This window comes from Topomyia yanbarensis, chromosome 2, assembly GCF_030247195.1.
Source record: "Topomyia yanbarensis strain Yona2022 chromosome 2, ASM3024719v1, whole genome shotgun sequence".
Taxonomy (NCBI): domain Eukaryota; kingdom Metazoa; phylum Arthropoda; class Insecta; order Diptera; family Culicidae; genus Topomyia; species Topomyia yanbarensis.
Window position 1 is genome coordinate 83,066,947 of NC_080671.1, and position 72,089 is coordinate 83,139,035.

General features: G+C 38.5%; 1 protein-coding gene across 1 annotated transcript; it reads left to right on the forward strand.

Moving 5' to 3' along the window:
• Positions 1 to 13,847: 13,847 nt before the first annotated feature.
• On the forward strand, positions 13,848 to 59,584 carry LOC131679562 (apical junction molecule-like). The gene is made up of 6 exons (XM_058960302.1): positions 13,848 to 13,910; positions 13,969 to 14,019; positions 16,823 to 16,928; positions 25,683 to 26,869; positions 58,473 to 58,561; positions 59,470 to 59,584. The coding sequence occupies exons 1-6, from the start codon at positions 13,848 to 13,850 to the stop codon at positions 59,582 to 59,584; spliced, it is 1,611 nt and encodes a 536-aa protein (XP_058816285.1).
• Positions 59,585 to 72,089: the final 12,505 nt, after the last annotated feature.

Sequence of the window (72,089 nt, forward strand, 5' to 3'; positions counted from 1 at the left end):
ACTTTGTTGAACACCTCAAAGCATTTTCCCTCCCATCTTCGTAGATACAGAGAAAATTGCATCTCATTACGTTGTTTTTTGCACACTAGCGCCGCCAATAGGAGAAATTCTTAAACATGTTCATGACCCAAGAGAAGACCTGCCCTCGACTTACAACTTTGTTGAACACCTCAAAGCATTATTCCTCCAAGTTTACAAAATACCATCTCAAAACGTCGATTTTCGCACACTAGCGCCGCCCGTCGGGGAAATTCTAAAACATATTCAAGGCCCAAGAGAAGGTCTGCCCTCAACTCACAACTTTGTTGAACATTTCAAAGCATTACTCCTCTTACTTGCTGAGATACACAGAAAATATGATCTGATGACGCACACTTTTGCTCTCTAGCGCCGCCAATCGGAGTAATTCCGAAACAATCATATCATCTAAATGAAGATATTTACGGATTCTGAAATTTTGTAGAACATTCTAAAGTTCTATCATATTCAGCTACTTAGCCACAGTGATTTTACCGTCTTTTATTCATTGATCGGTAGTGCCACCATTCGGGAAAATTCCGGAACTATGTCAATTATTATGACATAATTTATTTCCACACTTCTAGTAAAACCAAAAAAAAAAATTTTTTTTTGCAATTCGAAAGTAGTTTATCGTTTTATTTCAATTGCCATATCCCTTTTTTCAGCCCGCTTACTGCTGAAAATTCCATGGGATGTAAATATAGGGACGGAATGGAAAACTCGCACCACAACTTTTTTCCTGAACCGTTTTTCGTGAAATTTTTTTCTTAGATCTGTTCATAACAAACTTGTGAACAATCAGACGAGGGGGTTTTCCCGAATTTTTTCTCGTTCTTGAGTAATTTGAGACAATGCATTGAAAGTTGGTGTTTTCGGCGAAACACCGTGTCCTGGGGAAAGCTTCACCTTAAACAGGAAACACAGAACGCAAATCTACACTGCAAGATCAGAAATTTGATTTGATTTGAATTTCAATTTTAAACGGTAATTTTCTACGATTTGCTGAAAACTTACACAGAAGAACCCCGCGCACATCCCAAGCAGACTGAGTAATGAAATGTTTCAGAAGGCCAAAAGTGTGTGTTGTATACATTATTTTGGAAATTAAATTGGCTTTCCTTTAAAGCAAAATGCAACCAGGGTGGTCCTCTCGGACATTCTTTTCGAAAAAATATTTTTCGAGCTAAATAGCATGGGAAGGTAAATCTAGGCGTTCAAATGATCAAAGACGATATACTTATGATCAGATAACGACGGTTCGAGCTCGTTGGATACGAACCAGTTTGCTAACTAATACGTATCTCAAAAAAAAAGGCTATGACGGCGTCTACATGACCAGTTGGGATTGCTTATTGTGAGTTTGAAGTGAAGTCGGATTCCAGAAAAGTTTTTTTTGGAAACCGAATGCGCCCGACTCATCAACAATGACTGCTTCCACCCTCCTTCCAACTACAGGTATACCTCGATTTAACATACATTTTCCGATTCAATCATGTACGTTAAATCGAATTTTATGTTAAATCGAAACACAAAAGAAATATTTGTTTTCGAATAGAATTATTTTTTTTTGTTCATCATACGAAATATTTACGAGGATATTACTGATTGTATCCACCTAACAGTGATATAGAAGCCACATTCACAATTAAACAATTAGATTGCTCTTCTGAACATAAACAACATATTTATCTTAACCTTGCCAAGTATTCGCCAATTCTAACAGATATTCATATCATAAAGTTCGTCGCAAAATTATCTCAGAGTTCAGGATAACTTATAAGAATAGTGTTATTAGCAGTACAGTACTAGTTAAATTTTTTTCACTAGATTCTTTCTAACATCAACAAAGTGATTAACCATTGTGTGCATGAAGAGCACAATGCCTAACTTTAGTAAGTAAGAAAATTTGTGTTTCTATTTTGTCTCATCTTTATTTTGGTAGACAAACCTGTGCGTCAGATAATCGCAGAATTCAAAAAGAGTACACTACTTGAGTTCACGAGCAAGTCACGAAGTTTTGTAAGCACAGGAGTTCTACTTGCTGAAAAAACAACCACAACAAGCCATTGTAGCGCTGTAGTTCTCCTTAAAGAAAAAGTTTGATTAAATCATTTTGTGCACGACAGATACATGTTAATTACAATACAAAAAATATTTTAAATTTTTTGTTTAATCCTTATGTATATGGAGGTGAAATTCGCTAGAATGTTGATGTCACTATTATCGATCTCCAAAGTAGTCGCGTAGCATGTAATGGCTAAAGCCAAGAATTGATCCACTTGTTTCCTGCTCCCACGTTGGTTAAGGCGACAAAGACGGAAATCTTCTTTTCATTTTATTAGATCTATCTCCTTTTTCATTTATTGGATCCATCTCCTAGATTTCTATTTGAACGTGAACCTTTCTTATGGTACTCCTGGGGACCATGTATCCAGAGTCTTCGATCATCTTGAATCGTACGCAAATGCCAGTACAGTTTATTCGAATCCCAATCTTTACTAACGACCATTCTCTACCCGTTGCAGTTGTTGAGAGTGATATATACAGATATACAGAATACGCAGTAATATAAAAAGAATATAATCACAATCAGTGTCGGACTAACATTGCTTTTGTGTGCTTCCTCTGTTTACATTAAGTAATGACCAGCACCGGTATTGATAAATAAACACCGTGAGCTTACCAGGAGTCCTACATTGAATCTTCCTCATTGTCGTGTTTTGGATTTTTTTTGCAAGAGGAGTCGATCCATAACGAAGTTTTTTTTGAAAAATGTCCACATGCACTGAGAAATTCTCCTGTTCAATACAGCCTGAGAAAAGATATTATCTTAAGCAGGAATCGAGCTTACGTCCTTTCAAGCTATAGTTGGGTGCGTTAACCACTCCACCATCGAGGAACTGTAATGACTTCATTACAAATTTCCAACAGTTTCGTAATAACCGCTACAGCCCCAATGCCTATTAGTGGGACTCACCGTCCGCCAATATCTCGTCACCGCCCTATACATTCCATCAACCATATCTTTTCAGTTATCTATCTTACACATAAAAAACCCATAAAACTATTATCAGGAAATAACTTGAACCACATATTCGTGTATTCATTTTGTTGTGCGGTATCAAAATAAGAATGTTTTGTATCTCAGAATCTTAAACATAATCTAGCGAAAAAACGAAAATAAATTATGTTTATTTAAGCATTGGAAGCGGATCATAGTATAAAATTGAAATTGATTCTTAACATTTCGTTTTAGTAACATTGATAATGGAAAAAATTAAAAAAAATTTGCATGTATGTTAAATCGAGGCAAAAATTACGTTAAATCGAAATATGTTAAATCGAGGGTATGTTAAATCGTGAGTATGTTAAATCGAGGTATACCTGTAGTTACATCGCCTGTTTCACATCCTGTATTGCCTGTTCCCAAAGTTGCTGCACATTCCGAGCAGTTTTTTTCCGGTTACTACCAGAACGTGCGAGGAATGAGAACGAAAACACAAGAATTCCATCTAGCTCTTTCTTCTAGTGACTACGACGTCATTGTCCTAACGGAAACCTGGCTGCGCGAAGACACATTAAACGCTGAACTCTCGTCGAACTACGTAATATACCGCTGCGACCGCAACTCAACAACCAGTCATCTGCGTCGAGGCGGTGGCGTCCTAATAGCGGTAAAGAACAACCTCGTAGGCTCGCAGCTAAGCTTGTCTGGAACTGAACGCTTGTGTTTATCACAGGCCAAATAGTGATCCGGATTTACCTCACGCGCACGCTAATACTGTTCAAACAATTCTAGACAATGCTGGCAGCACCGACACTGTTCTCGTCTTTGGAGACTACAATCTTTCACGCCTTCAGTGGTCGCTCGATAATGATCTAAAATGTTACCTATCCATTAATGCCTCTACGGAACAAGAAATAGCTGTAACGGAGTATATGGTTGCAGGCGGTCTATACCAGATCTGCTCATTGACTAAGGTGAACGGAAGGATCCTCGATCTTGCATTCGTAAACAACACGGATATCGTAGAGATGCTTAAACCTCCGACTGCTATTCTCAACCATTTGTCCTGAGGCTAGATGTACGTACCTACACTGGAGATGATTCATTTCATTCGATTGACAACCTTAACTTTAACCGTTGCAACTTTGACGAAATCTCCGCACTGATTGCCATTGTCGACTGGACTGACCTAATGTGTTGTAATGAGCTTGACGAAGCAGGCGCGCTGTTTTATGGCAAAGTATATGACATTCGCCGCCAAAAGGTTCCACTGAAACGAGTCAACAGGAGGATGGATTTCAAATTTCCATTGTGAAATGCTGAGTTTCGCCGTTTGCGTAATGCCCTGCGAAAACAACACAAGCGTTATTTCCGCCATAAATCAGACGAAAACAAAGTTACTCTTCGACGGATAGAACTGCAATACGAAACTGCCGGGATTTCCGCTTTTCGTGAGTATTTTAATCATGTGCAAAATTGAGGAATTCCACGAAGATCCGTCCGAAAATATCTAAAATCGTGAACGACCATCTTAGATTCCGATAAAACTTTACAGGTTTAACCGGCATGGAAGACTAAACATTTTCCACAGTCAATAAGATTATTTTGACTCAAGCGCAATTTTTTAAAAGGGCGTAGACGTTTCTACGTGCAATGATTTCAATTTTTTTTTGTTCGATTACACTATTTTATACAGTAAAACTATCTGAAAACGAGTTACAGGGAAACTATCTGAGAACGAGTTACAGTTAAAACTATCTGAGAACGAGTTACACGAAAAAATATACACTGAAAAAAAATTTGTGTCATTTTTCACAAAAACAAAAATTCATGATAAAATTTCAATTTGCAAAAAAGCCCATTATTTCTAATTTTCTACATTTTGTCAACAAAAGCTTAAAGAGAAAAGAAACATTTTGAATGTGATTTCATGATGGAGAATTATAACCAAAAAAGTTTTTCTAACAATAACTTTATACATGTTTTTAAATTTCATACTAATTGACATACAAAACTGTAATTTTATTACAGAATATAATTCTAAGTATCATTTTAAATCAAAATGCATTTAACAAATATCTTGCAAAATGCGATAGTTCTCGAGATATTTGGAATTTTGCTCCAACTAGAACAAATATTTCAAGTAATTAAGTCCTTTTTAAAAGTTATTCGCGTTACCCATCATAAATTGTCAAATGTCTAAAGTTTATCGTTTTACAGACATAAAAGAAGCTTTTTCGGTGTATTTTGATCATGGAGAAGTTTTAAATAAAAAAGTTTTCCTAACAACAACTTTTGACAAATTTTCATAATTCAAAAGTAGAATTTTATTTTTGAATATGATTCCAAACGCCATTTTAAATCGAAATTCTTAGAACAATTTTTTTCTGAAATGTAGTAGTTCTCAAGATATTTTAAATTTTGTTTTTGCAATCCAATTCTTTGTCTTATTACGACCTTAGTTTTTCGTAAGGTCCATAACATTTCCTGTAACTTTCCCATTGACATCAAGGCGATAATGTAAACCATTTGAAAGCTATATAAAACAATCAAAGTATTATTCAACCATAGGATTTGATGATTAAACTATATAGTTGAATTATATTGTGAAAATTTGTCAAAAGTTGTTGTTAGGAAAACTTTTTTATTTAAAGCTTCTCCGTGATCAAAATACACTGAAAAAGCTTTTTTTATGTCTGTAAACGATAAACATTAGACTTTGACAATTTATGATGGGGTAACGCGAATAACTTTTAAAAAGGACTAAATTACATAAATTAATTGTTCTTATTGGAGCAAAATTCCAAATATCTAGAAAACTATCGCATTTTGGAAGATATTTGTTAAATGCATTTTGATTTAAAACGATACTTAGAATTATATTCTGTAATAAAATTACAGTTTTGTATGTCAATTAGCATAAAATTTAAATACATGCATAAAGTTATTGTTAAAAAAACTTTTTTTCTGATAATTTCTCCATCATGAAAATATATTCAAAATATTCCTTTTCTCTTTGGGTTTTGTTGACAAAATATAAAAAAATAGAAAAAATGTTTTTTTTTGCAATTTGAATTTTTATCTTGAATTTTAGTTTTTGTGAAAAATGACAAAATTTTTTTCAGTGTATATTTTTTTCGTGCAGAAGTATTCATTCCCTGTAACTCGTTCTCAAATAGTTTTACTGTATAAAATAGTGTAATCGAACAAAAAAATTGAAATTATTGCACGTAGAAACGTCTACGCCCTTTTGAAAAATTGCCCTTGATTTTGAATACTGCAATTACCAGAGAAAATCATGGAGATTCTTAAACCGAACACAAATGTAAAGTTTCGTTCGAATCGACGATGGTCATATTTTGCAATCTGCCGGTTTCTCATGGAATCCCTCAATAGCATTCGCGATTAACCTGCAACATTTTGGACATTCGTTAGCAGCATACAACGATCTAGTAGTACTCCTCCAGATGTTTTCCTTGGAAACGCAAGCGCGCAATCTCCAGCTGATACCGTAAATTTGTTTGCTGATTTCTTTCGCGGAGTGTTTAGAAGCGACTATACCGTCCCTTCGGAAGAGTATTTGGAAACCTTACCATCGTACAACATAAATCTCCTCCGTCCCACTGTAGGTCGAGCTGACATCATGAAGGCTCTGACTGCTGTTGATTCGTCGGAAGGGCCTGGCCCCGATCATCTCTCGCCCCAATTTATAAAAAGCTGCGCCCACGTGCTGTCTCTTCCAGTGTGCATCATTTTCAATCGCCCTCTCGCTGAAGGCATTTTTCCTATCGCCTGGAAAGAAGCTGCAATCGTTCCCATCCATAAGGCTGGAAATATTCACAACGTCGAAAATTACAGAGGTATCTCATTATTAAACTCTCTCTCCAAGGTTCTCGAAAAGCTGGTCAACAACGTCACGTATGCAGCTGCATCCCACATTATCTCAGAGTATCAACACGGGTTTGTCACGAAACGATCAACAACTTCTAACCTGATAGCTTACACTTCTAAGTTGTTTCCCGCCGTCGAAAAACGTCATTAGGTGGACGCAATTTACATCGATTTTTCAAAAGCTTTCGACAAAGTACCGCACAACATCGCAATCCTGAAATTAAAGCGTTTGGGATTTCCCACCTGGCTGACTAACTGGTTGCAGTCGTATCCGTATTCCGCTCGGCATTCGAACGATATTTGTAGTCGGATCAAGTCTGGGAAATTTGATATACGCGGACGATCTCAAAATCTTCCGAACTATCGCTTCTGCACATGACGCCGTAGAGCTTCAAGAAGATATCTGTACTATTCAAGAATGGTGCACGCTTAACGGAATGGAAGTCAGGGGCGGCGATACACTTTAGGCCCGAGTGGGTAGAAAGCATAGGGTGAGGGGTCCATTAGTAAGGATTTTTTCCCTTTTCGCAATGCACATGCTTACATTACATTCACATTAAGTCACGTTCGTTTATGCAAATGGAAGTGTGGTACGTCGATGTTTTCAAATGTGTGTAGTGCGAGATACATGCGTTGCACATCTAAATTTTTTGAAATGGTTCAAAATTTCGAGTGGGTAATTACCCACTCGGTTATTTTCGAGTGGGTAGTACTACCCATACTACCCACGCTTTCCGCCGGCCCTGATGGAAGTCAACGTTAATAAATGCAAAGTAATTAGTTTCGGACGCTTGCTTACTCCAGGATGTTATGAATACAGCCTAAAAGGAAGAACAATTGAAAGCGTCGAATCGATTCGTGACATGGGAGTGGTTTTCGATAGGAAGTGGAGCTTTTCCGACCATATCACCGCGACAACTGCTAAGGATTTCGGAATTCTGGGCTTCTTAAAGCGGAACATGACGGACTTCGATGAGTTCTACGCACTAAAAGCACTTTACAGTGCCCTGCCGTTCAAATTGACCGACCAGAACGTATACAAAGATGTTTTGTGCGATTCGCCCTCAGGAAACTTCCATGGAATGATCCAGTAGTGTTACCCCCTTATGCCGATAGATGTATACTACTCGGTCTGTAGACTCTGGTGACTCGCCGTATCTTCCTGCAAAGAGTTTTTGTTTTCGACTTGCTGTCAGGTAATATCGACAGTTCCGATCTTCTCTCGGGCGTTAATTTGTATGCGCCTCCTCGTGTTCTTCGTAACCTCTCTCTGTTGTGGATCCCTAGACACCGCACTTCATATGGACAAAATAATCCCTTGGAAAAATGTTGCCTCAGATTTAACGAAGCTTCTTTAGTGTATGATTTTAACGTTTCCAAGCATAGATATAAGTAGTCTTTCCATGAACATCGATAAGTTTGCACCTGTGTACAAAATTTCGTGCACGCGTTCAACCTCAAACTTGCTTTGCCTTTGTGTATAGGTTCGCCTCGCACACCGAACCCAAGCAAACGATGTGCAAACTTAGGTTTAAATACCGTGTACGTACACTGTGTGCGTACACAAGAAAGGCATACACAAAGCACAATGAGTCAAGAATAGTGATGATGAGTGATAAAAAGAGAAAACTAGTGTCAAGAACCTGTGTGTACGAACACCGCGTACGTACACGGGGTTCGGTTGTGCAGACCAACATATGCACGTGTTTTGGTACGCATTAGCGCGTTCGAGTTTGCACGCGAAATGTGGGTTTAAGATGAGCACAGAACTAGAGCAAACATGGTGTTCGATGTTCATTTGGGAAGTCTAAATATAAGTTATTAATAAGAAATATATACTTTTAAAATTTGTCTGTACGGTGTATACCGAAGATAAGAAATAAATAAAGTAATACAGTCAGAGCAGAGCTTTACATCTAACACCTTTTCTCTACCAGATCGTGCAAATGTTCGGTGATTTGTTCCATTAAGTATAAGCAAATTTGTGCTGCTTAAACAGTCCATCAATTCGGAGCCTCTCAAATTGATGTCTGAGCTGCCAAGCTGTATCACTGCCAATTATGAGTGGAAACCCATTTCTGTATGATACAACCCTTTTGCAATCATCAGAAGGTGACGGTTCAATATGTGGAGAATATGCCGAACAATCGACGTATTTCCTGTTTATGTTATTAACAGTCACATTGACTGTGAAAGCACAAATATCACGAGTTGTGAGGTCGGGTAAAAGATATGCGTCGATAGCACTATTCACAAGTTTACATGCACGAGGCATTCAGCGTGGATTTGTAATGCCATTTTGGTGTAAGCTACGAAGACGGGGTTAAGTAGCTTTCCAACATAGAAGTTTCCTTCATGGAAATATGGTTCTTGAACCTATGAAAGCTTTTGCTTCTTGCAAAAGATGGGTCAGATTCATAGTTGCTGTATGCTGGAGATTAATTTGGACTACTCGAACCATGGTCGATCAGAGCATTGTAGATTTCATCACGGGCACTTATTGTACAGATAATAGAAGATACCAAACACGTTGGCTTATAATTGTCTATAACGAACCACGAAGTGGGCTTTAGTGATATGACCATCGTTTGAATCTCACGATTTGCGAAGAAACAAACGTCCACTGTGTAAGAGATTCGTTTAACACAGCAAGGACAAGTAGCCAGTTCGAGTCATTGTAATAAACGTCGGATTTTATTGCAACTTTGGATTGAGAATCCTGTTTGTCCTTATCGACATTAAAAGAAAGATGATTGAAAGAGAAAAAGCTCTTTGAGTTTTTAATCCACGTTTGTTATCTTTTGTGGTACATTTATTTCATCAGAATTTATTGATGTAGAGTTTTGCTTGCCCTCAAATTATGTTGTATTTCCAAATCGAACACACTTCACATTATCTTAGAAAAAAGGAACAAAACCAAGTTTCATAATTTCCTTTAAGAAATTCCGGAGTCGTTATTCGCTGAATATGGATCACAACAGGAAGCGAACAAGAAAATATAAGACTGGACCACACATTCAGTAAATTCTTAAAGTAATACAAGTCCGTTTTTTGAAGATTTTCCTCATAATACATATGGGATAAGAGCAACGACCACATATCAAGAAGACAGAGTCGCCAGTTCAGAATCTGAAAACAGTAACTGCAACACGTCTTTCGGATAAAGGTGAGACTTTCTATATCTAGATTGATATTGAGATCGCTATCTCCGTACAATAGACAAAACCTTTAAATAATATTTCTTGTTTACTATTGCGATTTCTGTTCACTGTATAGCGATTCCCATAAGTTAACAAACTTGAACACAAATCTCATCGTATTCTTTGAATGAAACTGTCAATCAGGATTCTCAATCGAAATTAAATGAGATAACTAATCGAGTTTGATCAAATGTAAAGTTTTAATTTAGGCCAAATGTATCCCACAAGATGATAACGAGAAAGGAGGTTGATTACATCAAGTATACTCCAGAATGAGTGAAGAAATAAAAAAGAAGAAACAAAAATATGTGACAGAAAAAAATTGTTCCTTTTTGCTGAACTACCCAGCATCGTTCAAAAGAGTACTAATTTCGTTCATATTTTATCTACTCTTCTCTATATCTCGTTCCTAAAATATCGCATGCCAATAAAACATTGGAATCTGGAATTTTCCCGCTCAAAAGTTAGACTTTGCTAGTACTCAGGTTCTTCTGAGCACACTGTTAAAATAAGGCAAACTATTTTTTTTACAAGTGAAAATGTTTTTGGAATGAAGCTTCTTAACCAATATGCCCCGTGCGAATCAAAGTTTCTAGATAAAAAATTAATATCTTTTCCTGGCGATTTTAGATCGAGATGTAGTGGCATGCAATGAAATTGTCCATCAGATTCTCACTTTTGGTAATATTTGAATATCTAAAGTACTACCTAGGGGCAAAAATGTTAACTTGTTTCATTTCATTCAACCTAAGTTTTCAAAAAATAAAAAGTTGTTTGGGAGTCCCCTACAGAATATTTTAATTTTATTTTCAAATGAAAGGGAAAAGCCCAATTTTAGCGATGCCGATTTTTTTTTCGAATAATTTTGTTCTACCAAACACACCGTTCCAAGTGTTTATATATGACATCTGATAACATGGTTGGATGGATAAAGCATTGGTTGGTGATCTGACCGTGGAGGCTCGTTTATCAGTGCCAGCAATCTTTTTTGTTTAACACATGTATCGCTAATACATAGGCAAAATTCGTTTTCTCTGTATCTTGCATAATATGCACGGAACCTTCTTGCAATTTTTGCGCATTACCACTTACAATGTTCGTTCGTATTGATTATATTAATGTACACGATTCTTGCCGGGTACCTTTTGGGTGTATCTAGAGCTAAGATAAAACAATAGCTAATTGATTTACAAATATTAGGTATGTATATAAAATCGAGAACGCGCTCAAGAAATCTCTACCAAATTCAAAGAATTTATCAGAAACTCCCGGAGATCCTACAACATTCAGAGACGTCTTATTGCTTTCGGTTTTAATTACAAATTCAGAATACTTTATACGAATTTCAGAAATATTGCGAAATATTACCACTCTGGTTGTAGGAAACCATTCTTCTGAAATTAAGAAGTACCGAGTAATAGAACTGTCTATCACTAATATGGGGATTAATTTAGGGATAAATATTATTTGTGGAAGGTTTCATTCAAAATTAAACATAAAAAGCAATGTTTTGAAATTTATTTTTATAACTCGATAGTACGTACACCAAACGAAGCAAAGGATTTCCGTACTAGCGAGGGATATCTGTATAAGGTTTTCGAAGGAATTAAGATCTCATCTCTGATTTTTGCATAACGATTTGTGTTACGCCAGAAAAGCAACTTTTTCAACTTACTTGCCGTTCAGGCTAGAGCCGTGTTGTCTCTTGCTATATGCAGAAGCCGTCTCCACTCCACTCGGTCCATTGCTGCTTGTCGCCAGCCTCGCAGTCTTCGAAAGGTCCGCTATCTGGTCGATCCACCGTGCTCGCTGTGTGCTTTTTTGCAATAACTGATATTCAAAGTATCTTTCGAAGATGTTGCGGGAAAATCTATATTTCCCAGCCTATTTCGGGCAGAGTCATCGATATGAAACACTAACCGAACACTCAAATTTGGTTATAAATATACGTGCGCTGCATATTACCCTGTTTCATCATTCGATGCTGATTGTTTGAATGTAGGGGGGTACGATTGCGTAACTAGGGGAAGATGGGGTAAAACGCACCCCCGGGGCAAAATGCACCCCTTGCTTATATCGAAAACAGGTGAAAATTTCTAGAAAACGGTAACACCAGTCGGAAGTGCGTTATGGTAAACATACACTGTCAAAGTTTGATAACCGTACATCAATAGCAACTCGAGAAATAAACAAAACACAATAACGTGCTCTTCTCCTGTAATTATTGTGGCTCGTGCAACAAGGATTTTTCGCTCTTATAAATACTGTTTTACTATTATATTAGAGCATTCCAGTTCTATTTATACCGCTGCTCATTATTCTGTCGCACTACATATGAAAAATCTACTAAATAATTCACTTTTTGCTAAATTAATATCTCTGCTCCATCGGGGGCAAATGCCCTCTTCTCTGATTTTGCTGCTTTTTAATCAAAAACAGAAAAATCGTTCTGAAAACCTACCAATTGCATAACCTAAGGCTATTTAATGGCACACTTTTGTGAAATCTCGTCAAAAAACAAAACTACTTGCTTGTTCGCCGAGCATTATGCCCCGTTGTTGTGGTGCATTTGGCCCCCGCACAGGTGCGTTTTGCCCCGCTTATTTTTCAAAAGGTGATTTTTAATGATTTTGAAGAATTTAATTATTTTCATGTTTTTGAATATTTTGCAAAGCGTTATAATTTTGATTACAGAGGAAAATGTTGGCTAAACGATATCATTAATTAAATTCTCCCAATTGATGTTCTATAGCTAAGTTATGATCATATTTCCTTAGGGGTGCGTTTTACCCCATCTTCTCCTATAGAGGAACTGTACCTAAGACGGACACCTTAAGATTAAATAGCATATTCGACACATTAGCTGATGCATTGCTCGCAAATTGTAGGCAAACCGTGATTTGGGATAATATTCCACCAATATAGGAACTTATACTAATAAAACTTAAAACAGGAAGATGTTTAAAATGGTTGTGAAAAAGAGGCACAATTTCGTCATTTCTGAACTGGAATGAGACAGGTATCCACCTAGATGGACATGCGCTATTGGTAAAGATACAATTAGAACAAGGGCAGAGTGAGACGCGTCTCGGCCAATAAATTCTGTTTTCTGTCGGTACAATGTAGCGATGGTAAAGATAAGCCTAAGGGTATGCAATTTAACACCATTCTCTAGTGTGTCCGTCATACCTAACCTAATATCAAATTTAAAGAATGTTCCTAAATTATGAACGACCCATTACAATTTTTGTTTTTTCGCCAGTTTGGTTCTAAATAAACAGTACATCATGCAAGCTAGAAATGTTTCCCGTAATTAACGTTGTTCAGGTTCAAATCGTTATTTTTTGGCACTAAACAAGAGAAAAAAATATTTTGCTTAAATATATGATAATTCGCGTGTTAGATAGTAGTAGTATCTTTCAGAATCTTTTGAAATCTTAATTTAATTAATTTTGTATCAGTTCATTTTAACTGATTTTTTCCAGATTGTGAGAAACATAAGGTGTCCATCTTGCTCACAGTGTCCGTCTTATGCTACTTTCCTCAATTCACCTCTAACGCAGATTGTCTTGAATTTGTTGTGTAATTGTCGAATCAAGCTATATTCTCCTTTCGTTTCAGGATATTTCCGCGGTTTTCAATGGAAAGTTACGATTACTTCTGAAAAAATTTGTAAATAGTATATTTCCTAATTCGAGAGCTGATTATCACTCCAAATAGGTCGGAACATGACACTCCGCTCTACTGATAGTCTAGAAAATTGTCGAGGAGTTTTGCGAATACGCGAACAGGTAAGTATACTGATTTTCTCAATAAATGCTAGTTTATTAACAAATGATTGTTTTTCAGCTTATCGTGGGAAAGTTTCCGGCTCCTAACCAAAAACTAGTACACGCATCGGTATGTACCATCTACAACAGGACGGCTAGATTTTTCTAACGAATATCGTTCGTTCGTATTCGAGTTTATTCATACATTTTATTTACGTTATATATTGCATACGTTGTTGCATAAAATTCATCAAGCGATGGATAGAGATCGCCTCTGCGCAGAATTCGGCATACTTTTTAAAAATGGTTCCAAACGGTTCCGGGGTTATGTCTCATGTACCTACATACCAATCGGTTAAAACACACTGACATGATCAACGACGTGTATCATCGAAAGGGAAAGTTATATCCGTCAGTTATATCCGAAAAGTTATAGTTATCCGTTTACCAACCGCTAATATGGTGATATTGCTTTGGAGGCATGTTATGGCAGTATTGCGTACAGATTGTACGTGGTTCGAATGCACTACAAGTTCTATTTTGTCCTTTTATCCTACCTGAGCGATTATATAGTAAATGGTGATTTTAACCTTCAATCTTATTATGGTCCCAAAAAAGAAGAAATTAAAAACATTGAACGATTCGCCAAACCTTGTAGAAAAGCTAGGAAATCAACTCACATTCCTGGTACATATTTATACGAAGAAATAGTGTCTGAACAGCGTGTGTATTTTACCACTGATGAAAAAGACAACTTTGCTTTCCACGAAGGAAAAATATTGCACACAGCTTAAATTAAACAAAAAACCTGAAAAGAAACTCATCTTAATACGCAGAGTATTGAAGCGACCTGCTCCGTTTTATAATGATCCTAGGAATTCACAAGATATAGGAATTTTCTGTTGCAACGGAATAAGTACTTTAGAAGATCATGTAGAGGATCCCAGTTTCTGAAGCGAACAAAGCAATGCGTGTCAAAATAAATGATGTTAGTATATTTATAACTATACTTCACAGCGAACGATGCAGTACGAATACCTCGACGAAAATTTTGAGTTAGAAATAGATACGCAGAGGAAGCAAAAAAGAGTGTGAAACAAGCAAATATACCATGAGCCAAATTGATGACAAATATCCTTTAGTTTTAAGAAAATTAATGTAAACTATGCTGGTAACTAACTTAGTTATGGAATTTGCGTTTCGACTTTGTCTCGTCAGAATCCAACACTAACTTAGTAACAGGACTAAGCTAGCGCCGGATTGATGCGAACTCAAAAATAAACGAAAGCACTATTTGTGTTTCTGAGGAAACTTCTAGTCAGGCTTGATGTCTCGTAAGAAAAGGAGTTCTGATTAAGCTGTTGTAAATTTGACGTGGAATGACACGCATTTTACAAATGCTGGAAGCAATTTTTTTTAAGTTGAACCAAAAAATGTTTTTAGTTTTTTAAACCATTTATAAATATATTGAGAAGATTGGGTAAAAATTTCAGAATGAATCTCTACGTACTTCATGAGATATTAGCGTCAAAACAGACCTGTCACTGAGAGTTTAGTGGGAAATTGCCTTGTTTTCACTTTTTAATTGTAATATCTGAGAAAGCATTTTGATAACCATTTAGGACCGGCTGAATACGTGGATAGTATGGGTAGTACTACCCACCCGAAAATAACCGAGGGGGGAATTACCCACTCGAAAGTCTCGCGCACAAAATGAATGCGTGCAAAACTCTTGATGTGCCTACAAAAATTTTATATTTTAATTCAGATACAAATTTATTTGCTTTATAATTTCAATTTCTTCAAAATGTGGGATAATAATAAGGAATCCATTGAAATTTGAAATTATTTTTTTTCTTAAAACGAGGAATACTGATCAATTTACAAAAAAATATTAACGCGATTTTATTCAGAATAGAGGATGCAGTTGGAAATATGTTAAAAGACTAAATATATAATTCGCAATTTTTCAAAAAGAATTATTATTTGATTAAAAATTGAAACAAAGAGAGACTTTTATAAGGAAGGCAAAGGACATACACACGAGAGATTGATTTCAACATCAGAGTAGCAAAGACTGTGTCAGGGGAAGTGAAGACAGGGCGGACAACAATGACAGGAAAAAGAAGAAATTTAACTTGTAGTTTTTTGGCAAACGGAAGATCACTGTCAGGACATCATGAACCGGATCGCCGACTGACCTCCTTGGATCTGCTGGGAACTCTTTTGGGACCTGATTGCCAGATAGAGAGAACTAAATTTGGATATCCACAGTGGTTAAAAATATGTATATGAGAGACATATAGGGGAGATCGAGGATATCATAGATCTGTCGCTAGAACACTAAGCGCACGACCAGACAACATAATTAATGTCGTGAAAACCTCTCTCCACGACCCCAATATCCGGGAGATGCGCATTCAGTGTATAATTATTGGACGTAACCCGAGATATCACTCGGAGAAAGTCACGACCTTCATCAATTCTCTTTAACCAAGGTTTGTTGATACCTTTGGGATCTATAAACTTCCATGGTTCCATGAAATTTGCCAATTTTCCAGCGTCCTCTGACAAAAAATGTTGAAAAATTCGTTGAAATTACGCTATCTTTCATAAAAATGACATTCTAATGCCTCAGTGTCCGCTTTCTCATTACCCGCAACAGAGCAGTGCGAGGGAAGTCAAACTAATATTTTTATCTGGTAAACTGGCATAAGATAAAGCGCTCAGGAACTCTCATATTTTCCCCAAGAAACTGTAACGATTTGGTCGCCCTCGCCACTCATCTACTGTCATAAAAAATAGCATAGAATCTATGCATAGCTGTCATCTACTGGTGAACGTTCCGGTAATATACTGCAATGCTTAGCGCGAGCATTCATGCTGTCAGATGAAAATGTGTATTAAAAAATAATCATTTCGTTTTTCTACAGCATTATCATTTCATCATGAAACGTCGATTTGAATGTAGATCTACATGGAATGCTGTTGCCACCGAAAGATTATTGGTTGCGCGTATTTCGATCAAGAGTACACAACGTAAGGCCTAGCCAGCAGTTGAAACATTTTTTCTCTCGATAATCCGTCGACGAACCGGTGCCAATAACTGCGTTTCTCAGCTTTCGTCAAGTCAATTTGTGTTTCTAAAGTCATGTATATTCGGAATAATTCGGGCGATTCGACTTTCGAAAAGTCCTTATAAGACTTTTTCACGTACAATTCTGAACGCTCTCTGGTCACCACGGAGTGGGAGACCATCCACGGTTGCTCGCACCGGGTACTCATTTCGTCTGACATTTAATCGCAGTGCATCGAATCAAACCAGTCCAAACCTTGTACGCTCCCACCGCAAGAATTTCTTGTTTTAATTCGATGGCTTCGGATATAGTGTACGCGTAGCTCTTTCAATAAATAGGCTCACTAATTGTAGCGAGGTCGAGTACAATAATAAATCCAAAGCGTTTGGCCGTGCAGGTGGAGTAGGAATTTGTGTCATTTCCACCGTATTCAAGATGGGCATATTGAAGTTGTCGCAAATATCACGCAGTTAGATAGATCGGTTATCATCGTGCAGACAATCCCATGGCATACCATGAGAATTGAAGTCTTCTAAAACCAGCTAAGGTGCGATGTATACGTAAACAATACCAGTAAGTCTTTGCCTTTGATTCGGTCTTGACAAGCGACAACTTCAATACCTGGTACCGGACAAAGGTTAATCCGATTGAAAGAACAGCACATTTTGATCCCCAAAAGTGTTTTCCTGGCCCAGGCGAATAATGTTAGAATTGTGGAAGATCTCTATTGGAAGTTAACCAGTTTTTACACAATGCAAATGCATGGTGTAAAACCTGGGAAAAAATGTAGGGACTGAAATGTCGGCGTTTTTGATGCCCTATATGAAAATTCCTGCTTTTTTCTAGGATTCTCGAGACCAGGAACCAATTATTTTGGTTTTGTAACAGCACCCTGCAAGGGACAGTCTCAGCCTTTTACGAGGAAGCTAAGGAGAGAAAATGTATATTGCACACTAGAAAATGTTTCCACAGTGGGATGGTAAGATTCTCGCTCTTTAGTGAACGAGGAAGCGTATAAATTAATCATGGCCAGTAGCGTAGCCCTATTTAGCAATTCTTCTCGAAGCGCTCTTTAAAAGAGTGCTTCAATTTTTCCCCAAATAATAATTATGTGGAATATGTTGAGAGATCGTGCGGAGTGTCTCCACAGTAGGAAAGCTTTTAATAGTTCGCTCCGCATTTTCCACACCATGCCTTGTTTCTACAATAGGTAGCTGTAGACCCAATGGTTTGCGACGAGGGCAGTTCATGCCTCGGGGCACAAAAAGATGAACGGGGCTCGTCTACCCCGTTAAAGAAAACAAAGTGTAGAAGAGCAGATACTGCGAAAGACTCTATATGAGGCTGATGGAAAATTAGTGATTTTCTTAGATTCCTCGATTTTTACCGAACGCAATTATTTACAAACCAGATTATTCACTGACGAAAGCAAAGGGTTGTTAAAGAATCCAACCTTATGCATCGCAATTAGGGCCCCCGTGGGAGACTACACCATCAATCTCTACTACCCAGGCGGGTGCATAGACTTCTTCGTACATGGCAGTGTTTAGTTAGATCCCGCATATATCGATGATGTTAAATGGATTATATTTGGTTCGGAAGAAAACATTCCTGGTGCCAGTTGTATTAGATGGATATAATTTGTATCGAAAAGTGGACTTATAGGCATTATTTGTGCCACCGCAGATATATCCAAATCGACCTCCATTGAGCCTGAGGGGATATTGGTCGTTGGAGATACCTTGCCGTTAGCCAACACTTTCACGCAGGCTTCAGTACCTGTGAAAGATTTTATCGGTGGGAACGGAAAATTAATGCAACGAAATTTAAAAGAATTAGTAGTTAGCTGTGCAACATTTGAAGTATCACCAATCAACGAACACATTTTCGCTAAGCCGTCGGCTATACAGCCCGTTAGCAAAGGGTGTTTCTAAATAGCCACCAAATATTATTTTCCTGTTCACTTACACACGCCAGGTCTGAACTTTCGTCACCACGGGTAGAAATCACTCCGAATCTTAGTATCCACTCGGGAAAGTAGTGTTCCACCGGCCCTGTAACCATTCCCAAATTTTCACAAAATCTTTCTAACATGATTGTTATAATTTTTTTAAAAAATAAGTAAAAAAATTGGTCCAACTTTGAAAAAGTTCAATTTGTTTAAAATAATTGCAGATTTCATTAGTTAAGTTACAAAAAAGTTTTTTTTAGTAATTTTTTTCGGTAAGCTCGAAAAAGCAACTTTTTGCATTCAATATTTTTTTCCGTAAATCGAATACTTTCCGAGTTATCAGTGATTGAAAAATGTTCAATTTTAATAAACATCAAAGGTTCAAAATCTAATAACTTGAAAAGCAAATCATGTTGAGCCAAAACGAAATATATGTGTCAATTATTTTAAAGTGAAGAATGCAAGAAAAAAAAATTGGAACTAATTAAAATTTTAATTGCAAATCTGACTTGAAATGATCTATATACTCTCTATTTTTTGTAATTTTAGAAATTTCTATGAAGTTCTTAACAAAAAATAGAACTGATCTAGATCTAGGTCAAAATATTGCTCTAGTTATCCAAGAATCTTTTACGAGAACACAATGAAGTGTGCTTTGAGCACAAGAGACTTTCCTCGTCGAAAATAGTACTATTTTTTCCTCTTTTAAGAAAACGACATGTTTTTCTTCGTGATTATGAATTTAAATCTTTAGCAGAATAGTTAAAGTGTCGTAAAAAACTTCTCCACAGCACTTTGCTTGTTACTTGGCGAACACCTTTGAACGGCAGGTTCATGTGTTTCAATCCTGTAATGGCACTAATGAATATTCGGATCTTATGACTCACTAATAATGTACAGGTCGGACTCGATTATCCGGGGATTCGATTATCCGGGGAAAATGATTCGATTATCCAGGTGTTTCTAAAACAATTCAAATTTCAACTTCAATGTCTGATTATAGTACTAATTCGATCATTGCAGTCAACAAAACTTTTGGGGGGGGGGGGAGTCTAGGGTTTCTCCTCACAAATGTTGGCCTACCTCAAAAATAGCTTATATATGGATCATTCCGCGCATAATGACCAAAACTTTAAAACTTGGGATCGACCTTCACGGATTGGAACTAATTTTGAAGAAATTGTTCATCTATAGCCAATATATAATATATAATATCCTAAATAATTGTGTCATTTTTAACGACCCCTCGGTTCATTGGAACACTCCTAATTTGAACAATTGTTTCAAAAAAATAATTGTTCTTCGGATTATATAACAGTTATAAATATTATAAGTAGAACAGAAGTTATTACACTTAACCTTATTGGGTTCCGCTGAAACAGTGCTGTCAGGGATAGTTTCTGTTAATGGTGATAGTCAAATTTTGGAATATTTTCGTAGCCCAATATAATATGTAAATATTATTGGAAACTGATACAACTTTTTAATTTAGACTACCTTCAACTACCTTTTTCATGAAATTGGACTTGATCGGAAGGTAAATATTGAGCAGCTTCTAGCATTGCGAAAGAAGCATCTATCTTTAGTAAACCAGGTTTTTCGTGTTTCATGATGCCAACAGTTCTAAGAAAAAATAATTTTTGAACCCTATATGCGGTAGAAAAAAGTTGGTCAAGAAATGGTTAACAATATTATGGTAAGAGAAACGTCTCTGGAGGCGATTACAATTTTTGGGTAGCTTAAGCAAAAATGAATGTTAGTCTATGTAAAGAATGCGCCAGCAGTACTTCTTGCTGAAGCCTCTGAGAACCCATTATCTACGTAACCTTCTTTAGTTCTTCGCTGGTGACAAACATGAGTGGGAGAGTTTCCGAAGACTACATGCGTAGTGATCACCTGACAATCCGGTACGACATTGCTCAACTAAATGATGCTATAAGGACAAGGACAAGGATCTCTTTGTGGAGACAACGTGCGCTCTTCTAACTAGAATGAGGGTTGAAAGAAACGTTAGCTAAGATATGTGACACCACCACGTATACAAAACTTGTGCCGAGAAACAGTCGACCCGTAGCTTACTTACTTTATTTTTTCTAGTGTGCGAGTAATCGAATCATTTACCCCAGAAAATCGAAGCCCCGGTTAATCGAGTTTGACCTGTATTGCAGAAGCTAAACCATGTTAAAAAGTTTGTCTTAGAATTCTTGCACAAATATCTATAAACAACTAATACATGCCGTTAACTCGTTACCAATATAAATAATACATGAAAACCAACTAAAAATACAAATCACACCTTGAAATTCTGAAAAATCGGGTAGGACCAAAATAGGTTCATTTACATTTTCCATCAGTCTTCCGAAATGAGCATCGTGCACAATGTTCGCTCTAGTTCTGTGCTCATATTAAACCCACACTTCGTAAACGAACTAAAACACGCTATTTCGTACCAAAACACGTGCACATGTTCGCCTGCACAACCGAACCCATGTACGTAAACTGTGTGCGTACACAAAGGTTCATGGCACCAGTTTTCTCTTTCTAACTCTCATCATCATTAGCGTTGACTCTTTTTCTCTTTTGCGAATCGTTCTCGTGTACGCACCCGGATTCTTGAATTAGAGTTTGTACATCATTCGTTTGGTTTCGATGTCCGAGGCGAACCTGTACATCGAGACGAAGCATGTTTGAGGTTGAATACGTACACGAAATTTTGTACACAGGTATTTCTTCGCAAATACAGCTTAAATTCATAAAATAACAACACAAAAAAGTTTGATTCGATTATCAGGGGTGAGATTTTTTTGAAATCCCCGGAAAATCGAGTCCGACCTGTATTAAAATGTCTCAGAGGTTATGAAGTTTTTTTTTTTTCAAACCATTAAAAGTACCTCTCCACATCAGTTCGAAAGCTTTTAATTTTAGTTGCCTTTTACTTTATTATTGTTTATGGATCCGAATATCCTAAAGACGTAACGATATGATATTAAGTTTTCAAAACAAAATTTCCTTATCAAAAATTCTTCGACGAAGTGGAAATTTGGAAAATTTCTTTGAAATAATAGGGATGTACGATATGAAGCTTTCTTTTAAATCCATTATGATAAAAACATTCCATCTAATACGACTAGCTTTTATCATAATACATATTAAGTGCATTGAAATCAACGATATGTATCTTTCCGTACAAGCTAGAACAAAATAATCTTGTTGACTTTTTCTTCCAAGCTGCTCAACACAACTGTGCCAGTTAACGAATTTGATCCAATTCATCAGCCATAAACAGCGACCTGCCCTCCTAATGACACCCATTCAAGTTCTTCAATGTCTATTTTCCACCATTATTCAAATTTAAACACCTTCGCTGCGTGATCATATTCACCATCACACGTCCCTTGTTCCCGGGGACGCTCCGAACCGCGGGCAGACTTTTTTTTTATCTGATTATTTACATTTCCCTCCGGTGCGGATTAAATTGCCCCGACGAACCGAACGGGACGGGACAAAAGATAGATTCCGCTGTACGGACCTTGGGAGGTCCCTCCGTGTCGTTGGTTCTTAACTCGGTTCTTTGCCTTCGGTATCTTGCCCCATTTAGTATGCATCTCTCCTTCTTGCCATTAGGCTCGGAAACGAAAGCACTATTAATCAAGTTTAGGGGCTTTCCTGTCCTTTCTTCCCTGCCCGTTTCTTTTTCAGACCAGCGGAGATATGCACCTGACCTGGCTGCTCTGCAGCCGCGGGAAACCAGCATGAGTCACGCCGTTTGAGTAGCCTGACCCGATCCAAAGGGACCCGTTTGAAGATCCCCCGAATCGTCACGTCGGTCGATCGATCGGTCGGTCGGTCGGTCGGTTGGTGCGCTCACCTCCAGATCCCAAGGGCGGGTAGAACCTTCGGGAAAGAAAATGCGACATTAATTTATCTGCTATTTATCTTGGTATACGTCATTCAAAGTTCTATTTAAAACTATTTCACTTTCGATCGACAAACGGCTCGGATGTTGAATTGCCTGCAGCATAGGGATAGTTGGTGTGCATGTGCAGTGACTCGTCGAGGAGATTAGGACAAGAGACAAGCGACGAACCTTATTTGGGATAGTTATCGTGACAATTTCGACAGAAAATAAATTTGTCTTTTTAATGTTGAGAAAACGGGTCGGCTAGCACGGATGGGCGATGAAAGTGAACGAGAATGGGACAGCCAAGAAATGGTAAAGAAAGGAATGCTTTGAGAAAGGATATTAGGAAGCAAATTGAGATAAGCCTGGAAATGAATAAAGACGAAGATTTAATCGCTACTGCGATTTACTTTGTTGTTACAGCTGATGTAATTGGATCGAACTTTGTGCTTGTATTTGAGAAAGGGATTGCTGATGGAATATGAAATTTGTGAAAATATGTATATTCGATGGAACCTGCAGCATTTAAATTTTACGCTCTTGCAAAACAACGTGAAATGTTTCTATTCCCGATGATGAATTCGGGATTTATTGACAATAATAATACACCACTATCTGCTACTTACTACTGTTACTGTCTCTGTTAAATACACGTAAATCTCCTTGGTGCGCATTGGACAATGCTAAATCGTTCGTTAGGTTAAGGTTCCTAAACAATTTTAATATGTTGCACGAAGAAGTATCTCTGATTTTTTCAGGATTTGGGAATCCTTTACAGTGGCGGATCCAGTTGGAGGGTTCTGGGGGTCGGATCTATTCTGGATCCGCACCTGATCCTTTACCTAAGATCCTTGAACTCATTCTGGTTCTAGCAAGAGCTGGTCAGTGGGCAGTCGCATAGTCTGTGTCTGTATAAGATTTAATATTTTTGTAGACCAATAGATTGCAACCGAAACCACCTCCAAGCTCTGAAAGAACAAAATCTTACAATTCCACTTTCTTATAAATATTATCAAATTTACCAAACATCTTCGTATTCAATATCATTTCTATCTTGTGCCGATCTTCAAGCTTCTCTCTAAAAAGTAAAAAAGTTGCGCGATACTAGGGGATTGCAAACAAGGGCATCGCATTTTTTGTTTTGAATTTCAAATTTCAAATGTCAAAGTAAACTTAGATGCTAAATTTCACATCATTTGGACAATTTTAGACCCCTGTTCTCTTTGTTAGAAGTTTCTGACATTGTCACTATGGGAAAAAATTAGGAAAAATTATAAAAAAATATTGAAGTAAAACTTGGAATTTATACCATTTTTTAAAGAAAACATTCTTAGCATTATAATGGAAGTATCTTCATTTCTCAAAAAAAAAAAAAAATAAGGGAAGCCGGAGTTTTTGTCTAAAAAATGCCTTATTCTTAATAACCATTCTGTTCTGTGCTGCAAATCATACCTTTTTGCAGTTTTTCTAATGTGAAAAATCTCAGGAATCGAACGGGATTTTTGCGACCATTGTCCGAATATAGGAGAAGTAGGGGCTCTAGGGTATTTTGTCATTCATATCAAATTTAATCATTTTCTCGTGCATATATCTCTACTATTCTTTAATCAATTTTTACTAAAAGTAACTTGTTGAAGGTGGAAAATTCTCAGGAACAAACTTCGTTTCCTGTAAAATTTAAATTTGATATTTAGGTAAATATATTTTAATGTATGACATTTAGTTTCGATTCCATATTTAAGCATTAAATAACACATAACAGCTCCATTTAGCGATAAATTATTAATTCACTATTTTTAGCGTGAAAAATGTTCAGGAATCACGTAGAAAATGCTTCATGTCAGGAAAATACGGGAAGTTGAGGGATTTTATTTAAAAAATTGGTTTCTAGCCTTAATGTCAAAAAATCTGATGTTTCTGAATTTTACCGGCAACGAATCTATTTCTATTTTTTGCCAAGATTTTTTCACGTTCAATAAGGAGTTTCTAATAAAAATTGTTTGAAAAATAATAGAGATATATGCACGAGAAAATGATTAAATATGATGAGAATGACAAAATGTCTTAGAACCCCAACTTCTCGCATTTTGACAAAGATCGCAAATGTTCCTTTCGATTTCTGAGATTTTTCATATTAGAAAAACTGCAAAAAATGCACGACTTGCAGCATAGGGTAGAATGCTTATTAAGAATAAAGCATTTCTGAACAAAATTTCCCAAAACTCCAGCTTCCCCTATTTTTAGGAAACGAAGATACTACAATGCTGAAAAAAAATCCTTAAAAAATTGCATAAATTATAATTTTTCGAGTGCTACTTCAAAAGTTGTAGCATTTAATCTGTTTTATCCTCATATTTTCCCGTAGTGCCAATGTCAAAAATTTCAGACGAAGTGAGCGGGGTCTAAACTTGTCCAAATGATGTGAAATTTGGCATCTGGGAATACTTTAACATTTGTCAGATTTAAAAAATGAGTGCTTTTTGCAATGCTTTATTGCAAATCTACCAATTTCTTCATAATGTGGCAAATGAAAAACTAAGATCGAAAATCAAATGTCACGTCATTTGAGCCGTTTATGCTAATCGCATTATTAAGTACTACCACTTTGAAGCAGAAAAAGAAATAAAAGGTTTTCAAATTCATTAAATTAGAAGAATGATTATGATAAATCAAAATTATAAAATACATAATTCCAATTAGATTAGCTCAATAAATGGAAAATTGGACAATATTTAAAAATAGTTATAAGATTATTGGAATAAATTAAATAAACTCAAACGTTCAAATTGAATTAAATTAACAAAAGAAATGACTGAACATGAAATGAATAAAATTAGAAAAATTAATCAAATGAGTCAAATGAGTCAAACGAGTCGTACGAGTCGAACGAGTCGAACGAGCCGAACGAGTCGAACGAGTCGAACGAGTCGAACGAGTCGAACGAGTCGAACGAGTCGAACGAGTCGAACGAGTCGAACGAGTCGAACGAGTCGAACGAGTCGAACGAGTCGAACGAGTCGAACGAGTCGAACGAGTCGAACGAGTCGAACGAGTCGAACGAGTCGAACGAGTCGAACGAGTCGAACGAGTCGAACGAGTCGAACGAGTCGAACGAGTCGAACGAGTCGAACGAGTCGAACGAGTCGAACGAGTCGAACGAGTCGAACGAGTCGAACGAGTCGAACGAGTCGAACGAGTCGAACGAGTCGAACGAGTCGAACGAGTCGAACGAGTCGAACGAGTCGAACGAGTCGAACGAGTCGAACGAGTCGAACGAGTCGAACGAGTCGAACGAGTCGAACGAGTCGAACGAGTCGAACGAGTCGAACGAGTCGAACGAGTCGAACGAGTCGAACGAGTCGAACGAGTCGAACGAGTCGAACGAGTCGAACGAGTCGAACGAGTCGAACGAGTCGAACGAGTCGAACGAGTCGAACGAGTCGAACGAGTCGAACGAGTCGAACGAGTCGAACGAGTCGAACGAGTCGAACGAGTCGAACGAGTCGAACGAGTCGAACGAGTCGAACGAGTCGAACGAGTCGAACGAGTCGAACGAGTCGAACGAGTCGAACGAGTCGAACGAGTCGAACGAGTCGAACGAGTCGAACGAGTCGAACGAGTCGAACGAGTCGAACGAGTCGAACGAGTCGAACGAGTCGAACGAGTCGAACGAGTCGAACGAGTCGAACGAGTCGAACGAGTCGAACGAGTCGAACGAGTCGAACGAGTCGAACGAGTCGAACGAGTCGAACGAGTCGAACGAGTCGAACGAGTCGAACGAGTCGAACGAGTCGAACGAGTCGAACGAGTCGAACGAGTCGAACGAGTCGAACGAGTCGAACGAGTCGAACGAGTCGAACGAGTCGAACGAGTCGAACGAGTCGAACGAGTCGAACGAGTCGAACGAGTCGAACGAGTCGAACGAGTCGAACGAGTCGAACGAGTCGAACGAGTCGAACGAGTCGAACGAGTCGAACGAGTCGAACGAGTCGAACGAGTCGAACGAGTCGAACGAGTCGAACAGGTCGAACGAGTCGAACGAGTCGAACGAGTCAAATCACTAAAATTAGTCAAATCACTCAAATGAGTCAAATCACTCAAATCAGTTAAATCACTCAAATGAGTCAAATCAGTCAAATCACTCAAATGAGTCAAAACAGTCAAATCACTCAAATGAGTCAAATCAGTAAAATGACTCAAATAAGTCAAATCACTCAAATGAGTCAAATCAGTCAAATCACTCAAATGAGTCAAATCAGTCACTCAAATGAGTCAAATCAGTCAAATCATTCAAATGAGTCAAATCAGTCAAATCACTCAAATGATTCAAATCAGTAAAATCACTCAAATGAGTCAAATCACTTAAATGAGTCAAATCACTCAAATGAGTCAAACCAGTCAAATCACTCAAATGAGTCAAATCAGTAAAATGAGTCAAATCAGTCAAATCACTCAAATGAGTCAAATCAGTCAAATCACTCAAATGAGTCAAATCAGTCACTCAAATGAGTCAAATCAGTCAAATCATTCAAATGAGTCAAATCAGTCAAATCACTCAAATGATTCAAATCAGTAAAATCACTCAAATGAGTCAAATCACTTAAATGAGTCAAATCACTCAAATGAGTCACATCAGTCAAATCATTCAAATGAGTCAAATCAGTCAAATCACTCAAATGAGTCAAATCAGTCGAATGACTTAAATGAGTCAAATCAGTAAAATCACTCAAATGAGTCAAATAAATAAAATCACTCAAATGAGTCAAATCAGTCAAATCACTCAGATGAGTCAAATCAGTCAAATCACTCAAATGAGTCAAATCAGTCAAATCACTCAAATGAGTCAAATCACTCAAATCAGTCAAATCACTCAAATGAGTCAAATCAGTCAAATCACTCAAATGAGTCAAATCAGTCAAATCACTCAAATGAGTCAAATCAGTAAAATGACTCAAATGAGTCAAATCAGTCAAATCACTCAAATGAGTCAAATCAATCACTCAAATGAGTCAAATCAGTCAAATCATTCAAATGAGTCAAATCAGTCAAATCACTCAGATGAGTCAAATCAGTCAAATCACTCAAATGAGTCAAATCAGTCAAATCACTCAAATGAGTCAAATCAGTCAAATCACTCAAATGAGTCAAATCAGTCAAATGACTTAAATGAGTCAAATCAGTAAAATCACTCAAATGAGTCAAATAAGTAAAATCACTCAAATGAGTCAAATCAGTCAAATCACTCGAATGAGTCAAATTAGTTAAATCACTCAAATGAGTCAAATCACTCAAATGAGTCAAATCAGTCAAATCACTCAAATGAGTCAAATCAGTCAAATCACTCAAATGAGTCAAATCAGTCAAATCACTGAAATTAGTCAAATCAGTCAAATCACTCAAATGATTCAAATCAGTAAAATCACTCAAATGAGTCAAATCACTTAAATGAGTCAAATCACTCAAATGAGTCAAATCAGTCAAATCAGTCAAATCAGTCAAATCATTCAAATGAGTCAAATCAGTCAAATCACTCAGATGAGTCAAATCAGTCAAATCACTCAAATGAGTCAAATCAGTCAAATCACTCAAATGAGTCAAATCAGTCAAATCACTCAAATGAGTCAAGTCAGTCGAGTTACTCAGATGAGTCAAATCAGTCAAATCACTCAAATGAGTCAAATAAGTAAAATCACTCAAATGAGTCAAATCAGTCAAATCACTCGAATGAGTCAAATCAGTTAAATCACTCAAATGAGTCAAATCACTCAAATGAGTCAAATCAGTCAAATCACTCAAATGAGTCAAATCAGTCAAATCACTCAAATGAGTCAAATCAGTCAAATCACTGAAATTAGTCAAATCAGTCAAATCACTCAAATGATTCAAATCAGTAAAATCACTCAAATGAGTCAAATCAGTCAAATCACTCGAATGAGTCAAATCAGTTAAATCACTCAAATGAGTCAAATCACTCAAATGAGTCAAATCAGTCAAATCACTCAAATGAGTCAAATCAGTCAAATCACTCAAATGAGTCAAATCAGTCAAATCATTCAAATGAGTCAAATCAGTCAAATCACTCAGATGAGTCAAATCAGTCAAATCACTCAAATGAGTCAAATCAGTCAAATCACTCAAATGAGTCAAATCAGTCAAATCACTCAAATGAGTCAAGTCAGTCGAGTTACTCAGATGAGTCAAATCAGTCAAATCACTCAAATGAGTCAAATCAGTCAAATGACTCAAATGAGTCAAATCAGTAAAATCACTCAAATGAGTCAAATAAGTAAAATCACTCAAATGAGTCAAATCAGTCAAATCACTCAAATGAGTCGAATCAGTCAAATCACTCAAATGAGTCAAATCAGTCAAATCACTCAAATGAGTCAAATCAGTCGAGTTACTCAAATGAGTCAAGTCAGTCGAGTTACTCAAATGAGTCAAATCAGTCAAATCACTCAAATGAGTCAAATCAGTCAAATCAGTCAAATCACTCAAATGAGTCAAATCAGTCAAATTACTAAAATGAGTCAAATCAGTCAAATCACTCAAATGAGTCAAATCAGTCAAATCACTCAAATGAGTCAAGTCAGTCGAGTTACTCAAATGAGTCAAGTCAGTCGAGTTACTCAAATGGGTCAAATCAGTAAAATCACTCAAATGAGTCAAATAAGTAAAATCACTCAAATGAGTCAAATCAGTCAAATCACTCAAATGAGTCGAATCAGTCAAATCACTCAAATGAGTCAAATCAGTCAAATCAGTCAAATCACTCAAATGAGTCAAATCAGTCAAATCACTCAAATGAGTCAAATCAGTCAAATCACTCAAATGAGTCAAATCAGTCAAATCACTCAAATGAGTCAAGTCAGTCGAGTTACTCAAATGAGTCAAATCAGTCAAATCACTCAGATGAGTCAAATTAGTCAAATCACTCAAATGGGTCAAATCAGTCAAATCACTCAAATGAGTCAAATCACTCAAATGAGTCAAATCAGTCAAATCACTCAAATGAGTCAAATCACTCAAATGAGTCAAATCAGTCAAATGAGTCAAATCAGTCAAATCACTCAAATGAGTCAAATCAGTCAAATCACTCAAATGAGTTAAATCAGTCAAATCCCTTAAATGAGTCAAATCAGTCAAATCACTCAAATCATTCAAATGAGTCAAATCAGTCAAATCACTGAAATGAGTCAAATCAGTCAAATCACTCAAATGAGTCAAATCAGTCAAATCACTCAAATGAGTCAAATCAGTCAAATCACTTAAATGAGTCAAATCAGTCAAATCACTCAAATGAGTCAAATCAGTCAAATCACACAAATGAGTCAAATCAGTCAAATCACTCAAATGAGTCAAATCAGTAAAATTACTCAAATGAGTCAAATCACTTAAATGAGTCAAATCACTCAAATGAGTCAAATCAGTCAAATCACTCAGATGAGTCAAATCAGTCAAATCACTCAAATTAGTCAAATCAGTCAAATCACTCAAATGAGTCAAATCAGTCAAATCACTCAAATGAGTCAAATCAGTCAAATCACTCAAATGAGTCAAATCAGTCAAATCACTCAAATGAGTCAAATCAGTCAAATCACTGAAATTAGTCAAATCAGTCAAATCACTCAAATGATTCAAATCAGTAAAATCACTCAAATGAGTCAAATCACTTAAATGAGTCAAATCACTCAAATGAGTCAAATCAGTCAAATCAGTCAAATCATTCAAATGAGTCAAATCAGTCAAATCACTCAGATGAGTCAAATCAGTCAAATCACTCAAATGAGTCAAATCAGTCAAATCACTCAAATGAGTCAAATCACTCAAATGAGTCAAGTCAGTCGAGTTACTCAGATGAGTCAAATCAGTCAAATCACTCAAATGAGTCAAATCAGTCAAATGACTCAAATGAGTCAAATCAGTAAAATCACTCAAATGAGTCAAATAAGTAAAATCACTCAAATGAGTCAAATCAGTCAAATCACTCAAATGAGTCGAATCAGTCAAATCACTCAAATGAGTCAAATCAGTCAAATCACTCAAATGAGTCAAATCAGTCGAGTTACTCAAATGAGTCAAGTCAGTCGAGTTACTCAAATGAGTCAAATCAGTCAAATCACTCAAATGAGTCAAATCAGTCAAATCAGTCAAATCACTCAAATGAGTCAAATCAGTCAAATCACTAAAATGAGTCAAATCAGTCAAATCACTCAAATCAGTCAAATCACTCAAATGAGTCAAGTCAGTCGAGTTACTCAAATGAGTCAAGTCAGTCGAGTTACTCAAATGGGTCAAATCAGTAAAATCACTCAAATGAGTCAAATAAGTAAAAATCACTCAAATGAGTCAAATCAGTCAAATCACTCAAATGAGTCGAATCAGTCAAATCACTCAAATGAGTCAAATCAGTCAAATCACTCAAATGAGTCAAATCACTCAAATGAGTCAAATCAGTCAAATCACTCAAATGAGTCAAATCAGTCAAATCACTCAAATGAGTCAAGTCAGTCGAGTTACTCAAATGAGTCAAATCAGTCAAATCACTCAGATGAGTCAAATTAGTCAAATCACTCAAATGGGTCAAATCAGTCAAATCACTCAAATGAGTCAAATCACTCAAATGAGTCAAATCAGTCAAATCACTCAAATGAGTCAAATCACTCAAATGAGTCAAATCAGTCAAATGAGTCAAATCAGTCAAATCACTCAAATGAGTCAAATCAGTCAAATCACTCAAATGAGTCAAATCAGTCAAATCACTTAAATGAGTCAAATCAGTCAAATCACTCAAATGAGTCAAATCAGTCAAATCACTCAAATGAGTCAAATCAGTCAAATCACTCAAATGAGTCAAATCAGTAAAATTACTCAAATGAGTCAAATCACTTAAATGAGTCAAATCACTCAAATGAGTCAAATCAGTCAAATCACTCAGATGAGTCAAATCAGTCAAATCACTCAAATTAGTCAAATCAGTCAAATCACTCAAATGAGTCAAATCAGTCAAATCACTCAAATGAGTCAAATCAGTCAAATCACTCAAATGAGTCAAATCATTCAAATGAGTCAAATCAGTCAAATGACTCAAATGAGTCAAATCAGTAAAATCACTCAAATGAGTCAAATAAGTAAAATCAGTCAAATGAGTCAAATCAGTCAAATCACTCAAATGAGTCAAATCAGTTAAATCACTCAAATGAGTCAAATCACTCAAATGAGTCAAATCAGTCAAATCACTCAAATGAGTCAAATCACTCAAATGAGTCAAATCACTCAAATGAGTCAAATCAGTCAAATCACTCAAATGAGTTAAATCAGTCAAATCACTTAAATTAGTCAAATCAGTCAAATCACTGAAATAAGTCAAATCACTCAAATGAGTCAAATCAGTCAAATCATTCAAATAAGTCAAATCACTCAAATCACTGAAATGAGTCAAATCAGTCAAATCGCTCAAATGAGTCAAATCAGTCAAATCACTCAAATGAGTTAAATCAGTCAAATCACTTAAATTAGTCAAATCAGTCAAATCACTCAAATGAGTCAAATCAGTCAAATCACTCAAATCAGTCAAATCACTCAAATGAGTCAAATCAGTAAAATTACTCAAATGAGTCAAATCACTTAAATGAGTCAAATCACTCAAATGAGTCAAATCAGTCAAATCACTCAGATGAGTCAAATCAGTCAAATCACTCAAATTAGTTAAATCACTCAAATGAGTCAAATCAGTCAAATCACTCAAATGAGTCAAATCAGTCAAATCACTCAAATGAGTCAAATCAGTTAAATCACTCAAATGAGTCAAATCAGTCAAATCACTCAAATGAGTCAAATCAGTCAAATCACTCAAATGAGTCAAATCACTCAAATGAGTCAAATCAGTCAAATCACTCAAATGAGTTAAATCAGTCAAATCACTTAAATTAGTCAAATCAGTCAAATCACTCAAATAAGTCAAATCACTCAAATGAGTCAAATCAGTCAAATCATTCAAATAAGTCAAATCACTCAAATCACTGAAATGAGTCAAATCAGTCAAATCGCTCAAATGAGTCAAATCAGTCAAATCACTCAAATGAGTTAAATCAGTCAAATCACTTAAATTAGTCAAATCAGTCAAATCACTCAAATAAGTCAAATCACTCAAATGAGTCAAATCAGTCAAATCATTCAAATGAGTCAAATCAGTCAAATCACTGAAATGAGTCAAATCAGTCAAATCACTCAAATGAGTCAAATCAGTCAAATCACTCAAATGAGTCAAATCAGTCAAATCGCTTAAATGAGTCAAATCACTCAAATGAGTTAAATCAGTGAAATCACTTAAATTTGTCAAATCAGTCAAATCACTCAAATAAGTCAAATCACTTAAATGAGTCAAATCAGTCAAATCATTCAAATGAGTCAAATCAGTCAAATCACTGTAATGAGTCAAATCAGTCAAATCACTCAAATGAGTCAAATCAGTCAAATCACTCAAATGAGTCAAATCAGTCAAATCGCTTAAACGAGTCAAATCAGTCAAATCACTCAAATGAGTTAAATCAGTCAAATCACTTAAATTAGTCAAATCAGTCAAATCACTCAAATAAGTCAAATCACTCAAATGAGTCAAATCAGTCAAATCATTCAAATGAGTCAAATCAGTCAAATTACTGAAATGAGTCAAATCACTCAAATGAGTCAAATCAGTCAAATCACTCAAATGAGTTAAATCAGTCAAATCACTTAAATTAGTCAAATCAGTCAAATCACTCAAATAAGTCAAATCACTCAAATGAGTCAAATCAGTCAAATCATTCAAATGAGTCAAATCAGTCAAATCACTGAAATGAGTCAAATCAGTCAAACCACTCAAATGAGTCAAACCAGTCAAATCATTCAAATGAGTCAAATTACTCAAATGAGTTAAATTAGTCAAATCACTTAAATTAGTCAAATCAGTCAAATCACTCAAATAAGTCAAATCACTCAAATGAGTCAAATCAGTCAAATCACTCAAATAAGTCAAATCACTCAAATGAGTCAAATCAGTCAAATCATTCAAATGAGTCAAATCAGTCAAATCACTGAAATGAGTCAAATCACTCAAATGAGTCAAACCAGTCAAATCATTCAAATGAGTCAAATTACTCAAATGAGTTAAATTAGTCAAATCACTTAAATTAGTCAAATCAGTCAAATAAGTCAAATCACTCAAATGAGTCAAATCAGTCAAATCATTCAAATGAGTCAAATCAGTCAAATCACTGAAATGAGTCAAATCAGTAAAATCACTCAAATGAGTCAAATCAGTCAAATCACTCAAATGAGTCAAATCAGTCAAATCGCTTAAATGAGTCAAATCACGCAAATGAGTCAAATCAGTCAAATCACTCAAATGAGTCAAATCACTCAAATGAGTCAAATCAGTCAAATGAGTCAAATGAATCATATGAATCAAATGAATCAAATAGATCAAATTTTGCTCGGATCGGCGATGGGCATATTTTGTGGTCTACCAGTTTCTCGTGGAATCTGGCATGCACACAATTGTACTAATAATAATACTAACAAGCAGGTTTTTAAAAGGGCCTGTTAGTAATGTAAGACTCGGGGCCCGATGCTGCAATGTTGCCAAATCAGTATGATAGTGGGAGACAGCTATTAACTTATGTCACCAAAGTTTTAACGAGGGTAGACTACGAGGAGTTTTATTGCAAAAAGAAAAATTCCATATAACAAGATACATACCAAAAAAGGAAGAATGGACACAACAAGATGGAAAAAACTGTGTTCAGAAGCTATAATCGCACATTCGTGATCTCAGGATCACAAGATTATAACCCATTCTATCGGTCCATCTAAAACCGTCGTAAGTCGACTCTGAACCTCAGGCAGTAATCAGCATCACATCCTGCAAGTATGTACGTACCTCTCGCGCGCTTATCGCAAACCAACCTTGATTAAAGACTACAGATCCACAGAAGGAAAATGTCAACCATCTTTACGACGACATGTACCCGCATCACACCGTGACGATGGCGATACTATGGGTGCAGATTTTTTTTTTTTGATTTAATCCCATCAACTCTGCGCTAGCCGTCCCAGCTAGGGTGGCCGGTAGCCACATCCTTCTCCTAGCAAATCAAGATGAGCAAAAAGCCACGCTGCTGCTGTGGAGGCACCGCCTTGCACAACTAGCGACAGGGTACGGGAGATATAGAGAGTTGGTGTTTGTTCGTTAATTGATCAAAAGAACCAGTCCCCGTGCAGCCATCATCAGAAGTGTCATAATCATCATCGCCATTATCTTTCCATAACATCTGAAAGCTTAGCAGTTCTAGGCGAGACTCCGGCCGATGACCGACGGTGGCTGATGGGGTGGGGGTAAACGAGAGGGCGGCCTGGTGATTATAAGAAAAATAAAAAATGTTTTTGCATATACGAGTGAGTACTAGGTTTAGGAATTGTTGTAGGGTCGTCTAGGAATTACGACAATCAGAAGTTTAAGAAATGGAAAGAATTAGCATCGAGAAATAATCTGTATTGGTGAAAGTAGACGATAGTACACAAGTACTGTCATGAAAGTTGGTTAAAAGAAAAATAAAACTCATAAAATTAACCACCAGTCTAGTCTTATTGTTTCTTAATGTAGAATGATGCAGAATATCTGTAAACCTGCTTTTTTTGACAGAAGACCACAAAATAGGTAGATTATATTTGCTAATTGCTTCATAAGCTATAGACACTTAATTACGTGAGGATAGGACATAAAAATACTTTTAAATCTCATTACGTTACTTATGGATTAAACAATTATACCGATGAAATTCGGAATCTCCGCTATCCTAAAAGAAGTTTGGGAATAACGTGAAAGTAGTAATGGAACCGTTGACGTTTATAACTTTTAAGGGGCCACAATTGAAATTATTTTTCTCGAACTATCGCGCAACGTATGGACGACCCCTGGTACGATTTTCGCTGTAGCTAAGGCGTGTTCTCACTCTTCCCAGAACCCGAACTCTAATTCGAGTCAGATAACGCTCCCAAGAATGGCAACGGGATTATGTCACCTGTCCGCTTATTGTACAAGTCTTTTGGATTCCCCAAGGAAGGTATCCGACGACGGCAGCGGCCGCGAGTAAAGGACCGAGTATAGGAAATTGAAGTCTCCGTGTCGGTACGTGTTGCCGCCAAGCGCATATAGCAAATCAAAAAAACAGACAACTCCTTTTTTCTCTCTCCGGACTCTAGATCGTGTGGATTCATTTGCGATGGCAGTGAATGTATGAGCACGACTGAAACGCACCGAGAGGATGCTGTACAAATCTTGAAGCTGTTGCCATTTAGCGCAGTAAACGCGACAGTAGAATCTGACAAGCGTGGGAGGTTCTATCGGAAGAAGCTGCTCGGCTGATGTTCGGAGCAAGATACGAACAAAATGACACGTCTTTTTAAATTTTATGATTTTATGAGTAGAGATTGTAAATGAAAAATATGAATCGTGGTTGTGAGCTTCTGTGCACTGTTTTTTCTCGTGATTGTGAGACTTTCGCCCACAATCAAGCCATCGCATCAAACATTTCTCGGGTCTCGGCTTATCTGTCACAAACCTTCCTTTGTTTAGCCTCATGGTTTTCCGTCCACTACCACCCGTCGCTTTCCCGTGGACCAAGATTTCGCCGAAACAATTTCGATTACGTCCGCGTTGCTTCGCTGTCGTTTCACTGTCGACCGCACTCGTGTTTTGATTTCTCGAGTGATCCTCCATATCTGGCAGCCGTAATCAGCAAATGATTTTCGAAAAATAAATATTTGCACTACCTTATCTACTCAATCATCGTGTCTCCGTTCGTGGTTACCGTGGCTGAAGCCAGCGTGGTTCCATGTGAGCGTAGATTTGGCGCGGATGTTGTTTCCGCATTGCAACGAGCGCGTTCCGTTGTTCCATCGACGAGACCGGCCAAAGTGAAAATGGTCATGTCAAAATTTAATTAAGTATGTCCATGCGTGGGAAATGTGGGTCACTTACCAAGTCGGTGGAGTCTACACGCGCGCTCGCGCGTGTTCATATCTTGCGAAAGCAGATGTTTGCTGCCGAAGGGTGGACCACAAACCGCGCAAGACACATAAATCAAACCAGTTTGTCATATTTGTGTGCAGAGGGTGCCCCGCAAAAATTGGACTGCCGTGAGCAAACAATCCGATTTCAGTTCAAATATTTACAGGAATCATCCTACCCGGCTTAAGCACTCATGATTTGTGGGGCGAGTGATTCGATATTTACACAGGAGCAGATTTTGTCACCGGGCGATTTCGGTGTTTGTGTGTTTGCGGATCAGGATCCATTTCAGGTAGAGGACAGCTGCCGTTCAGTTCAGTATGGAACAAATTGAGAAGTGGGAAAAAGGTGCGAAAGAAAGAGGATCTTGCCAACAATGATAATCTTCGACCCTCCCGGGTTGCAGCAGAGCAAACATGACACTGCATGTAATTCAGGATACACCCGCGCTCCTAGTCCGTACCCTGTCCCATCCCACTCCCTCTCATCGCACTAACCATTTAGTGATCCGATCTTTGGAAAAGCGTTTTCTAGACTATATCTCTCTTCATTGAAAGATCTGCTTTCGGAGAAGTTGAAAGCCGAAATGGTCGAAATGAATTGTACGGAATGGATTAAAAAAGAAAAGGTGTCAGGATGTGAAGGGTAGAAAAAAATACGGAAAACATCTGACAAACAAAATGCATTAACAGCTTACGCATTGTAGTGCCACGGTAGACCGCCTTCGAGCCAACCACCGACCAGCAGCTTATAAAATGTGCTGAATCACTGCTGTCGCTGGATCAATTTACAATAGATCGTTCGTTGTCTTTTGTTTCTGGCGGAAAATGTACTTTCAATCAATGTTTAGAAATTCACAGCTGATAGTGAATCATGGACATAATTGAACCGAAAATTCCATTCGATTCAGTTCTTCGAGATCACAAAACGCATGTGTATGTGTGAGTCATTGAAACTCATACAAGTTTCTCAGAGATAGCTGAGCCGATTTGCACAAACTTGGGTTCAAATTATCGGTATAACGTTTCCATGAGCTGCAATTGAATTTTTAATTGATCGGGCTTCGGATCCAGGAATTACGGATTGAAGGGTGTAGTAAGTTACAACTCGTAACACAGTAAATTCCCATATAAACTGGCACCACAATGATGGTGACTGACGTTTGGTTACAGAGTTACAGGTTGGTTAGGGCGGTCACATAAAAAACGGGATAATTATTTCGATTCGCAGATCTAGATCACTGATGGCCAGTCCAAGATTCTTGGAATGTATTGTTTACTGTCGATATTTTCAAAAGTTCCAGGCTCAGAGCATATTTCAGTACTAAAGTTCCATCGGTTCTTCGGTGATGATTGAACCGATTCTCTCAAACCTAGTCTCAAATGGAAGATGAACTGTTAACGCTGGATTGACCCTAGCTCAAAAAACCTGTATGAATTCACCTAGCGGTGCAATTGTGCCTTTCTCATTTCTCCAAACTATGACACCATGGCTGGAAATGTTCAATATAATCGTGCAGGTGTCTTACATTCTTAGTACACTTCAGGGCCGGCGGAATACGTGGGTAGTATGGGTAGTACTACCCACTCGAAAATTGCCGAGGGGGGGATTACCCGCTCGAAAGTTTGGAAAAAACCAAAACCTGAGATTAACCACGCATGTGTCTCGCGAACAAAACGTATGCGTCTAAAATTCTCGATGAAAAACAATTTCATATTTTTATTCAGATACAAATTTATTTGTTTCACAATTTAAAATTTTTGAAAATATGGGATAATAATGACTTTTTGAAATTTGAATTTATTTTTATACACCCAAAACGAATCTCTGTGAGCGTAATGCATCTGTTTTTTTCGCTCTCGAACTGTGAGCGAAAAACTCCCAAATGACTCGTTAGTGTTTAACCAACCTCATACTTATGCAATACAATATCGTATCCCGTAGCTACACGTTGTTTGCTACACAGTGAAGAGATAACTTAAATAACACATACCAACGTCTCCATGCTATCGCACGTGGGATCGCTGCTGCAACGATGAGAAGTTTACGGCTACTGGTCATGTGTCGTTGTGGTTTACGGTGTAAATAGGCGTTTTAACGAGTAGATGTTTGTTGGTTCCAGTCCCGGAAAATGTCTGTGTGTGTATGTTTTTTTTTTATTTTTTTCCTTTTTTATTTCGACTATGTTAGTCACATTTTCTTGTTTACATTTTAACGACATTCAATTAGCTAGAGATTACTGGGTAGGGAAAGTTATGAAAATTAGAGCCATAGTACTCAAGTGAGAGCAAGGACGTGAAGTAAACAGATCGGAAAACTAATCTATTGTCTTCTGTTAATGAGGGTCGAGCGTAGGCAGTTTAACTACGGTCGGTTGTCACGGTAAAGATGGATACGTCTATCGATACCAGGACACATGTTAGTGAACTCGGGTGATTCGTAGTTATACTCCCTAAGCTCGACCCTCATTAACAGAAGACAAAGATTAAGCCCGTACGATATTAAGTATGTTTTTATAGTAAGGTTAAAAAAGCTTCAAAAGCCTGGAATGTAGTGTATTGACACTGTGTGGGACTCACGACTCACGTTCGTGCCTAACCACTAAAAACATTCCTTGCTTTTTACGCTCTTCTTCCCCAAGGAACTACATCATCGTACTACTTCGTGAGGGGGGGGGGGGGTTCGTTGTGCTTTTGTCGCACCTCTTTCTGCTGCTCTATCTCGGAGCCTGGTTCATGGAGTGGCACGACCTATGAGCTTTGATTTAACTCTTGTCTCCATCTATTACGTCGCCATTTAGTTCTCGTTTCCGTGGTGAGACGTTTAGGTACTGATTCCCTGAGCCATTTAGCTCATGTTTCTGTGAGTCATTCAGCTCCCGGCCTTATCACGGTCTGCTTGGATAGTGCTCAACGGTGAACTTACCCTACTCCGACCGATAGTTCCCAGACGGAGGAATTTCCCCCGGCACCGATACCCGCTTCCTTGACTCCCAGCTTTACCGCTTGTCATAGTCCGATTGAGAGTTCCATGACAACGGAATTTCTTTCGTTACCGGTGTTTGCTTCGTGAGCCAATTAGCTACCCTTTTCGTCACGATTCTATCGGATAGTCCACGACGCCGAATCTACCCTATCGTGAATTACCCGGCGGTAGATTGCTCCTGATACCGATGTACGTTTCTGTGAGCCATTAAGCTCCCCGCTTCGTCTACTCGTTCTAGTCCCCGGCGGTAAACCAAGCCTACTCAACGGCCAGCCAGTAGGTGCTGAGGTCCATCCAGCGATTCCGGGTTCACTGGCGCCCCAACGACCCACTTCTGGTTATTCGATGCGGTCTACTCGGTCTAATCCCCGGCGGTGGATCTAGCCTACTCACTAGCTACCCGGTAGAGTGTCGAGATCGGTCCGGCGATTCCGGTGAAGCCTGACGTCCGGTTCGCTGGCGTCCCGAAGACCCGAGCCCTGTGCTACATCGCGTACTACTCAACTGGTCTCCAGTGGTGGACCCAGTCTACACCGTCGGTGAGACTAATGACCAATCAAAGTAGTTTTGACCACATTGGTTACCCATGACGGTTCTTGATGCCCCCGGGGAACTCACCAAGTTCCTAAGCTAACGCCTATTTCCCAGCGAATTCTTGACCGATTTTTACAAAATTGATTTCAAATGAATGATACAATAATACCCTTCACTCCTTAACGAATTATTTAAGGTGGAAGTTACCCCAAAAATATCGTGAAATTTGGAATATCATTTTAAATTCAACAGATAGTTACGTTCCGCAAAAATATGTGTTTCGATACCGCAAACAACTTTGTGGAAGATTCCAAGAAGATACGAGAATGTCTAAAAAAGTTATCATGTAAAAACTAATTTTAAGGGGTCTTCCATATAATATGTTCCATAACCCGTAAACTATTGAAGCTAGATATATGGTGTTCAGGCTAGCTATGCAGAGATGCCTTGACGATTGCCGTTTCCCCGATAGATGGAAAAGGCAGAAATTGGTGCTGTTGCCGAAGCCTGGGAAGCCGCCAGGCGACCCATCGGCGTACAGACCAATCTGTCTGATCGACACGATTGGAAAACTGCTTGAGAGGATCATCCTCAACAGGCTCACCTCGTACGCGGAAGGTACGGACGGTCTGTCAAGCAACCAGTTTGGCTTTCGGAAGGGTAAGTCCACAGTGGACGCTCTCAACTCAGTGATAAATACTGCCGAGATAGCGATCCAACGAAAAAGGCGAGGTATTTGATACTGTGCGTTAGTGACACTCGACGTGAAGAACGCATTCAACAGCGCAAGCTGGGATGCCATCGCGCTCTCGTTACACCGGCTTAGCCTACCGGTGGGTCTGTACCGGATCTTGGAATGTTACTTCCAGAACCGCGTACTGCTATACGAGACCGATGCCGGTCAGAAAAGGGTTCCGATTACCGCCGGAGTCCCGCAGGACTCGATCCTAGGCCCGGTGCTATGGAACCTTATGTATGACGGGGTTCTGAGACTGAAGTTCCCTCCTGGGGTCAAGATCGTATCGACGTAACCTTGGAGGTCTACGGGGAGTCAATTCCTGAGGTAGAACTAACCGCAGAACACGCGATTAGCACGGTGGAGGAATGGATGAGCGCGAGAGGCCTGGAGCTCGCTCGTCATAAGACGGAGGTAGTTATCGTCAACAACCGCAAGTCGGCACAACATGCAGTTATCCATGTGGGGGAAGTCGCGATCACTTCACAGCGAAGTCTGAAGTCTCTCGGAGTCATTATAGACGACAAGCTGACCTTCGGCAGCCATGTCGACTATACGTGCAAGAGAGCGTCGACTGCTGTTGCGGCTCTATCGAGAATGATGTCCAACAGCTCAAAGGTGTGCGCCAGTAGACGTAGGTTACTGGCAGGCGTTGCCGTATCTATCCTCAGGTACGGCGGCCCGTCATGGTCAAGAGCACTAAGGGTAACCAGTTACCTACAGAAACTGGAGAGCACCTACCGCGTGATGTGCCTCAGAGTGATATCTGCCTACCGCACGGTATCACACGATGCATCCTGCGTGATAGCGAGCATGATGCCAGTCGGGCTGGTCATTCGGGAAGATGAGGAGTGCTTTGAGCTACGTGGAAATAGGGGAGCCCGCGAGCGCACCAGGGTGACCTCGGTCGCCAGATGGCAGCGTGAGTGGGACAACTCCTCGAAAGGTAGGTGGACCCACCGGCAGATACCTAGCATATCGAGCTGGGTGGGAAGACCCCATGGGGAAGTTCACTTCCACCTGACACAATTCCTGTCAGGCCATGGCTGTTTCCGACAGTACCTCCACAGGTTCGGGCACGCGGAGGTCCCAGTCTGCCCGGACTGCCCAGGTGTAGATGAAACTGCCGAACACATACTGTTCGTATGTCATCGGTTCGATGTCGAAAGAAGAGCAATGCTTGACGTCTGTGGCTGGGACACAACCCCTGATACCCTTATTCAGCGGATGTGTCAATCGGTGGAGAAGTGGAACGCAGTCTCGGCTGCTACCATCCAGATTGCCAGTAGGCTACAGGTAATCTGGCGAACCGAGCACAGACGGCGGGCACGGCTAACTAGTGATTGGTTAGCTGGAGCGAAAAAGGCCAAGCGCAAAATAAGAGAGTGAATGGTCTGTTCATGCCGAGGTAGGTTGGCGCAGCGAATGGCAACCGCGTAAGGGGTAAACCCAGCCACCCCGAAGCAAGACAGAAGAGTGAGTGTATAGGCGTATAAGTGGACTGCCTCATGCCAAGACGGGAGGGTCGTAGCGTAGTATGTTGGAACTAAGCTATCGATGCCTCATGGCGTGGCAGAGGAGTGAAAGGGTGAGCATCCAAGTCAGTCTCACATTGCATGTTAAGGGTGAGCATAAAAGTCAGCCTCACAGGTTGGTAGAGGCTAGCACAAAAGTCAGCCTAGCAAGGAATGAAAAAGGTGAGCACAAAAGTCAGCCTCGCATGGTATGTCAGAAGTGGGGCCTAAGAAAAATGTCCCACATGGGATGCCAGAGGGAGTGACAAAGGTACAATAGAGTGGCACGATTGAGAGTGAATCAGGTGATAGGGTGAGCACCCAAGTCAGCCTCACATGGATGGGTAGGGCGAGCACAAAAGTAAGCCTAGCAAGGAATGAGTAAGGTGAGCACACAAGTCAGCCTCGCATGGAACGTAAAAGGTGAGCACAAAAGTCAGCCTCATGTGGGAGTGTTTGAGAGTGAATCAAAGTGTGATTGAGAGAGCACCCAAGTAAGCCTCATACAGGATGTATGATCGCGTGAGCGAGAGTGAATGAGTACATTGAGTACAGCCATCCCCCCAGAAGTAATACCGAGAGGTAGTTCCTGGGAGGAATGATGGCGGAGCCCAATGGAGTTTAGTCGGTATTAATGGCTGGTCACCATTCGAGTCCGACACGCCCCCAGTGCACCCCGTGTGGTAGATTGGACCCTACCAATAGCACGTGTACTGGGCTAGGACATAAAGGTCTTCTCCATTGTAAAAAAAAAAAAAAAAAGAGTTACAGGTTGGTTAGGGCGGTCACATAAAAAACGGGACAATTATTTCGATTCGCAGATCTAGATCACTAGTCCAAGATTCTTGGAATGTATTGTTTACTGTCGATATTTTCAAAAGTTCCGGGCTCGGGGCATATTTCAGTACTAAAGTTCCATCGGTTTTTCGGTGATGACTGAACCGATTTGCTCAAACCTAGTCTCAAATGGAAGATGAACTGTTAACGCTGGATTGACCCTAGCTAAAAAAACTCGTTTTAATCCACCTAGCGGTGCAATTGTGCCATTCTCATTTCTCCAAACTATGACTCCATGGCTGGAAATGTTCAATATAATTGTGGAAATGTCTTACATTCTTAGTACACTTCAGTGCCGGCGGAATACGTGGGTAGTATGGGTAGTACTACCCACTCGAAAATTGCCGAGGGGGGGATTACCCGCTCGAAAGTTTGGAAAAAACCAAAACCTGAGATTAACCACGCATGTGTCTCGCGAACAAAACGTATGCGTCTAAAATTCTCGATGAAAAACAATTTCATATTTTTATTCAGATACAAATTTATTTGTTTCACAATTTAAAATTTTTGAAAATATGGGATAATAATGACTTTTTGAAATTTGAATTTATTTTTATACACCCAAAACGAATCTCTGTGAGCGTAATGCATCTGTTTTTTTCGCTCTCGAACTGTGAGCGAAAAACTCCCAAATGACTCGTTAGTGTTTAACCAACCTCATACTTATGCAATACAATATCGTATCCCGTAGCTACACGTTGTTTGCTACACAGTGAAGAGATAACTTAAATAACACATACCAACGTCTCCATGCTATCGCACGTGGGATCGCTGCTCCAACGATGAGAAGTTTACGGCTACTGGTCATGTGTCGTTGTGGTTTACGGTGTAAATAGGCGTTTTAACGAGTAGATGTTTGTTGGTTCCAGTCCCGGAAAATGTCTGTGTGTGTATGTTTTTTTTTTCCTTTTTTATTTCGACTATGTTAGTCACATTTTCTTGTTTACATTTTAACGACATTCAATTAGCTAGAGATTACTGGGTAGGGAAATTTATGAAAATTAGAGCCATAGTACTCAAGTGAGAGCAAGGACGTGAAGTAAACAGATCGGAAAACTAATCTATTGTCTTCTGTTAATGAGGGTCGAGCTTAGGCAGTTTAACTACGGTCGGTTGTCACGGTAAAGATGGACACGTCTATCGATACCAGGACACATGTTAGTGAACTCGGGTGATTCGTAGTTATACTGCCTAAGCTCGACCCTCATTAAAAGAAGACAAAGATTAAGCCCATACGATATTAAGTATGTTTTTTATAGTAAGGTTAAAAAAGCTTCAAAAGCCTGGCATGTAGTGTATTGGCACTATGTGGGACTCACGACTCACGGTCGTACCCAATCACTAAAAACATTCCTTGCTTTTTACGCTCTTCTTCCCCAAGGAACTACATCATCGTATTACTTCGTGGGGGGGGGGGTTCGTTGTGCTTTCGTCGCACCTCTTTCTGCTGCTCTATCTCGGAGCCTCGCTTGGTTCATGGAGTGACACGACCTATGAGCTGTGATTTAACTCTTGTCTCCATCTATTACGTTGCTGTTTAGTTCTCGTCCCCGTGGTGAGACGTTTAGGTGCTGATTCCCTGAGCCATTTCGTTACCGGTGTTTGCTTCGTGAGCCAATTAGCTACCCTTTTCGTCACGATTCTATCGGATAGTCCACGGCGCCGAATCTACCCTATCGTGAATTACCCGGCGGTAGATTGCTCCTGATACCAGAGCTGTAGAGAGAAATAGCGGGCCTGGGGGGTCCAGCATAAGGGCCCCCTCCATCATTGAAAATTTTTCGAACACACAAACGGTGAGCTCGAGTGAGTGTTGTACATTCAAATGATTTTAATGCATTTTTTTGTTTATTTTCCGTCAGTATCTGTCTGCATTGAGTATCTATCACCGACGCCAGAGAGGTGTTTCCACGACCAGATATCGGGTCATCAACACATGGACCGGGACCAACGGCTCTACTTCCCTTGTGAAGGGTTCTTACTTCAGAAAATTTCATCGACCTCGGCTGGGATTGAACCCAGACCCACTGGACTAAGTGGCAGTAACGCTTACCACTCTTCTACCAGCGCAGTCTATAATTAAAATTTGGTCAAACAAGAATGCATGAAAACTGATTTTTGAGAGTCCCTCATTTATATATTTGGTGCAGCACCATTAAAAAAGCTAACGATTACAACCTTATGCAAATTGCTGTAACAAAATAGAAACGCAATAAATTAAACAAGGAAAAATAACATTCAATGGAGGCAGAATTTAAATAAAGGAAAATAAATAAATAAGGAACAAACGAGAAAAAAATAATATGTAGCTAAAATGTAACAAAACAAGAAAGCTGAAAAGTGACATTTAAAATAATGGAAATAGATTAATAACATGCAGATACTCAAAAACCTGCTAATGTCTTAAATAAAAAAACCCAAAGCAGTGAATCGACAGAAACTAGACAAAATTTATGGAATAATGGAATGGAAATGGTTGAAGTTTGAAAAAAAAATATATAAAGAGCAACACAAAACAGATTGAATAACTGAAGCAATCAAATTAGATGAAGGAAACTAGACTAAAATTGAAGAAAAAGAAAAATATTGCCAAATGGTTAAAATAATGAAAAAACTACAAGGGACAGCCCTATGGAGTTGTACGAATTGCAGACGTAGGACTGCAACACGTGAAATATTTAATTTCTTATTACATTTGGATTAATAATTAATCAAACATATTTCTTTCTACAGTTCACTTCATGAATCAAACCGTCTTGCTCATCAGATCATTTTATTTACAAAGGGGCGATCAAATCCGATTAAGGAAAGCAGACAGAAAACTGCGATGGAAAACCGAACTAATATCTGGAACTGCTTTAAAATTTTAAAAGATTTTCTATTGTGAGCGGTAAACAACCAGACCGATGCTTAAAAATCATGTTTTAGACAATACAGTCACAGTTCTTGTATAGGACAAGCTTTATAGTTTTATTTTGCTGTTATTGTAATTTTCCTAAAGTACACATAGCGAATGCAGTGGTCTTAATCGAAAATAGTTTTATGGATGGACTTAGATGCATTTTTTGCAGCGATTTTTTAACTAACAGTGCATCCATTCATAAATAGGCTTTGGAGTATTGGTAGAATCAAAGTGGGATAGGTTGAGTGGAAATGAATCACGTGGAATCAATAAATTGATGAAACGTAAATAATAAACCTTCGTTGCACTTTCTGCTATCCATTCGCGTGAATTTGTTGCTAAGAAAGTTTTCGTCTCCTTAGCCTGTCATGGAGATGACAACACAAAGAAAAAACGAAAGCTTTCGCTTCGCGCAACGACAGCTCAGATTTCTCATACACGCAACACTTGGATATACCTACACATTCGCCTCAAACAATAAACCCAAGCGAACGGTGTACTGTGCTTGAATCAAAAAGCTGTGCCAGTACATCGTATCCGTACACAAATGGCAGATACGCACCAAGCAAAATGAGTTAACGCTGGTGATGATGGGTGGAGCGAAAGAGACAAATAGTACCACGATGCTAGCCTCTGCTACACTGGCTGTGAGAGCATGCAGCGCAGTACTCTGCTCTGCCCGCCGTCCAAGAGGCAACTGAGCTTGCCCAACCAAATCTGCTCTTTAAATAGTCGATGATGACGTCATTCATAGAAGCGTTGCGCGTTAGGTACATAAATCTATCGTGCCAGACTAGGGAAGCGCAGCCTTCTGTGTGCAAATGCGTGGTATTTTGACTATGTTGAACATTATTTAAAATTTTAATGCCATGATATCAAAAATCTTTGGGTTTATCTATTGGAATCTATTCTTAGAAGTATTTCTGAGTGATATGCGCAAAAAAATTGAAAATTTGCCGTAAGATGGCTGAATTATAAGCGTTTTAAATTGGACACATTTCGTTACATACCATTTTTGTTGAATTTGCAAAATGCACCCCCATATCGAAAACAAAGACGTAGTCCTACGTCAAAACGGGTAAACGACAAAATGAAAAATAAAATATCATAAATATGGAAAACAAGAAATTCGACAAAAGGGAGGATAACGAACATAACAAAAAAATAAAAACAGAGTTACGAAAAAGTAAACAAGTATAAAAATGGACGTAATGGATCGACGGAGTTAGACGTAAAAATAACAATTATACAAAATGTTTAAAATTAAAAATTTGCAACAAAATAAAAAATAGAGAGAAAAATGTTGAAAATTGTTCAAAATAAAAGAAAAAATTAAGATAGACCATTGAATAAATAAATTGTTTAGCTTTGGAAAATAAAAATAGACATATATTTATTTAATGAACTAATTTAGAACTGAATAAGTACAATAGTATAAATAAATAGAAACAATTGGACGGAATAGATAGAAGGAAAAAATTGAAAACATGAACAAGAGGATAGAGCCCTAAAACCGACAAAAGTAAAATCATAGAAAACATGTAAAATCAAAACGGTTTAAATAGGAGAAAATGGAAATGCTAGACGAAAGGGGAAAAATAGAAATACTACAATAAAGAAATATAAGAGAAAGGTTAGATATTAAATAAACTCATATGAAGTAAAACTTTAAATCAGATGAAATGGAAAACAGAAAACATGCACAAAATACAAAAAGATCAAAATAAAATAATGGGGAAAATGTTCACATTATAAAATGAACAAAACGGAAAACATAAAATTGAAAATTATTTAAATAGGCAAAAAACAAGGTGGTGAAGGTAATTGGACACAACAATAAATCAAAATTAATGAATATAAAAAAATCCATACAAAGAAAAGCATAAATTTCAAAACTGATGAATGAAGAACGAAAAATTCACAACAAAATAAAAAAAAACTAAAACGAAAAAATATTATTTTGTCGAAAATAAGAGACCTAATAATGAAAAATATGGAAAAAGTAGGGATGCAGAAAATACTAAAGTAGGTTTATTGAAAAATATGAAACAAAATTCAAAAATAATCGAAAGAGTTAAAATTTTGTGCAATTTAATCAATAAACTTAGTAAAATCAATTGAACAAACGAGTGACAAAAAACAAATAAAACGATATATAAAACGCGAAAATTAAAAGACATGAGAAGATGAAATGAATCTAAAAAAATGCGACGAATGTTAAAAATTGGACGAATTTGAAAGAAACAGCAAGAATGGTTAAAACATAGAAAGGAAAATATGAAACAAAATATGTAAAACAAAACGTAAAACAAGAATACATGAAAAACATAGAAAGTCTAAAAAACCTGGATGAAATGGAAAAAGAAACACCAAAAAATGTAGACAATTACAATATGAAACAATAGGACAAGAGAAAAAATTGGAATGAATAGAAACTCTAGATTATATGAAGAATATAAACTTTCTCCGATGAAATGCCAAAAACATGGGGAAAAAATATGTAAATTGAGAAAGCTAAAGATGAAAAAAAACTTTCGGGTTCTCGTATTTAAATATTATCATTTAAGTGGACACGAGAAATTAATATGAAAATTTTTTTTCGTGGATTTTGCGCGTTAAAGCCGTTTTCAAGTTATCAAAGTTTTCTTTTGATTAGTCTTTCATGCAGTATTAACTTTATGATATAATTTACGATTGACGTTATGATAGAATTTGGATCATATTTGGTAATTTCTGTTTTTGACGGAACGAACCCTTTGACCACAGTTAAGTTTGGCCTTATTAGTTGCAACACCTTCATTTTGTTACTGTCCATAAAACCACTTATGACGTTGTCATAATTTTTTCAATCGAAAATAGTGCTTTAGAGAAAAGTATTTTTATCCCATTTACAAACTTCTATCGAAATCAAAAAATCTCATGATATTTCACCAAATCACCAACTTTACCATGAAATGTTGGATCTTCTAATTGATAAAATCAAATATTTGTTTTCCAACATGCTGAAATTTAGAATTTTTGCAAGGTATCCTATTAAATCATACCAATATTCAAACTCTAATTGCATTTTCAAATAAATTGTTATTAAACTATTTGTCAGAATCATTCCTTCTGTTTAAAGTCCGGGCCCCTTCCACAACTCCGGGTCCGGGGGGAAACACCCTGTTCCCCCTCCCCTCTCGACGGCTCTGCCTGATACCGATGTACGTTTCTATGAGCTATTAAGCTCCCCGCTTCTTCTACTCGTTCTAGTCTCCGGCGGTAAACCAAGCCTACTGAACGGCCAGCCAGTAGGGGCTGAGGTCCATCCAGCGATTCCGGGTTCACTGGCGCCCCAATGACCCACTTCTGGCTATTCGACGCGGTCTACTCGGTCTAATCCCTGGCGGTGGATCTAGCCTACTCACTAGCTACCCGGTAGAGTGTTGAGGCCGGTCCGGCGATTCCGGTGAAGCCTGACGTCTGGTTCGCTGGCGCCCCGACGACCCGAGCCCTGTGCTACATCGCGTACTACTCAACTGGTCTCCGGCGGTGGACCCAGTCTACACCGTCGGTGAGTTTTCCGGCGGTGGAATTTCTCCCGAAACCCTATTTGTGGTTCCTCTGCAGTATTTGTGTGTATGTATGTTAGAATGGGACAAGGTTATACGAAAAAAATGAAATTTTGCTCCGAGTAACTTTTTGGGTCCTATTTAGCTCCCAGAACAACTCTGCAAATTTTCAGCTCAATCGGTGAAACTATATTTTTGCGCCCACGATTTAAAGTTTACATGGGATTTTGCATGGGGAAATCGTCTTTTGCAAAATAATTCTTCCAAGAGTCGCCTTTACCTCCTAAAAATAAATGGATGTCTGATTTTTATAGGAAATTTGTCAAGGAAACAAAGTTTAGAAGACCGCGAAACGATCTGATGCTTGTGGAAAAAGTTATTAAGTAAAAACCGATTGATGTCTTGAAGATTGATTAAAATTTCGCTTTTCATAGCATCACTGCTGCTGATGATCGAATTATATACAAAATTTTTAACTTTCTCTTATTATGTACAAAAGAAGCCTCATTTTATCCCTCAAAACTCTTGAGAAGTGGCCAAACAGTATAGATAAATGATTTAGAAAATTTGAACAAAATTGCGTATAATTGGACAGCCAAAAGCAGTGGTGCTAGAAAAAATGAATAACACTAGTTTACAAGAAAAATGAAGCTTCAAGAAAAAGTATTTTTTAGACTAATTTTGGGTTGCTGAACACGAAAACAATATTCATTTTATTGTTCAAAGAAGCGATTTTGTGATTTTCTCAAAAAACTCGTTTTTGAGCATTTTTTATAGTTTTTAGTCAATATTTCGTGTCAAAATCATTCAATTAATTTAGTCAGTACGCAGGTTGAAAGGTGAGAGATGCCCTTTACAAAAACATATAATATGTGTCGATCATATGTAAAATTTTTAGTGCTGCAAGCGACCAAAGTTTAAAAAGTGCATTTTTGACCATTTTTAAAAGTTACTCATTTATAAATGATTTTTTTTACCGAAAAACAAATGTTTCTTTCTGACCTTTCAGAATCTATGATGACAGATAATATGTTTACGTTAATTTTAAGCCTAAAATCGCTAACATCGGATGGAAAATATTGATGCTATGGCACATTGAGCGAAATGGAAATTTTATGATTTTATGACCCTGCCCTGCGGCGGTTTAGAGCGTGTAGCACTGGTCTCATAAGCCACTCGTTAAATATTCGAGTCCCTATCGAGAAGGAGTCTCAGTGGGATCGTAGCACTAGCCACGTAATATTATGTGAACTGAGAATCTGCTGTGAATCCTGTTGAAGCAGAAGGCGAAAAATCCTTTAATTCGTAAAATATGTACTCACCACATACAAAACAAAAATTTTCCAACGATATTTTCACATTTTAAAAAGAGAACTTAGTTGTACAATGAAAAATCCAAAACCATTCAAATGCCGCAGGATGGATGGATGCAAGCTCGAGAAGACAGTACCCAACACAAACAATAACTGTATCGATTTTGTTGGCTATTTTCGGCAAATTTGAGACTAAGAAAATCGAAAACAATGAAATTGAAAGACGGATAGGTATTCTAGAGTGAATCAGTTATAAACTTAGAACGGAAAACTAGAACTAGGCAGGCTCATATGGGCATGATCGAAAGGAAATGTGAAGAATTCTTTGCCTTCTGCAGAGTAGGAGTTGGGCGTTGCACCCAAGTCTACCGCATGGTCTATGGTAGAACATAACTCATCATGACGCCGGCGTCGGCGGTAAAACATGATGATGAGTTATGTTCTACCATAGACCATGCGGTAGACTTGGGTGCAACGCCCAACTCCTACTCTGCAGAAGGCAAAGAATTCTTCACATTTCCTTTCGATCATGCCCATATGAGCCTGCTTAGTTCTAGTTTTCCGTTCTAAGTTTATAACTGATTCACTCTAGAATACCTATCCGTCTTTCAATTTCATTGCTTTCGATTCTCTTAGTCTCAAATTTGCCGAAAATAGCCAACAAAATCGATACAGTAGAACATTGCGGCAATTAAAACATAGTAACACAAACAATAACTATTAAGTATAGAAGATTATTTCAGCCGAAAGTATGATTGTGCGAAAAATAAAAAGTTACAATTTTCATTCAGTGCTTCTACATCTACATTTTCATCCGATTTTTGTGACCATTGGCTTAAAATTTATGCAAAAAGAATGTTTATTTCATTAGATTCTACAAGAATTTTCTTCTGTCCTTCATTTATTATAAAAAATTTACTAGAAATATGCATTTAAAAAAAAAAGTTAGACTTTTTTTTTACTTTGGTCGATTGTAATCATAATAAATGTACATTTCTCGACAAACATACGATTACGGCTTAAAAGCCAACTGTCAAAATTCTCTTTGAAAGGAAATTCCGGACAAACCGTTACTGGCTAAACGCATTTCATAGCAGTTAATGCAAGAGAAAACTTTTTTCTTTTGTTTACTATAAACATCTGTGATCCCTAGCAACAATTTAGGTTTAAAGGTAGTTTTATAGCCACTCATAAAACTTAGATTAAACTTGTAGCGTGTTATAAAACTTCAATTGTTACTTGGGATTGGCGAGGAAAAGTTTGTCTAAAATTTCCTTTCAAAGAGAATTTTGACAGTTGGCTTTTATGCCGTAATCATATTTTTGTCGAGATTTGATCTACGCGTATTATACATTTTCGGAAATGGCACATCAATTATCTTGTTCAAATAGGATCCGATCGAAACAGTTCGAAAGGTATCCAGCGACCCAAAATTAATCTAGAAAACATTTTTTCTTGTAACTTAAGACCAAAAGAGATATGTGAAAAACAGAGCAATTTTCATTCGGTGCTTAATAACATCACCAGTTTTTGTTGGATTTTCGTGATCTTAGGCTTAAAATTCACGTTAGAAGTTTTTCTGTCACATAAGGTTTTAAAATATTTTTTGCTGATTTATTTTTTTTATGAAAAATTAACTAAAAATTAGTAATTTTACCAAATACAACTTTTTTTTGACTTTGGTTGCTCTTAACCCTAAATTGTTGATATTTTATCCTAACATGTTATACAATTTTGGAATGGGCACATCAATATCTTTCGAATGGTGAGTCGTTTGTGTTAATCGGAAAATTTGTTCCTGATATATTGACCAAAAACTGCAAAAAGTGCTTAAAAACACCTTTGTCAAAAAATCACTAAAAAGGTTCTTTGAAAAAGAAAATGGATATGATTTTCGTGCTCAGCGACCCAAAATTGACTTAGAAAACACCTTTTTTCTTAACTTCATGCAATTAACCCAAAATTTGTAAACTAGTGTAATTTATAAATCGTCAGAGCATCAATCGGTTTTTGCTTCATAACTTTTTTATCGAGCGTCAGATTGTTTCGTGGTTTTCGAGACTTTGTTTCTTTATTAAATTTTCTGTCAAAGCCACATATCGATTTATTTTTACGAAATAATGGGCGACTCCTGGAGGAATTATTTTGTAAAAGTTAATTTTCCCATGTAAACTTTAAACAGTGTGCGCAAAAATATAGTTTAGGGATCGAATTAAGAATTTGCACAGTTGTTCTAGGACCAAAATGGAACCTAAAAAGTTGCTCGGAGCTAGAATCTAATTTTTGTCCCACTCTATTGTATGTGTGTGTGTCATTTAAACTCACATAATTTTCTCAGAGATGGCTGAACCGATTTACACAAACTTAGTTTCAAATGAAAGGTAAAACGCTCCCATAAGCTGCTATAGAATTATTAGTTGATCCGACGTCTGGTTCCGGAGTTACGGGTTGAGGAGTGCGGTCACACTGCAAATTCCCATATAAACTGGTAACCCAATGATGTCCGAATGATGCAATACATATTCAAAAACTTTCAACATTACTTGGATTTGCGGGTCTAGATCACTAATGACCAATCAAAGTAGTTTTGACCACATTGGTTACCCATGACGCTTCTTGATGCCCCCGGGGAACTCACCAAGTTCCTAAGCTTATATCACACCTATTTCCCAGTGAATGCTTGACCGATTTTTACAAAATTGATTTAAAATGAATGATACAATAATACCCTTCACTCCTTAACGAATTATTTAAGGTGGAAATTACCCTAAAAATATCGTAAAATTTAGAATATCTTTTTAAACTCCACAGATAGTTATGTTCGGCAAAAAATATGTGTTTCGATACCGTAAACAACTTTGTGGAAGATTCCAAGAAGATATGAGAATGTCTAAAAAAGTTATCATGAAAAAACTAATATTAAGGGGTCTTCCATATAATATGTTCCATAACTCGTAAACTGTTGAAGCTAGATATATGGTGTCTTCAGCAATTTTTTTGTAGTAACATTTGCTACAACTTTTTTGAAGACACAAAGTCTCTATCTTAATTATTTCGGAAAATAAATTTCGTATATCACTTATAGGTGAATTAATCACTGAACGGTATACTCCGTGGATGCGCAATCATAAGAACAACAACTTCTCCGAACAAACTATACTTCTAAAGTTTAAAGGTTTAGACGCTACTAATTTTGATCACGAAAACGACGTTTTAAAACGCTGTGCATTTGTAATACCTCATAGGCTAAAAATCTATTGAAATGGTCACCAAATTACTTCGACTCGCAGGTTTAGATCACTGATTGCCAGTCAAATATTCTTTAAAAATATTGTCCACTATAGCCAATTCCGGAAGTTCCGGATTCCGGGCGTATTCCATAATTAAAGTTACACCGATTCTTAGGTGATGACTGAACCGATTTCTCAAAATTAGTCTCAAATGGAAAATATGCAGTTGGATGTGGCATCGTTCCCTCCCCCTTACCCTTACACCTTCCCTCTTCATCACCCTCCCCCTGGACCACTCTCACACCTGCATTCCCTTCATCCACCCCGTATACCGAAATGAGATGAAGGGTTTCTGAGGCATCCTCCATTCTCAAGCCACTAAACCTCACCCCCTCCACTTCCAAACCCATTCCCACAACATTGCATAATCGGATCACATGAATATAACATTGAACTCAGGCTGATAAAGTCAATTAAATATTATATTTCTTTGTTTAAAATGATTCGGCGTCAACAGTAGTGAGATACGTGCTACGTATAATCTTTTTCTTCGTCTTCAATCCGATTGGGATTTTTATAACTAATTATACAAAAGAATTTTCAAATGCTCATGAAAATCGACCCTGCCGTACTAGAGACAAACGGTAAAGCCATTTTTCATCATTTTTGACCAGCTAAAAACCAAAATCACTAATATTCGTGGAGCTAAGACTGCGTTTGAAACGACAAAAACAGTCTCACCACCACCTGAGGAACTGTCTACTAGTCAGAATTTGACCCCAGCACGACGGATGATGAAGTTTCGACCCTAGTGAAAGAATGCCTGGGCGAGGATATACAACCAAGGATAGTTCATCTAGTTCCTTAGGACAAGGATGTCACATCTCTGAGCTATATTACATATAAGATCGGCGTTCGTAAATCTTATAGGGATAAGGCCCTCTCCAAACAAACCTGGCCAGAAAACATTTACTTTAGGGAATTTGTGAATAACTCAACAAATCAACGACCAATTATCAAGATTGCTGCAGAGAGGAATTCATCTAGTGGTGCTCTGTAGCTCAACGCTATACCGGAAAATCTCTTTCTAACTTTATTTTCCTCGGCAATCAACATATCTGTTGAATCGGAGAATCCGTCTGTGTCAGGTAAAGCCAAGGAGGGTATATGTCCTTCCGAAGCAAATATAGATTCTGCACACCCTCAAAACAAATCTCAATTGCAGTCTGTCGACAAACACAATTCGTTTGATTCTACCTTTATTGCAAACCTGCCTGGCAAACAACTTCAATGTCTAAATGGAAAGTTAGATTGCATCACTTCTGCTCGCTCAGAACGCCTCCCACTACAGACTGCTGCTGAACACAACAGTTTAGACGCCGTCACCGAAGATTATCTGCACAGTAGTCGACTGGAATTTCACCCTCCTGACCCGGTCGTGCTCTCCAATGATTTGAACCAATTAAATGAAGGTGCACTTTGTTCATCACTGCCATCACCGGGACGCCCGTTATACAGTACTACGGAAGCCCCCGAGCGCTCCGACGCATTCGCGCTACCATCCAGCGACCCGCTTAGTCGTCCCGGCCCTGCGTTTGGAGGTCGTGAGGGGGTCTTCCGAACTCCCTTCTCAGGCGAATATTTTGCTTTACATGACAGTTCGCTATCTGAAAACCTCTTGGTTCATAGCATGCCGTTGCGTACCTGGCCTGATTTCCTGTCCGTCTACTACCAGAACGTTCGTGGAATGAGAACAAAAACGCAGGCTTTCCCAAGAAGTTTTTATTCTCAGGTGATACGATCCTCAAAAACGTCGATCAGCCATATTGGTTTTAGTAACGACAGCAATCAACATTGTTTACTAGTTCTTTCCATATGTTTGCTTGGATTTCAGTGTGTATACAAAGTTGTTTGCTGTCATTTTTCTTCCCCGCAGTCTGCTGCACGCTTACCTCACTCCTCACCTAGTTATTGCCAAAGACGAATCACCTTAGAACTCTAAGCATCTTGGGCTTTCCTGCTTGCGCTCACTTCCTGTGACTACGACATTATCGTTCTCACCGAAACCTGGTTACGTGATGATATATTAAATATATCAAACGACGAACTATGCAATCTACCGATGCGATCGCAACTCTTCTACAAGTCATCAACGTCGCGGAGGTGGTGTTGTCATAGCGATAAAGAAACATCTAACTGGGACTATACTCAAAATGCCTGGATATGAATGTTTGGAGCAAGTTGTCTTACGCGTGATGATGATTATAAGTGCGACCTTCCTGAAAATGCAACCACGGAACAAGAGACGGCCATCACAGAAACGTTGGTCGCTGGTGGCTTGTATCAAATCTGCACTCTTAACAATGTGAATGGACGGACCCTCGATTTAGCTTTCGTTAATGACACGGACGTGTTCGAACTGATTGAGCCTCCCACATCTATACTGAAGGTTGACACTCACCATAAACCCTTCGTTTTAAGATTTGAGATGTGTTCTGATGACGGCGAAGCTTTTGATACAATTAACGACGAATACAACTTTGACTTTACTCGATGTAACTTCGATCAAGTCTCAATGGCCATTGGTGCACTCGATTGGCGTGATATGCTGGTTGGAAATGACTTAGATCAAGCAGTTGTGGCGTTCTATGATGCCATATATGAGATTCTTCGCCGTAATGTTCCTAAAAAACGTGTCAGCAGAAAAGCATAATATAAATTTCCACGCAACGCAACGTACTCCGGAAACAACGAAAGCGATATTTACAGTATAGGACCGACGACAACAAAACTATTTTTTGTCAAACTGAATTGAAATATGAAACAGCCCGGAACAGTGCATTCGGTTAATATCTGAACTAAGTTCAGCGCAGCCTTCGAAAAAATCCTTCGACATTCTGGACATTTATAAACAACAGAAAACGTTCCGGGGGTGTACCAGAAAATGTCTATCTTCGAGACAAAAATTCAGGCCGAGTCGGCGTACCTTTTTGCAGATCACTTCCGAGATGTATTTACCAGCCCTCCTCCTCCTGTCTATCCATCGCAACAGTACCTTGAAACGTTGCCAACGCATAATATCAACCTTCGTCTTCCTAACGTAAATGATTCTGATGTAGCGAGCGCTCTGTCCAGTGGTGATCCTTTGAAAGGGCCTGGTCCGGATTGCTTGCCTCCTGTGTTTATAAAGCATTGTGCCCGAGCACTTCTTACACCGATAAATATTATTTTCGAGCGGTTAATCTCGGAAAATATTTTCCCACTGGCATGGAAAGAAGCTGCTATAGTTCCTATTCATAAGGCTGGAGGTAGGCACAATGTTGAAAACTACAGAGGAATCTCGCTGCTGAACTGCCTAGCTGAAGTTCTGGAAAAGTTTGTGTACAATGCGATGTACGCTGCTCCTTCCAACATAATCGGCGAACCACAACACGGATTTATGAAAAAACGCTCCGCCACTTCGAACTTGATTACGTATACGAGCTTTCTAGTTCCCAGTGGCGGCACTAGGCTTTTTGCCGCTTGGGGCTAAAAGTTAAATTGGCCGCCCCTTACGTATTTCTGACTAACCAAACTATCTCATCAATAGAGTTTTCTGTGGTGGTGTATATATTGCACCTAAAACGATTTATTTTTTTATTCATCTTTCAATAATGAAATGAATACATTTTTTTATCCATATGCGTATTAATCACGGTGAGCAAAGCGAGGTTACAACTCTGTTCACAAGGTCGCACTTAACCGTTATGTGTCCGACAGCGAACTACTTTGCAGATTTTAATTCATGAAATTCCAGTACTCTTTCCCAAATGGGAAATTGCACCTTAGTGACATCTTAGAATAATACCAAGCATTGCTTTTGTGGGAAAAAATAATGATCCGATGATCGGGGGTTGGAGGAAGGGCTTTTGGATTTTTTTTAACCCGTAACAGCCCGGCAAGGTACCCAAGTACCCCCAAAACCGAAATACTCGTAGCCATGGCATTTTTTCTCCAATATAGACACATTTGGATGTTTTGAATTCCAGAACTCAACCACTTTTAGAATCTGTAAAAATGCGTCTGGTTCACGGTTATTCGGATTTCTGGAGGTAAGTTCCAATACTGGGATATAAAATGTATAATAATATAAGTGACCGCAATGCTCTTTCCGGAGCAGGTACCCGCAAGGCAGTGAGTGACTGTTCCTAGGTCAAATCGTCATATGATCCACAACGATAAGAACCCTCCGAAATAATTCCAAATTGTTTCTCAGTACTGGAATATCCTTCCGGAAATCTGGATTAGCGGGATTAACCAGATATATTCGTCGTGTTCAATTTCACTGTTTCTGAAAGTGGATGATTTCCTGAATTCAAAACATCCAAAACATCTAAATCGATTAAAAATTGACAAAGCTATAAACTTTTGAATTTGCGGGTACCCGGGTCGGCTTTTTTTTTTTGATGCACACAAAACGGATAAACTGTGGGCTATCGTCACCTTCAGTAGTGAAATTGGAAGCCTCCGACCAGATAGGAGTTTTGTGCAGCTGTAACAAGCCGTCTGGAAACACAGCTTTTGCGTACAGATCGGATCAATTAAGTCATACTACGAAAAAAGTGCTATTGGAAATTTGGAACTGTAAGTCCCTTGGCTTTCAGGGGATCGACCGAATTTTGCATGAAGGGCTGTAAACTCGTAACTTCGGGGTCGTAGCATTGCTCAGCAGGACAGAAGGTTTGAAAAAGCTAGCATCGAGCAGCCACATTCTACCAGAGCGGCGGCACAACAAACAAGCTGGGTTTTATAGTGCTCAAGTAACAGCAAGAGAATGTAGTGACAATAAAAAGCCCGTTTCTTCAACTACCGTATCTTCAACGTTCACTGCTCACACAAAGCGAGACCAGCGAAAGACAAAGATGCATTTTAGGCGGATCTGGAGCGTTTCTATGACAGCTGCTCACGATGGGACACTACACTCCGTTACAAACGACAACGGCCTTCTTCTCAACCACAGAAACGTTAGTACAACACTCGTGAGCATGGACGCCGAGGCTCAACATCTGGCAGCTACGATGGTGCTGCAGAAATACGTACAGAAGCTGGAGACGGCACTACCAACGGAAGAATAGGTCGATGTGACTACTCTTGATGGCTGGAGCAACTTATGAAGCACCACAGGTAGCACTACTGAGATAAAGAGAAGATAACGGCAAAGGCGAGAATGATGCAGCACCATACGAGGGTGAACGAGAAACGATACAAACAAGCACGGATCAGAAAAAAACTCAGTATTCGGACGAAAAATACGGTAGATCCAGATAACGTGGCGATAGAGCTATAAGACGATAATAAGATAAGGAAGATGGTGAATCGTTCTTGCGAGTTCTTGTCACGGGAGATATGTTTGAAATGATCGAATGGTGGAAACAGTATTATGACAAACATCTAAATGGCGAATCAGTAGACGATGATAGTGGACGCGCGCAGCTTACGACACCCAACACCGAATCTAATTGAGTATCAGAAGGAAATCATATGGTTGAAGAATAATAAAGAAAAATCAAATGAAATCAAATCTAAAGTTGATAGAAGATTAAATAACGTACTGCAATGACTTACAATTGAAAATAGCGAAAATTGTTGCAAACTTAACGCTCGTTTTCATAGTAGCATAGCAACAAAAAAGGGACGAATATTTGATTATGGGCAGTAAAGCAGGCCACCTCTTTAAAATTGTAGCAAAGACCATGAAGCAAGTTAGATCGTTTATCAGCGAGAAGATAATCCCCTTTTTTGGTGTTTCTTGAAACGGTGGAACCTCCCAAATTTCTTTGTCTCAGCGCTTCCTGTAGCTGTTATATTCGGCCGTTCATAACAAATGTTTTTAACAAATAAATCTCGTTCGACTACAGTTTTTAGGAGCAGTAACAGATATCTCACGATGGGGATCGTCAGAGTCATACTCTTCCTAAGCCAAGAGAGCACAACGATTTGTCATGGTGAGACATGGCTTTCTCCAGTATTTCTGTAAAAAAGTGCTTAGAGCGGCATTGATTGGATTTTGATTCTCTGCGTACTTGCCACTCGCGATTGTGTTACTAAAATGTCCTATTTGCGTTTATTTAGTGCAAAACATAACGCGCGGTACGAACCTTGTGAAGAATAAATCCAACACAGCAATACTGCTACTGTGCGATTTCCATTCAAAATCTTCTCTCACTAGAGAAAACGGTCCTAGAAACAAACAACCGCTGCACCACACGCAATCGAAACGGTAAGAACACCGTCGATCTCAATTATGTAAACCGACATTTAGATGCTGTCAGTCCGTCATAATGTCTCCTTAAAAAATGCTTCGGCCCTCGGCATCAAGCACCTATCCTCGAAAAACAAATCTGCAGTGAAGTTATTTTTTACATGTCTTCAAAGTTTAGTGATCTGTTGGTACTCAATATTGATGGTTTCGATTTTTCGTGTCACTTTCCAAGGATTTTCTAAAAAATAGTTTTCGTGCTCTTTTATAAATGTCTTCATATTTCGATATATTGATTTACTTTATAAACTAAATGCAGATAAATCATAAAGTAAGTCATGATAAGTGTGCGATTTTCAATTACACACTCAATTATTTTTCGAAAGTCGAACAAAAAAGGAAAGTCAAAGTGGTGTTCAGGGCACAACACTGAGACTCCGCCAAGGGCATCAGAAGATCACGTTGTGGCTGTGGGATTATTTATTATTATTTATTATTATTTATTTATCAATATTATGCAACTTAAGACAAATGTCTTTCTAAATGTTACAATGTGTATGCTTGTCTGTAGAACGTGCGCAACAAAAAAATTAAGAATACAATCAAAAGTCAAGTTTTTTAAAATATCAGATTTGGAATATAGCTAATTAATTAAATTAAATTAAATTAAATTGAATTATAGTGCTCAATACATTTTCTCTTAAAGGTAGCTGCAGATTGTTCAAAAGCTATATAATTTGGCAAATGATTCCAGTATGACACACCTCTAACAAAAAAGGAGCTTCCATATTTAGAAGTACGATGACGGGGAATCGTGAATTTTCTGGTTCTCGAGCTTCTGAGAGGCTGCAATTTGTCGATGAGATAACCCGGTTCTTTTACGGTCGTAAGCTTAAACTGACAGCATCTCGTTTCTGCGAACTTATCAAACGGACAACCGATCAACCGACGATGTAAGTGGGAGACGCGGGAATATCTGTTGAGGTTGAAGACAAATCGCACGCAAGCGTTTAAGGCAACTCGCAGTCTCGATAGGGAATGCGCAGAAGCTTCTGTTAACAGAAAGTCGCAGGATATGAAATGGGGTAGAATCAAGCTTTTAAACAATTTAATCTTCATGCTTAAATTAAGAAATGAGGTAGTGGTACGTACTGTTCGGAGACAGGCATAAATTTTTCCACACTGTCCCAATATGTACTTGTCCCAATCTAAATTGGACTGGATTGTAGTACCCAAGCTGACAGCATTATCAACGAATACAACAGGGATGTTGTTGAGTATCAACGTAGGTTGTTGGTATTCTCGGTTATGGTGGGTGTTAATAAACAGTGCATAAGTTTTATTAACATTTATGGCCAACTTATTTCTTGATGACCATTGCGAAATTCTGCTGAGATCACTATTAATCAAATTTGAAACTTCACCAGCAGAATGGTCTGCACAGTCGAAATATAGTTGGACATCATCGGCAAACAGGTGAATACGACAGTGCTTGACTATGTTGGGGAGATCATTAATATAGAGTGAAAATAGTATGGGGCCTAGTATGGATCCTTGACGGACCCCGGATTTTATGGGAAGGAAAGTTGAAAATTATCCATTGGAAAAAACTGTTTGTACTCGTCCGCTCAAATAGGATTCGATGAAGTTTGTTGCATGAACGGAAAAACTGAAATGCGTGAGAAGTTTGGAGCACATTATTCTATGAGATATTGTATCGAATGCTTTGGAATAATCTAAAAGTATTAAAACTACTGGTCGGCCGTTATCGATAACGATGCCTATGTCGTCGAGAATTTTAAGCATTGCAGTTTTCGTACTGTGTTTGGGGCGGTAACCAGATTGAAATGGAGTTAAGAATTTATTGAGTTGAACATGGTTACAAATTTGTGCCTTCAGAATTCTTTCGAAAACTTTCGACAAAGCACATAGAATGCTAATAGGTCGAAGGTGTTCAATGCTGTTAAGGTTTTTCTTCTTTTCTATGGGAATTATCTTAGATTGTTTCCAAGCTGATGGAAATTTACTGGTGTATACCATAACGTTAAAAAGGTGTGAAATTGGTTTAACAATCAATGGAGCAACGGCTTTCAAAAAATTTATTGGTAATTCGTCAAGTCCAACAGCATTGGAATGTACATGGAACATGGCCGAGACGACATCCAGTTCACTTATATTGCCAAAGTAGAACGGATTCTGTGGAGGATCTACATTGGGAGAATCGATACTGTTATCACAATTAGAAAAACTAGGAGTGGGTAATGCCAGGGACGTAACCGCGGTGTTGACGTAGGACTAAACTTGGGCATATCATATGACATTCATGGATAATTTGAGCCAATGCACTTTTTGAATGAATGTTTACTGGAAATTTCATGTCGAATGAGATTGCCACATTCACTGATTTTCTAGGACTTGCAAAAACCTTCGGGTTTGTAGATTAATTTGATAAACATTTGCTTATATGAATCACTGGTAAATGTATACAAGAATTGACAGGCGCAAACTCAATTCAAGTTATTAAATGGAACTTTCTAATTCAATTCTTTCTCCTTTATGTTTTCATCCTAAAAAGAACGGTTTGTAGATAACTATGTTTGGTGATACCAGACGAGAATCCTTGCTAACGATTCTAACCTTGCCCGAATTCGCTTCTACTGCGTACATACACGAACATTCCCCTTTTGCAGCTCACATCGAATGAGCATTGTATGTCGGAATGCGATCTCTTTTATAAACTTCTTAGTGCAGATGGTAGTCCATCCCTTTGTGCGACAAATGAAAATATTTTCATCATTCGTTTTGGCGTGGCATTCGCTTAGTAGCAGGGTTGCCACATTCACTAATGTTCTAGAAAGATTTGCATTGTAGATTAATTCGATAAACATTGGTTTATATGTGTCATTGATAAAGTACAGCAGACTTGACAGGCGCAAACTCAATGCAAGTTATTAAATGGAACTTTCTAATTCAATTCTTTCTCCTTTATGTTTTCATCCTAAAAAGAACGGTTTGTAGATAACTATGTTTGGTGATACCAGACGAGAATCCTTGCTAACGATTCGAACCTTGCCCGAATTCGCTTCTACTGCGTACATACACGAACATTCCCCTTTCGCAGCTCACATCGAATGAGCATTGTATGTCGGAATGCGATCTCTTTTATAAACTTCTTAGTGCAGATGGTAGTCCATCCCTTTGTGCGACAAATGAAAATATTTTCATCATTCGTTTTGGCGTGGCATTCGCTTAGTAGCAGGGTTGCCACATTCACTAATGTTCTAGAAAGATTTGCATTGTAGATTAATTCGATAAACATTGGTTTATATGTGTCATTGATAAAGTACAGCAGACTTGACAGGCGCAAACTCAATGCAAGTTATTAAATGGAACTTTCTAATTCAATTCTTTCTCCATTATGTTTTCATCCTAAAAAGAACGGTTTGTAGATAACTATGTTTGGTGATACCAGACGAGAATCCTTGCTAACGATTCGAACCTTGCCCGAATTCGCTTCTGCTGCGTACATACACGAACATTCCCCTTTCGCAGCTCACATCGAATGAGCATTGTATGTCGGAATGCGATCTCTTTTATAAACTTCTTAGTGCAGATGGTAGTCCATCCCTTTGTGCGACAAATGAAAATATTTTCATCATTCTTTTTGGCGTGGCATTCGCTTAGTAGCAGGGTTTCCACATTCACTAATGTTCTAGAAAGATTTGCAAAAACCACCATTCAAAGCACGGCTAATTAATGCTTTTACAAAATCATTTCTATCAAAATTTACGGTAAAATCTACGGAATCTACTACACAATTGTTTTAATTATTTCCCAACACATCGCGCAAAAATCTGTTCCGTACAGCACAGCGCAAATAATTGACGTTGGAAAACAAATCGGCAACTTCAGCTGCCAAACACTTAGAAACGATCGAAGCATTTTTCCGTTAATATCACTTTTCTGACTCAAATTGTTGTAGGTATTTTATTGCTTCCGTCCAATTGGTCAGTTTATTGGTTTTATCGCACATTTTTCGGATATTATTATAGAAAATAACTAACCCGATAAGAGGGAAGTTATTTTCCAAAGCACGAAATGGAAATTTCAATTGTAATTCTTCTGAGAACGATTTTGTGGTCCTAATAAGGACCGTTTGTTGTGAATATCATTTCGCCGTTTCCCGCTCGGCATGATGATTATTCGCTTGGCATGGATAGCGCACAGATTGGTATTTTCCAACAAACTAACCAGGCAGGCCTCGCTGGCTTCTTAAAGGGCCATTACGGCTGAGCTCCGGAAGAGTAGGTTTTGAAATTCTGTGCAATCTCACGGACCAGGCACTGGAAGAGCAGCTTGCGAATTAGTAACTCTGTCCACTTCTGAGAGCAATGAATTTCACGCAGGGCGACGACTGTTCTTGGTTGGCAGCGATAAGGCAGTAGCTATGATTTGGTTGGTGGTCAAAATGCAGCTTCTCGTTGAGCAGCACACGTACGTGTGTTCTGCTCTGTGGCTTACACACGTCTGGCTTTAAGAAAAACTGTGACACCCATATTTATAGGTTTTAGCATTAATGTTGATTCGCATTAAAAGTAGTTTTTGAACTTTTTAAACAAGTTTTACATAGCAAACAAGGTATCAATAGCAAGCGTTGAACGTTTTCCTTTCGATTTATGAAACAAAATTAGTAATTCCTTTAGTAGGAGAAAAGTTATTAGAGTTCAAAGTGTACGTAACGCATCCGTTTTGAAAATTTTGAAATGACACCCAGTATAGTAAAGAAAGACGTAAGTCCTACGTCAAAATTATTGGCGAATGAATGGTTAATATCTTCTACTGGAAAGTTATGTAACGTTTTGGAATTTTTCTGCCCAACCCCAATATTTTTAAGTTTTTTCCACATCTCGCTAGTCGATGTAATAGTGGCGAAATGATTTTCAAAGTACGATTCTTTAGCTCTACGTACATGCTTGTTAACAAGGTTACGTAGACGTTTGTACACATTATGATCATTCATATCATTAGTCGTTTTCCATTTTTTGTATGCAATATCACGATCGATCATTACTCTGCGAATGGATTCTGTGAACCACGGATTTTTCTTTGGAGTAGGGTAAAAAGTACGAATGGGCACGTAGTCGTCATGAATTTTTTTCATCACGGAATTGAAAAAATTCAACAGGTCATCTGAGTCACTTTCTCTATAAAAATTGGTCCAATCGACAGAATAAAAAGCACTCGTCAGTCCCGGAATATCGATGGACACATAATCGCGATATTGTACTATGCTAGGAGTAAGGTTTATATCAAAATCGAGCGAGGCAAATATGACATCGTGATTTGATAAAACTGGAGCTTCTACCTGGTTGAAGAGTAATGTTTTGGAAACATCATTGGAGATAATCAAATCAAGCTGGGATGAACCGTTTCTGTGGAAATGTGTAGGTTCATTTCCAAGACTTGACATAGAATACATGGACAGTAGATTTGTCAACCTTGTTGTTTTATTACCTGTAAGATCCATCAGATTTGTGTTGAAATCCCCAAGAAGGTAAATGTATTTGTAATTCATCCCATGACTTGATAGTATGTCATCTAATACATCGCAGCAATCCGCATCCGGTGGATTGTAAAATGTAACCAGTAGAATTTTGTTTTCATTAATAATTATTTCTATCGCAATGAACTCGGTGTAAGCAGAACCAACTGTACCAGTGGACTTGTCGATTACATTATATTTTAAGTTATTTTTTAAGTAAATCAATAATCCTCCTCCCAATCTACCCTTTCTATCATGCCGCACGATGTTGTACCTTTCAACCGCAATAACATTATCGTTCGTTTTGTCGTTCAACCACGTCTCATTAATACAAGCTACATCCACCTTTGATAACTCAATTATATGGCGTAATTCATCTAGTTTGCAGAGCTTACGGGCGCAAATACTTTGGCTATTCATACAACATACTGACAACTTATCAGGTAGCAAGGCAGAACGCATAACAGTAGCAGGTAAAGACCAGCTCGTAGAGGTATGCCCTAAGGCATTGTCAGCCATTAAAGGAGTTAACAAAAGCAACCATTAAGAGAAAAAGTAAATTGAGCACATTCTTATTATCTAAAACATTTAAAATAAACAAATTCAAAACAATCATTCTTCAAATTTCAAATAGGCGACGCAAACTGTTCCGCATTTTTAATTTAACACATGTGTATAGTCACCGGTGTCGGTAGCGCACTCGTGATCAGCACCAAAAGAGTATTCATCAGCCGGCCTCAATCCAATAACAAGTAACAGCAACAGCAACAGCAACAGCAACGGCAACAGCAGCTAGCAATAGCAGCAACCACTCGAACAGACTTTCAGGAAGGAATCATAGGATTGCACGGGACGGGTGTGGAAGGAAAAAGAAAAACAAAATCAGGATAGGGTTAAATTTGTTGAGTTAGACTATTCAATTCGTATTCCGATGACACAGCTATCTCTCGATCATTCAGGGTTTTCTTGACGAAGACGATTCCGTTTCGGGTAAAAACATTTCCAATTTTTCCGGCCTTTTTCAATTGCAGTGCTTTAGACCTCAAATCCCTTGCAGCCGGTGGTAAATTTTCATTGATAAATATGCGTTTGTTTACGGCGAATCCAATCTCAGAGAGAGACAAGGAGCGGGAGCGTAGGTAACGAGCATAGAAATCGTTTCTCTGGACTGTGATCGCGAATTGTATTAGCAGAGCATACACTTTACCAGCAACTGGATCTCCTTTAACTAGCCGTCGTATATCGACGAGAGGAAAATTGTTTTGTTTTCACTATACCCTAGTGAAATGCACCAAGTGCGGAAGTAATCGGACAGATTCGCTCCATGCACAAATGGAATTCCTGTGACGATGAGATCATTCGTTCGCGTGAGACGGTCCATAGCGATCGTGCAATCCGTTTTGTTTTTCTCAATCGATGCGGTGAGTTCTTTGAATGTTGTGTTGTTTTCCTCTCGTAACTTGTCGAAATCACGAGTTATATCATCTCTCAGCTTCTCCATTTGGGTAGTGAGAGCGTTACCCAAGTTTTCGATGTCTTGTTTAGAGCTTCGCTGATAGGTGGAGAACTGAGATCTCATGAGGTTAGCGAGTTCGGTGTTACTCATGTCGTTAGTAGGGGTACGACTAGACTTTGAAACTGAGTTTCCACGAAGCCGTTTGGGAGCACTATCTTCATCTGACATGGTGAGTTGATGACTAAAGCGCGAATCACCGATATAAACCACTGTTCACACTGCTCGAATATAGCGTTGTTGTTGGTACAGCTCCAGAGCGAATAATTGCAGAAATATTTTTTCCTATTTGGCTTCAGTCCGTGGTTTTCAAAACAGGATAACACTGTCACTGATAAAGCGGTACAAATTTTTTACACTGGCGAAAGTGGGTGACAACCCGATGGATAATAACCGCGTAATTACAACTTGCGTCGCGACAATCGATCTACGTACACATCATTCTACCACAGACAGACAGACTTATACTATCCATTGTTCACACAGCAGAATATACGAGGCTGTGGTGAGTTGGGCACGTCCTCAAAGTCGCGGACGACAAACGGGTAAAATGGTTCCCGAAACTAATCAGACTGGCACAAGTAGTCACAACGAGCAAGGTAGGTCGATCACGATGGAGGGAACCTGAGGAGTACTCGTGCTCTGCGAAGCTGGGGACAAACGGCAGTTAACGGAGTGAGCTAGAGACGACATATTGATATAGCAAAGGTTATTTTAGACTGATTGGTACGGTAGGTAACAAGAGAGTTAAAGGGGTTAGTGCAAAGATTTCGCCGTTATCAAAAAATAATTGCAATTGTAAGTGTTGGAAATCCCCAAAAGTTTGGAAACCATATTGAAATTAAATAAAACGCCGTACAGCGTGTGGGATATATTTGCCACAATTAGACAGTGTTAATATAAACATAAGAAAAAAATTAACATCAAATTTACTCTCAATTGCAGCAGTAAGAATCCAATTTGTCTGGTTCTTTATTTGTGACACATAAACTGCACTTTTATTCTTCCTTTTGGTAACTATCAAAAATAGTTAAGCTAATAATAAAGAATTTTTTAAAAACAATTTTCGCTGGCATTTGCTAAGATCGTTAAGTTTGAGGTTCAGGTTCAGATATATATTGTTGTGTTCCGTCAGATCCGTCGTAGGGGAAAGAGGGTAACAGTGGAACTATGAAAACAATACGTTTTCATAGTTCCACTGTTACCCTCTTTCCCCTACTTATGATCATCAACACTCTTAATCTTTTACAGTCGCCAAAACAATATGAGTTCAAACGTTTCACACGAACTTAACGTTTATCGCAATTAATGAACGATGATAATCACTAATAGATAATTATGTTGAGCAGCATTTGCCGCCCCCAAATTTTGCCGCTCGGGGCGGCTGCCCCCTTCGCCCCCCCCTTAGCGCCGCCGCTGCTAGTTCCAGCTGTAGAGAAGCGTCAACAAGTGAACGCTATATACTTTGATTTCGCAAAAGCATTCGACAAGGTGCCCCACAACATTGCTGTTTTGAAGCTGGAGCGACTAGGCTTTCCAGAGTGGGTTACCAGATGGCTGCATTCTTACCTTTCACAACGATCCGCCTTCGTTAGAATTGGCACTACATGCTCAAGCGCATTCGTAACGCCAACCGGTGTGCCTCAAGGAAGTCACCTAGGGCCACTGATCTTTCTCCTAATCATCAACGACCTCTGCACCCGCATCAACTCTGAAAAACTGCTCTATGCTGATGATCTGAAAATCTTTCGTTCAATTGCTTCAGCACTCGACTCTGCTGTGCTCCAAGACGATATAGTCAATATAGAGGAATGGTGCTTGCTGAACGGTATGCATATCAACATTGATAAATGTAAGATGAAAAGTTTCGGCAAATATAAGGCGATAAATATCGAACGGGGGGATTCTATCCATGACCTGGGAGTGTTATTCGACAGAAAACTTCGTTTCGCCGACCACATCACTGCAACAAAGGTGAAGGCTTTTGCAACATTGGGTTTTCTAAAACGGAACGCTCTCGATTTTGTGGATTTCTACGCACTGAAATCTTTATACTGCGCACTGGTCCCGAACACTTTGGAGTATGCCGGACAAGTATGGGCGCCATACAACGCCGTTCAAAGTAGCCGACTGGAGCGCGTTCAGAGAAGTTTTGTACGATTTGCTCTCAGAAAATTGCCTTGGAACCACTCTATCCGTCTTCCGCCGTATAATAATAGATGCATGTTGCTAGATTTGCCAACGCTGGAGTCTCGCCTCACGTTCATGCAAAGAATGTTCATTTTTGATATGCTGTCGAACAATATTGACTGTCCCGACATTCAAGTCTTTGACAACGGAAATTCGCAAAGTTATCAGTATTCTATAATCAAAAATTCACAAACTTTAGAACAGAATACTGACTAAGTCCCGAAATACGTCCAAAGTCGTCAACCTGAACTGATACTGTGTAATGTGCCAAGTCCAAATACATTACTTGGATTAGTAATGTGCCAAGTCCAACTACATATTTGGAATGACTACAAATACAAAAAAAAACAAGCTTACAAGAACATTTTCTCAGCTTTCCCAGTCCCTGTCTGGCGCCGCCAATGATCAAACCCTTCGTGTTAAACAATTATGCGCCTTCATTCGACATGCAAAGCTTGATCAATTCCCTGATACGCCAACTGACAAAAGATTCACTGTTCCAGCACCCATAAATCGCCCGCTAAATCACGAACCACGGCTCTAAACCTTTCCATTTAGACGCAACAAACTCGAGTCCTTCCTTCGTCGTCGTCGTCATCGTCGTCGCCGGACCATCCTCGCGGGAGATCGTGTGCAATTTCTTCCGTTCTGCAGCCTTCTATAATATGTAACTGAACTGGAGCCGCGCGATCGGTTTCACTAGGCATCAAGAATCCAGCCCCGCCCGCCGATATCTCGCTATAGAAAAAAAATGGTAGTGCAATTCTCTCCCGCCGGGGGCTCTTCACGCTGAGCCGAATCGCTGCATGCCCATAGCCAACCGAACCTGGCCGACAATTTAGCTGCCGGGTCCAAACGCCTCTGCTGGACTCTGGCTGCTCTTGTGCAGCAGCAGCAGCCGTAGTAGACCAGGCCCGGCCCGTCCCGGCCGAAGACAATTCATTCAATTTGTTTGCTATTTTATTAGGCTTTAAATTATTCAATTCTTGTGTTTCAACATCTTGTAGCGCGCAGTGTTTACGTTTGTTTATAAATATGTATATATTTAATGAAACAATTGCGGCTGCGATCTCGGCGGATTGCCAGTAACCAGCATCCGGCCGTAGTTGGAAGTGAGAGGAACTGCTGGAGGAGAATTGTAATTGAGTTAAAATGGAAAACCAAGAGGCCCCGCACGCATCGGGTTTGGGGCGGAAGAAGGACGGGCGCGTAGATCTTGAAGATGCAACCTCACCGTTCGCGTTCGCTAGCCAAGCCAGCCAGCCGTTTGTTCTTTATGCAGATGATCAGAGTTTCGCACAGTCGGAACTATACACAGAAGAATGGCACTGCGCTGCCGTAAAGAAGGAGAAAAATTTGCAAATTATGTTGTTAAATTATAGGAAAATCATCGGTAATTAGAATTTTTCACAGCTAGATTCTCCGGCAGTTGGGTGGGATAGGACCATCGTATCATCGCCCCCCGCTTTGCGACTAATAATTGGACTTTGTGGGGCAGCGCAGCGGATTAGTACTTGCACTTGGTGCCTTTCCAGCCGCGATGCACTTGTCAAGCTGTGGAAGGGCCGAGTCGAGTAGGAGGCAGGAGGTTTCTCTAGTTGAAAGGTGTTAAAATTGGTACGTGTTTTGAAGTGAGATGGGAAAATGGCTCGGTTGGTAGGGGCAGGGTGAAGTCAAACTATGACTGTACAACGAGCTCTGGGAATTGAAGTCGGTTCTGTCGTCGTTTCACTGCAGACCGGTCCGATGCTGGTTATTGGTGGTGATGAGAAGCTGAAAGGCGAAGGAAATAATTAGTGATGACACCGGTGTAAATTAGATTACGGAGTGGAAACTGGCATAAAATGACAACGGTGATGTGTTAGAAGTTTTAGCATAGCTTAAGTATAGAATGTCAATAGTGCGATTCACTGAATATGTGAATACGTACAGTGAAACAACGAATTGATGTTTGGAAGTAGCAAATTGGCCTCATATAGAACTTTGAAAAAAAAATTAAGCAATCTTTTAAAGTATTATAAAGAGTGGTTTTATGATTCTTTACAATCACGATTTTTTTGATGACGTATTCAAATTTTGGAACAGTCAATCAAAATGATTTTTCGGTCTAGCAAATGATTCGCAATTTGCTGCCAA

Coding starts and splice junctions, on each gene's coding strand:
- LOC131679562 (XM_058960302.1), top strand. CDS start 13,848: ATGACACTCCGCTCTACTGATAGTCTAGAAAATTGTCGAGGAGTTTTG. Junction 13,911..13,968: donor TTTTGCGAATACGCGAACAG/GTAAGTATACTG, acceptor ATTGTTTTTCAG/CTTATCGTGGGAAAGTTTCC. Junction 26,870..58,472: donor GAGTCGAACGAGTCGAACGA/GTCAAATCACTA, acceptor TCTCCAATATAG/ACACATTTGGATGTTTTGAA.